The 60,558-nt window shown below is 27.5% G+C and overlaps 2 protein-coding genes across 2 annotated transcripts in view; one reads left to right on the plus strand and one right to left on the minus strand.

Moving 5' to 3' along the window:
- The window catches only part of LOC129975211 (serine palmitoyltransferase 2-like), a 17,995-nt gene extending 2,832 nt beyond the window's left edge, over positions 1 to 15,163 (plus strand). The window contains exons 4-11 of the mRNA XM_056088201.1: positions 1,812 to 1,960; positions 3,167 to 3,385; positions 5,514 to 5,619; positions 6,712 to 6,931; positions 7,947 to 8,073; positions 9,968 to 10,103; positions 11,241 to 11,370; positions 12,091 to 15,163. Coding sequence (XP_055944176.1) covers positions 1,812 to 1,960; positions 3,167 to 3,385; positions 5,514 to 5,619; positions 6,712 to 6,931; positions 7,947 to 8,073; positions 9,968 to 10,103; positions 11,241 to 11,370; positions 12,091 to 12,177 — 1,174 coding nt within the window. The 3' untranslated portion in view covers positions 12,178 to 15,163. The remainder of the gene's footprint in view (positions 1 to 1,811; positions 1,961 to 3,166; positions 3,386 to 5,513; positions 5,620 to 6,711; positions 6,932 to 7,946; positions 8,074 to 9,967; positions 10,104 to 11,240; positions 11,371 to 12,090) is intronic.
- A 9,875-nt stretch (positions 15,164 to 25,038) lies between these two features.
- On the minus strand, positions 25,039 to 45,988 carry LOC129975162 (serine palmitoyltransferase 2-like). The gene is made up of 11 exons (XM_056088125.1): positions 45,705 to 45,988; positions 41,331 to 41,501; positions 39,588 to 39,742; positions 39,082 to 39,227; positions 37,436 to 37,654; positions 35,937 to 36,042; positions 34,723 to 34,942; positions 32,999 to 33,125; positions 32,104 to 32,239; positions 30,041 to 30,170; positions 25,039 to 28,902 (listed from the first exon to the last, which is right to left on the minus strand). Exons 1-11 carry the CDS (start codon positions 45,843 to 45,845, stop codon positions 28,816 to 28,818), a joined length of 1,638 nt encoding a protein of 545 aa, XP_055944100.1. The 5' UTR covers positions 45,846 to 45,988; the 3' UTR covers positions 25,039 to 28,815.
- Positions 45,989 to 60,558: the final 14,570 nt, after the last annotated feature.

Consider the following 60,558-nt stretch of genomic DNA (forward strand, 5'->3'; position numbering starts at 1 on the left):
AGATATCTCAATGTATGAAACTGCTAATTCTTTTAACTGCTGTTACTTGGAAAGTCTTAAAACTAATATAAAATTTCCTTATTTTTATTATTCTCTATGAAAATGAAATAATAATTGGATCAAATTTTACTTTATATGCTAGATTGAGGCACCTTAAATTCTTTTCTTATCTTGCATATTGATATTGAATGTCATCATACATAATTGAAGATCAATTTCTACATCGGGGCAACTTCTTTTAATGGTGTATTTGTTTTTCTTTCTATATCACATTGTTAAGATTTCATTTATCTTAATATTTTCTATTTCCATTTTCAAATAAATCTATCATTTTAAGCATTCAATAATGATTAGCGTCCAAATTCTGAAGTCATTTCTGAAAAGATGCTATCTTTAATCTGTTAATTTCTACTAAAAGAAATTTTTGTTCTTCTCATTGCAAAGTTATTCATTAAAATTCTGTATGTAAAGTATTTTAATTCAGTGTAAATATAAGTACTCATTTGCTAGATACTGAGTTTAATTATATGAAAAAAAATTTTGATTTGGAGATCTTTAATGTCAATTTCATCCTAATATTTTAAACTTTTTTATTTTTAGATTAAAATTATTTCCCAAGATTTTTTAATATATTTTATAAAAGCAATAAAGTTGTATAAAATTTAGAACTGCATTAGCATTTGCAAATATTTAGTGAGGATATAATCTGTTAATTACAACTTTTGATTTCATTCTTGGAATAACTATTTTTGACTAATTATAACAAATTTGTTAACTGTTTTGAAAAACAAACGTGTGGAATTTCTTCTTTATAAACTTTCATAATGTTTCTTTTCAGACTTTCCTGAAATGATTATTATATATTTCAGAATTTAAGTCAAGCACATTTTTTTTTCCCTTCAGATGTTTAACATAAATTCTAAGCTGTGTATAAGTAAAAATAAAATTTAAAAAAAAAAAAACACTTTTGACGTTTCAATGTTACCATGGAAATGTTGCCAATGTTATTGGAAAATATCTTCCAATATGGTGCTCTAAAGTAAAATTCCAATAACGATAGTTTAACTCTCTCTGAAACTAGCCCCCTTCTCCCATTCATTTGCTATATTATATATAATCTATTCTAGCCTAATTTTTCGTATCATTTTGTTTTGTTTTTTTTTTGTTTGAAAAATGGGAAGAGAGAATATTTTAATACAGTAAATTTCAAGTTGAAGGTGATCGAGTGCAAGAAAAATTGAAACAGTATAGATACTTTGCATTACTTTTTAACTCAATGCAACAAACCAGCAATGATAAAGTTTTTAAAAAAATAAAGCAACTAAATTTCACAAAAAAAAATAACTTCTTTTATAAAAATTGAATTTTGTCATACTCTTAAGAATTATAAATTGTAGAAATAAAAAGTACTATGTTTAACAATATTTACTTATCTATTTTTTTTTTTTTTTTGTGTCCAGCTATTTCTTATCTATATGTTGTGTACTATAATTTTAAACTAACCTCCCATTACTCAGTAGTTTTGTTTTTAAAAAAATTCCAAAACTTCTTGGCTTATATTCAAGAAATATGATAGATACATTACGTTTTGCATGTGAATGAAAGATTTCATTCACATTAGTGTTTTGAAAGCTGAAAATAGTTTAATTGATTTAATGCCTAAAATGTATCTAAAATTTTTTATTATATGGCTTCATCTTTATATATATATATATAATCATACAAGAATATGAAAATCATATATCAATTGGATTGTTGAGACAGTCTCAATGTACAAGTGTCCAGAATTGATGATATTTTCTTTCTTTTAGATTTGGTACTGAAAAAAATATAGAAGCTATCAATTTAGGATCATATAATTATTTGGGGTTTGCAGAAACCTCTGGACAATGTACTGATGAAGTAGAAGAAGTTATTTTGAAGTATGGAACTGGTATCTGCAGTACTCGACATGAATTAGGTAACTTTTAATATATTTTTTAATTTTATGTACTTTATAATTTTGAACTTCTAAATTCTTGTTTTTAATTTAATTTGATGAATTCACTGAAGCTGCATTATTAATACTCTTGTGAAGAGATAAAAAAATCTTTTGACTGAAAACTTTTTCTTCTTAACCTTGAAAGAAATTAATAAACTTTCTCACCATTTTTGTGGAAACTTTTGTTCAAAAATTCATTTAAGTTTTTTTAAAACTTGTTTAAATTAATATTTTTGTAAAATAATTCAGCATGTAATAGATTCCAAGTATTATTGGATATCTTTTCAAATATCACAGGACTTGTTTAAAACTTTGATTATATTTACTCAGTGTGTGTTTTAAAGTATTAAGAACTGTCATTGCTTTTTTTAAATATTTCATTTATTTTTATCTTTTTAAGTTTTTATAGATAAAGATTGTTTATATTTCTGAAGAAATGTAAAAAAAATTGTTCTTTCCGAGTAACTGCTTAATTTGATACAAGTAAAGTGCTGAATGTTTTTTAAGATTAGTAGTTGGGGGGGGAGGGATCTTTGATAACGTTTTTTTGGTTAAGTTCTTATATTTTATTAGATTTTTTTGACTATGTTAAAATGGATGAAAATGAATTTATAGAATTATTTTCTACTTCATTCTTATGGAAGAATGGAAAGGAAAAAAAAAAAAAGGAAAGAATTTGATTTTAAATTTATTTATACAGTTACATATTCATGTAACACAATCATTGAAGCTCAATCATCTCCTAGAATATGGGTATTCTACATATCAAATTGTCTTTGTTTAATGTAGGTTTGAATCTAGATATATAGAATTTCGGGTCCAATTTATTTAATGTAGTGAACTACTTTAGAAGGAAACTGATACTTTGAATTCCGTGAATGTACAGTATATTTTTTACAAGTTTAAAATTTTAGCCAAATTTTATTTGTCTAGTTAAAAAAAATGTTCTTCTGTTTGTTTAATACATTACATCCTAAGAGTATTGAAATCCTGTAAAAACTCAGTCCAAATCCATTATTCAACTATAGAGGAATAGCATAATGTCTGGAGATTATCTTTAATACTAAAACATTTATTTTATCTAGAGTATTGAAAATTAATTCATTTATACTGCAATTATGCTTTTATTTATTAATTTTATGATGACAAATATTTATTTTAAGGCTTTTTTCTTTATATGTGCAGGTAGCTTAGATATTCATCGGAAACTTGAAAAGATGGTAGCTGATTTTCTGGGTGTAGAAGATAGCATAATAGTAGGAATGGGATTCGCGACCAATTCAACCAACATTCCAACATTTATGGGAAAAGGATGCCTCATCATGAGTGATGAACTCAACCACGCTTCATTAGTTCTAGGGTGTCGACTTTCGGGAGCAAAAGTCAAAGTTTATAAGCATAATGGTAAGATATTTTCCTGTTTGTTTGACTACTTATTAAACTGTAAATTTCAATATTTTATTTTGAGTTTTTTTTTTTTTTTTTTTTTTTCCCTCCTTCTCTTTAGTCACAATTTTCTCATTCTTATAAATGATAATCTTTATTGCATGTTACAATTGTTTAGTTTTTAATGCTAGTATTAAATCTGTTCTTTTGTCAGCATTTTGTATAAAGACTGCCTCATTACTTTGATGTATATTAAATGTAAAAAAGTATTAAATATTCAAGTATGAAATTAAAGATCAAAATGAATGATTGAAGTTTATTCATGGATAATTCTTATAACTCAGCGATTATTATCTGTATATTTAAAATAATTGGCAAAACCAAAGGCAGCTGACAGGTTGTTACAGTAGTGTTCTGCATCTTGTCTGTGCAAGCCTAATTCTTAAATATATTATCAGTTATTGTGGGCACTCTACAAACATCTATTTTTCTAGCTGTTTGCCAAAGGGAGTTAATCATTATTTTTAATGTATGTAAGGCTATCTTGAGTTTTGAAGCTAAAAATATACTGATAGACAGTTGCTAAGGATGGATGACTAAAACAATGATAGCAACCACAATGTGGAAATTATTATAAGTGTGGGATTCAGTAAGATATGTTGTACATATTCAAATTCTGTATTACCAAACTTTTTCGTCTTGTGATAGTATTAACAAGAGATATAAAGTAATTGACACCAATCAACTTCAAATGTGAAATTTAACAGGAAAGAATCAATTGCCGACTTTTCAATTCAACCAACATTACTTGGATGATTTTACACATGGTCATATTATATGAAGATAGGCAAAAACTACCAGATGCTGCCCTTGAATCCTCGTCATTCACAATATTGTTTCAAGGCTCTGGAACAAATGAAATGCATAGCAAACATCATCATCAAGTTTGCAGTATGACGCCTGCAGAATATAGGTATATAGTACTATCAATAAAAATGAACATGCACAGCACAGCTAGTGAGGTAGCAAATCAATTTCTACTGGCAAGCAGGTCTCGCAAAAAGACTATCGCCAGGTGTTTGCAACAAGGAGAGCCATCTGCTCGGCATCCTGTTGTGTGTATCCCACTGTCCAGATATTACTGTACCATCTGTTTACAATGGTATCATCAACATTATAATGTATGGGAAGAATACTGGATTTGCATACTCTTCACTGATGAAGGTAGGTCCATACTGTTGCCAATGACAACATATCTGGCATGATAATGGTACTGCACATAATTTGACCGTTGTGTAGAAGAAAAAAAAATACAGTTTGACTGATATGCATCCCACAGGTAGTGTTATGGTATGGGTTAGTATCAAGCTCAGTGGTCCTCTATGCACTTCCAACTGGGACTATGAGTGGCGAACAATACTTAATAATGTTCTGCTGCCTCATATTTGCATGTTCTGTGGTCCGTCTTTAATAAATTGGTTTGCACGGATGGCAACACATTGAACTCACTGTCCAGGAGTGTTTAGAGAGCTAGGCTACACATTTTCCAATCTGAATCTCTTGGGAAAATGTTTGGGAGGCTTTGGGCAGGCCTACAGTGTGCATATATGCTTTCTTGACTGAAGACTTTGGGGAGGGGGCAAGGCATATGTCCCTGATAGGTGGTTAGTCTAACGCAGAACCTCCAGTGTTTAGTTCCCAAGCATGCTTGGTCCTCAGTTTATCGACCCACTGAAGTAGCTGATTAGTAGCAAATTTGAATTATTTCAAATAATCATTGAATTTTCATTGCAAGAGTGTTGTAAGTTTGACAACTTGTTATTGCATTTATGTAGAAATATTTGAAATTGCATTTAGCAGAAAGAAATTGTTATTTTTTTCATAAGTATATGTTTTATCCTCTATTAAAACTATTTCTTGTGATGTTAGCTTCATAGATTTCTATCTGTGAACTCAAACTATATTAAATACTGTCAACTAATTGGATTAAAATAGAAATATTTTCAATTTGTTAATAAGAAAGGTTGCATTTAGCGCAGTAGATATTAATTTCTTCATGATCATTTTAGTTATTGTCAAGGGCTATAGTATGAACAGTAAATTTATGCTTTGTTATAAAATATTATATGATATGCATCCATTTTAGATGTGAAAGATTTAGAAGAGAAAGTGAGAGCAGCAATTATTGAAGGACAGCCAATCTCTCACAAGCCTTGGAGAAAAATTTTAATCATTGCTGAAGGAGTATATAGGTAAACTTGTCCTTAATTTTGTAAAAATGTTTTTGGATCTTTTACCGTAAGGGGACATTGGACTTTGTTTTTATCCATTTTTGCTTATTTCGTACGATTTTATTATCATTTCATTACCAAAATATGTTTATATTTAACTAAAATAACACTACTGTGTTATAAAATAATAATTGCTCAATAATTGTTGTTCAATAAAATAATATTTGAAGTATTAAAAGGAAAAAAAATGTGCATCTTAATGACATTTCCCAAAATGATATTGTAATTAGATTTAAATATCTTTGACTTCCTGGTTTCTTAATTTTTGAAGAAATTAAATGAAATTGATAATAAATATTTTGGTCAAACATTAAAAGAAAATGAGTTATACATATTATGTTTTGAGTTTTTTTAGCTCATTAAAAGTCAATTTTAGTTCAGAAATGCATAAAATCCCTATGAAAATTCAGTAAGTGTGCATAAAAATATTTCTAAAAAATTAGCATTTAATTGGAAATACAAAATTGTATGTTTTGTACCAAATAAATTTACATTGGGTAGTAAGAAAAAAAAATAATTTTTTAAAAATTAAATTGCATGGAATATTTTGGAATTTTTAAAAATTAAATTGCATGGAATATTTTGGAATTTTTAAAAATTATAACTTTTAAATTTTTTTTAAAGATTATATTTTATTAAAAAATTTTTTAAAGAAATTTGACATATTCATATTTACTAAATATGCATAAAAAATTTTATAATCCTGACTTAAAATTTCCCAAAAATATCTAATACAGTCCACTGTCCTTTTAAAATTGATTTGTAGTTTAAACTGTATCTGTCTTAAATCAAAGTGAAGTATTTGATTTCAGAAAACTGAACAACAGACATTTCTTAAGAAATAAATAGGTTCAATTTGATCCTTCAAACTGTCTTTTTATGATTTATTTTGTAAAATTGTTTTCATATCGCTTTTACCAAAAAGTTACTTTGGAACTTTTATCTATCAAAATTATAGTAATAAAAATCTGTTTTTTTTTAATTATTATTTATAACGTTTTTTTAAGTTTCTCCCTTTGTTTCTTTGACTCATTCATGAATTTTTACCTATAGTATGGAGGGCACGGTTGTTAATCTTCCTGGAATCATTGCCATTAAAAAGAAATACAAGTGCTACTTGTATATTGATGAAGCTCATAGTATTGGTGCCCTGGGATCTAGAGGAAAAGGTGTGACAGACTATTTTGGATGTAATCCTCGTGATGTTGATCTGCTTATGGGAACATTTACTAAAAGCTTTGGTGCATCAGGAGGTTACATTGCTGGGTCTAAGGTATGAATAGTTTTTCTATTTTGATTTATTATTTGTTTTATTTATAATAATTTACCATAATTAATGTATTCAAAGAAATTTTCTATCTAGAATGTATGTATGTATGTAAATAAAATTTTTGAGCAAATAACTAAAAAATAGTTGCACTAGTTTTTTAAATTTTATTCTTATGCTATTTTTATCTTTAAAAAGTTGAGATTAAAAACTGGTATTGGAAGCTTTTTTATATCAAAACCATTTGTTTGATATAAATTTGATAATTCAATTTGATAAAATACTCCAATTTTTTTTTATCAAAGACGTGTTCTAATGACTATCTTTTCTATTCTCTAAGTATTAAATTCCAGAATTACGAATTTTAATGAATATTGAATATATTTAAATTTCAAAACTTAGAGCAATTGTAAAAAAAATATTAAAAGTGGAGAGAAGCAGATAAAGATAAACATTTTGCTTTATAACTTGCAGTATACTCTTAATTGATATTTAATTAAAGATTAACCCTCTAGCTGCGTATACCACGATTTCCACTGGTTGGCAGTCAGTCCATTTTCTGTTGCATTCCACATATTTCTTAGTTTAGAGCATTTATTTTTATCATTACAGATTTTTATTGTATTTTATTATTATAGTGTAACATATATTATCAGTTCATTTTTCTTGAAAAATGTTTGAGCTTATTTGCAAACATTGCATCTAAACAGTGATTTTAAAGAATTATGCAGCCGGAGAGTTAAAAATAGCTTTGCTTGCATAGGACAGTTTTGTTAAAGATTTACCCTGTGACTAATAAGAGAATATTTTTTTCTTTTCTAGACAGAAAGTTAATTGCTTTGTTAACATTCATACATTTAAATGTGAGAACCTGTTAAACAATAATATTAAGTTACTTTTAATGATATAAAATACCATTTCACCATATCTTTGTGAAAAATCATCTTTTTTGTGAAGGAATTTTTTGGTAGTATATATTGTCTTCATTACTAAAAAAATCTTGAAATATCTTTCTTTTCAGAGCTTGATCAATCATCTTCGAACTCACTCATACAGCTTCAGCTATGCCACTAGTATGTCTGCACCTGTTGCACAACAAATAATTACGACCTTAAAAATTCTCATGGGAAAAGATGGCTCCACAGAAGGTGATTTATAGCCCTTTGTCTATTGTTCTTTTCTTAAATATCTCTCATTTATACAATTTCTATTTGTTCAACTTATTTGGGATTTGTTAATAAATGTCGCCATTTTGATAATATTATTCAATTACAATCGAATGTGTACTCGTTCATTCTTTACAGACTTTTTCAAAAAATTTATATTAATCTTTTAATTATTATTTATTAATTATTAATTTATTATTTAATTATTTTAATTATTATTAATCTTTTATATTATTTAAATTATTAATCTTTTATAATATAAAGATTCATGAGGTTATTTCATAATATTTCAATAAGATTTTATTTATTAAATTTACCTAATTGTTTACCTATTGAAGCAGTAAACAAAAGATTGATTGTTCCTTAAATTATTTAACCATTTGTTTTGAAAATAAGCATTGCAAATATCTTTAAGTTATTATTTACCATTAAATATTACCAGTCATTTGATTTTGTGAGCCTTATGAAACTAGCTTATTAGGTTTTTAGAGTATTTGACCTTTAATATAGAATACATTTCAAAAATTTCAGCTTATTTGATAACCCCCCCCCCCCCAAAAAAAAATGAATGTAATTGAATTAGTCTGTTTCGAATTGCTGTTCGCTCAGATTTAAAAGTGGAATATGAATTAATACTGCAAAATAAAAGCTTAAGTAAAATCCTACGTTGGAGTTAATGTCCAGAGAACATAATCTTTTATCTCAATATTGGTAAAAGCATGGAATTAAATATTTTGATGGGAAAATTATTAAAAATGCCAGGTGTATATTATTTTCCTCTTTTAAAGTATTACAAATAATAATAGATGACATTATGAAAAAAAATGGGGAAATAATTATTTTACCATCTATGTAATATATTGTTATACTGCTAAATATATCCAAGCCAGATGTAAAACGGATAAAGAGTTATTGTTTTCTTGAATTTAGAATGTCATCAGCATTATGTTACATATATTGATTTTTGTTTTTAATTCATATTTATGAATGCCAAATGCAGAATACAAAAAGTGCTCAATATATATTATATAAAGATTTTTTTTTTTTTTTTTTTTTTTTTTTTTTTTTTGAGATTTGGAGCAAAAAGGCTCTTTTGATTTCATCTCTTTTGGCAATATACTGATAATGCATAAATTCTGCTAAAAAATATCAATTGTATTTAAATACATAAACATAATAAGATTTAAAATGAATATAAAGGATATTCCATATAACTTTCCTGTGCTATTGGTTTAAATTGTTATTTATTAAAGAATGAAATCTTACTTTTGATTTTTCTATTGTCACATAATGTATATATTGCCATTTTATTCTCGTAGGTGTCTATGTGATATCATTGTCATTTAATAGATATCTTATGAATATCACACATGCTGTTTTTATTTCACCCAGATAAGAGATAAGACTTTCAAATTTGGTAGTATTTTTTAAGAGTGTATGCAACAGGTATGATTTTCAGGATTATGTGAATAATATTACAACTCTTAATTCTTAGGACCAAATAAATTTTTAATGCCAGGAATTTAAAAATATATAAATTGTAACTTATTCCAAGCCAGTTCATGGAATACAATACTATTGATAATATATCATTTGTATTTCTGATGAGGAAAACCATATAAATTGTGTTGATTTAAAGAACTGTTAAACAACAATTTGTAATGGTATTATGAATATAAATTGCTACTACATTAGATAAAATTATATCTTATACATAAATTTGCTAATTTATATAAAGAAGAAAACTTATTAAAACCCAGATTCAAAATGATTTTTTACATTCACAAGACAATAGCTATACTTGATATTTGCATTTTGTTTATTTTAAAAGTTTATTTTTTATTTTGGGATTTATTGTCTCATTCTATATTGGCAGGTATTCGCAGAGTAAGGCAGCTTGAAAGGAATACTCGTTACTTCCGTAGGAAATTGAAGCAAAAAGGTTTTATTATTTATGGTAATGAAGATTCTCCAGTAGTGCCTCTAATGCTCTACTTTCCATCTAAAGTAACGTAAGTATTTACAGAGTTATTCATTTTTGATTTATTCAGGTTTGTTTTCGGTTGTTAAGCATGTTTGAATGCTAAAATAATCATATTAATGGGTTATTGATGTTTTTTTAATTCTATTGAAAATTTACATATTAAGTTTTGAGAAGAAATGGCAAATCTATCATCTAATCTACTGAACGTGTTTAGAGATCAAACTAGTAAACCATATAGAAATAATATTTATTCTTTATTCTGTAATTTTATTCATTTCATAATATTTTTTAAGTTTAGAATAGTGCTTCATTAGCATTTTTCGTTTGTATATTGAGGCGCTCATTTATGATTGGCCTTCAACTTTGAGCAAAGTCATTTCCTGAGGGAAGTCGGTTTATGAAAAGAATAGTCATAAGGGAGAGATAAGGTTGTAATACATATTAATTTTACTGAACTTGATGCATTGTTTTACTACCTACTTCTGTGTTAAGCATTATTGGCAAATTCAATATTGTAAAAGTGAAGCATTCAGTGAGTAAAGAGTGAAAAACTGTAAAATTTGATTCAAGTTTGTCCCCTAAATGATCAAAATATATCAACTGATATTGTGCAATTCTTATGTAACACCTGCCAACTCAGAAATGGAATATTAATAAGATAAAAAAATAATTGAGAAAAATGGAATTAAGTGAAAAATATTTGACAAATTTTGATGTCTTTTTAAGGAAGATCATTTCTTTAACTGCTTGTTTTATAAAAGTTCTAGAATTTAGAAGAAATTTGAGTTTTTCTGTGCAGTCCATTGTTTAAGAAATCCTGTATTATTATATTACTGAGTTTTCAACTTTTTTTTCTACCAGCCAGTTTTCATGCTTACTTTTTGAATTTTCCCCTTTTAAATAACTAAATATAGTGATTTAGAACATAAGTAAAATGTTCCAATTTAAATTTAAATTTTATTCTTTGCTTAAGAAATCTTTTTTATTTGGAATAAATAATATTGTAAAGAAGGCAAAGGTCTAGTTCCAAGAATACTGATATTTCAAATTAGATTATTTTATTAAACAAAATGAATTTGATAATGGCTAACTAATGTATTTTCTTCTGCGCCTTGAGATATTGATACATTTTATTGTATTAAATCATAATGTATCTTTTTTTTAGTGAATTTATACAAGGTCTACTGATGCAAGGTATAGCTACAGTGGGTGTTTGTTATCCGGCCACCACAGTAGTGACTTCTCGGGCTCGTTTCTGTATTTCTGCTTCACACACTAAGGAAATGTTAGACAAAGTAAGTAATTGACAGAATTTTAATCTGGTCACTTTGAAATTTCCAAACACAGTCATATGGTTAAATAGATTGAAATCTTGTCATATATTTGTATTCACTGTTTAAATGCAACTAAAGCCCAATTTTATTCTTTGTACTCATTTATTCATTTGTGTCAATTGGCTTATCTTTATATATCTTCCCTTGCTTTATATGTCTTCCCTTGCTTTTAAAATGTGAAGCTTCAAGTTTTATTTTCTTTGTTGATAGTTTTAATTTACGTCCCATATAAACTTGTGCTATTGTTACAAATTGACAATACTTCATTCACTCTTTATATTATTAAAAATCTTAATAAAATGCTTCTTTTATATAGTATTTTTTATAATAAATTTAAGTTAAACGAAGTACTTATTCTATTTTATTTTATCTGAAGCTTTGAAATCTAGCTGAATTCTACATGTGATGCTAAAAATATATACAAGCTTGTGTTTTTAAACTATGCGCAGGGAATAATTCTAAAAAGAAATTGTAGGAAATACGTAATTTTTCAGCTATTTTTAAAGGACTTGCATGGATTTTAAAAAGTGAAGAAGCATGATTTAAAACAAAAATAGAGAAATTAACATAATCTGTTTTTAACTGCTTTTTATGAATTTATTTAAACACCTTTGAAGAGTTTACAAAAGTTTCTTAAATGTATTTTATTGTTTAATAACATGAATATTTTCCTTTATTTAGGCAATTTCAGTGATTGACTCTGTTGGGAAACGGATCATGGCAAATTATTCTAAAATTGAGCGATCTCAAACAGAAATAATTTACTAGTCATCTTGCAAATTTCTTTTCGACGAAGTGCCTTAGAGTTGTGAAATCCCATCCAGATTATGGATTTGCGATTCCCCTTTGAACACGAGCAGAACTTTTGCCAGTGGTTATGAACTGTGGGGTGGTGTCGGTGAAAGGCACTTTGAGCTATTTTGAAGAACAGTGATCAAATTAGTTTTTGCATTTTATACTATTTCTTACCGTGCAAACTATGCTCTAGAAAGAAGAAAAGAAATCCCTGGACTCCTAAAACCAGATTATCCAATGAAGTATGCCGAGGCTGCTAGAAAAGTTGTTTTATAATGGACTTCTCACTCTGAAGATCACTTTCTCATTTATTTATTGCTGCTGTGTACATGCATTTAGTAAATGGCTAGTCATTGTAAAGCCTGCTTCTAAACTTGAAGCATTCCGCCAAGCGATAACCTTGGCTTGAGAATCCAAGGCTGATTAGTATTTACATAGCTTTATGTCAGGCCTGCAGTTAAGCTGTTAAATTTAATTGTACACATCTCTCTCAACTTGCATTGAAATAAAGAATTTTACATCATTATATACATACAGTCAAATATGTCTATATATCGAACTTGAGATTTATTGAAATATAAATACATATTATATAGAAATTTTGATACTTAAAAATTTAAATATACAGAAATGCATATTGTAAATTTTTTCATTTTCTTATTAAAAATAATTATATGTACTTAATTTTTAGACTTAGAAAAGATTTTAAAGAATTAAATTATCGACTAAATTATGAATGTAAAATGTACAAATTTTTCAATGTTTCATATCATAATTATCAAAATTTTGTATTTTCCTGTTGCACCTTTGTTTACATCTCACTTTTTTGTGTCTTCTATTAGGCTGGCCTTTTTTTCACATTTAAATTCCTGCTTGGGAGCCATATTCATTACAGCAAATGTAAAGTTTAATTGAATAGGAGCTAAAAAATTTGGAACTCTTCAGCAAATGTTTGCTTTTTCATAAACTTGTTTCAAAAATTTCTATTTCAATAAGAATTATGAAACAATTTTTTTTATTATTTCTTTTAAAATAAATGGATGCTTTTTTTACTGCTATAACCATAGCCTTTTATGCATTTTTTTTTTTTTTTCAATATGCAGAAACAATAATTGTTTTTCATTTGTAAATCCAAGGCTTTTGTTATGAGTTCGATATATAGATATTTTTGATATATAGGGATTACGCTGTGTTTTTCAAGAATTGGCTTAATGATTTCCATTGCCTCGCTTGGAATTAGAATTTTACAGCAACGAGATTGTTCCGCAAAATGAAATTTTGTTTCTCGATGCAGCTGTATGGATCACAGAATTTCACTTGTTTAAATTTGACACTGTATGTTGAGATGTTAGGCTTCCATATTTTGTCTAGAATTTTTAAAAAGATTTTTATGTTTTTGTATTAAAATTAGTAAATGGTATTTTTGTCTACCTTTTAAAATGTGCATATTGAAAATATTTTTGAAATCTTAAAGCAGCTTATTTATATTTCTCAATCTTTAAAATTTTAATTGATATTGCAAATTATTATCAGAAAATCGAAAGAATATTGTGCCATTTTTTTGTTTTATTTATTGTTATTTGTTGATTTAAAAGTGACATTTCTAATTATTGTTATTGGGGTTTATTTAATTTAATAAAATACTGTTTAGGTTTTGTATATAAGTCAACATTGAATTCCTTTTATAATTTGCCAGTTGGCAAAGAATGTGTTTTTCTTTTTGTGTGAATGTTTTCATAATCAATGGATTTTTAATTTAAATACTTCCTAAGGCAACTAATCATGCTTATAATTTTCAGTTTATTTAATTTTAATAAAAATACTCGGCCCTTTTTTCATGATATGAATTAAATTTATTTGCTGTTTTTTATAATATATATTGCTGGTCTTCCTTTTTAATTAAAATTTTTTTCTAATTATCCTTGTTGTATTCTATTTGTAATGTGTGCTTCCAAAATTCAACATTTATATTCTGATTTGTTTGTACTATTTGTTGAAATTTAATGTTCTTTTCATCATTGAAAAATGAACTGTGTACTTTAGAATAATTTATTAACCAGGCTTCCATTTTTCTTGTAATTTTTTTTCCCCAGAAAGTTGTAAACTAACAATTATTACATCATATTTATAATTGTCACTTCTAAAACCATTTTCATTCTGGGTATTTGAGATGTTGCTGTAATGGCTTTTATGGTTTTTATTAGGAATGTAAATAATGATGTTTGTATGTATATTTCCTTGTTTCTTTTTAATCTTTTGCTACTATTAGCATCTTTAATCTTTATCATTCTAAAGTTTTAAGTTTTTTCAGACTAATCTATTAATGTTTCATTCTCTGTCAGATTTTTAAAAAGGTTGAAGACTTGCTTGTTGAATTTGCTGCTAATGAAATTCGCATTCAACTTTTACTGTATAATTATTCTTGGTTAATGCTATGCAAGTTGAATATCTATAAAATCTTGATATTTAGGCTCATTATTTTCAATATTCTCATTAATGTAATGATATAGCATAAATTTTAAGCCCAATTAGATATAGATGATTGTATGTACATAAAATAAAGCAGCATCTTTCAATCATCGTTTGAGTTTTACCATCTGTTATTTGCTTTTTGCTAATGAATTTAAATTTAATTTACCTATTGTAGGTCACATTTATTGTGATTCTACTTATTTTCTATGCTTTATTTTGCTTAATATTTCTCCCCCTGAACCTCCTCAGGATGACCTTTCATCAAATACTTGGCTTAAAATCTTCCCCTTAAATATGCAGCTTTTGCCATGGTCTTTTACCTGTATTTAAAAGCATGTACATAGTCATTTACCTGTAACAAGTGATGCTAACTTTTATAAAAAAAAAAATGCTGTACCAGTCCTTCAACGTCTGTATGCAATGTTGTACTGTTTTATCTTCAAAATAATGGTCAGTAATCAATGAATAAATTTTTTTACTCTCTCAAGTCGTAGCTTTCCTTTTTTTTTTTTTTTCCCCTGTTAAGCTAGGCATTCACGATCACTCCACACCAGCTTTTTTTCATCCCTTTAGTGATTGTGTTTCTATAATAGTACAACCCAAAACTGTCCCTACAATTCCCTTTATTGGAGTGCCCATTCCTGAAGCCGCGAGGAAAGTTCGTACAAAGTGTGTATCCAACTTTTATATCCACACCATACCACTTCTGGTCGGTTTTTCACTTTGACAGTTGGGCAATGCAAAAAAAAAACTTGCATTCACTTCATTACTGTAGTATAATTCGATCTTGAATATCTGACTTTGAAGTTTTGTTATTATTAATCGAATTTTAGCTACATTAGAGTGGTGAAAATATAGCACCCACAAATGTTCATTTGTTTGGTTGTAATAATAATAAATACAATCTGAGAATATTGAATTTTTTTAATCTCTTGAATTTCATTTTTGAAGGTATTTTTAATATTGGTGTAAAATTATTGCTGTTCTTGATTACACAATAATTTATTTGATAGTGAAGATTGTTGAATGGGTGAAATGATTTGAAGACATATGTTGTCTTTTATGTGGTTTATTGGTAACATCAACAACAAAAGGCACAGGATTACGCCATAGCGTAGTAGGCCAAGAGAACTACACTTAAAATTTCTCGGAAGAGAGCCGAGATCACACTCCCCTTAGTACATGAGTCAAGTTTGCTTCTGCTAGAAAAAAAAAAAAATACTAACATCAGCAGTGAGACTACGTGATATATACATGGTTGGCAGCTAGCTCCGCCCAGGAAGACCACGTGGTTAACCGAATTCTTAACATCCTGCCCAGTGGGGTTCGTCAAAATTCCCAAAAGTAAATAATTATACTTATATTTCATGAACTGTAAATTTAACTCCAAGTTACCTGGTAATTACTAAAAAAATATTAAATAACAATTAAATTCTAGAGTACATATGAAAAAGAACATACTGCAAAAGAAAATGATAAAATCATTCTGCAAAGAAAAAAAATATGAAAAAAATTTTTAAATAACAAATACACATTTCAAATAATAAAATATACGCATTAAACAATATTCAATAATGTTATTAGCAGTTATTCAAATATGTTATTATTGAATTAAGTGTATCATGCATATAATAAAATTATTATTACAGTTTTACTTCATAGTCCTGGATTTCTAAATTATTAACAATTGTACAGGACGTTTAATAGTTGATGACTGGTGAATATGTGGTCAAAGAACTCGATCAAATTGTGAAACAGATGGAGGCTCTTCAATTTTGGGAGATTCTTGAGAACATTGGAGTCAACTTTGACTATCTGGTTGTAAGATAGATTCAAAGTTATGAGCTCTCTCATTGCCATGCGGAAGAAATCAATTACGAATGTGCTTAATTTTCGATAATTGAAATGAAACTCCTTCAGTTGCTCATGCATCCAGTCCAAGGACTCTTGTTGCCTCTTCCAGCATCACAAAAAGAGTATATCCGCTCCGAAGATGGACTGTTCGTTACTTTGAAACCTACGGTTACAGTATTCTTGCAATTTATTTTCCAGTCTCACGCAAAAAAAGACGACACGGTAAAATCAATTTCCATTTCTTTGATTTTAGGTAGCGTTATCCAATCAGCAGACAAAACTTTCGGCGATTCTCCTGCAGAACCAAGCAAGTGAGCGTTCCAGAACGAATCATACAAATAAAAGCGGTCAATTTCCATGGACCTTAAAGGTTACAAAATAGAATTCAAGGTTTTCGTATCATCCAGCCGGTAGAAGTTTACAATGGTAATGATGTTTCTCCTATGAATGTGTATATTAGTAGAACTGAAAGGGTAGATTTCTTGAAGGGGATATTGATCCTTCCAATGTTGATATGGCGAAGAAAACCGTAAAAAGGATAAGGCGAAACACTAAAAGACCTGCAAAGATCCTTATCTTGCCTACTGCTGACGTCATATCGATTCCTATTAAATCCTTTTTCTAAAGCAATAAATTTTTTTCAGCAATGTCAAAATTATTATTTAACTTTTCCTTAATTTTATTTGTTCCCCATTGCAACGGTGTTTCATAGCGTCCGTTTTTTATTTTAGGTTCTTTCCCTAAATTACATAAATTATCCACGGATTTATTTTTCGAAGTCTCATCGAACAGGAAAGAATCTACCTCCCAGAAGCGTTTCACATCATTTTCCACTACACAACAAGTTACAGTAAACAGGGAAGAATGTTTTCTTTCTTGGAAGTCTGGCATTTGACCTATCAATGTGCCACCAAAAAGTGTCCGCTGCACGAATAAGTTTTTGTTTATTTTTCTTAGTTTTCCCCTTAGAATATTACCCAGGAAATCATCACCGAGCAAGATTTGAATAGGGTCGGAATTTTCGAGGGAGTCAGATAGCATGCAGGTGGCTGGAATTACTTTGTTTACAAGTTTGCGATCAACATTCGCATATATATCCGCACCAGTTATTTCGTCTGACGCCAAAGCCTCAATGTTTATGGATTAAAAAGGCGAAAATCTGCTCCTTATTTTCAGAAGTACAACTTCGAATATTTTCTCTATGGGACTTGCGTATAAGCTCCATATTTTTTTATGAAGGAGGAGGCACGATAATACCTTTATTGAGGAACATAAGAGAAAAATTCTAGGCTTCTATGCCTAATTATTTTTATTAAAACATTTAAGCATTTTATAATCTGTCCAGTTAATGGCACAGCAAAAGGGGCTATAAATAAAGGCCATATAGGCAAAACATTAGAGCAGCTGCCACTCTTTAAGGAAAAATTTGATTACGGGTCAATATATGTATATATAATGTGTGTCTGTGTGTGTATATATAATGATATTTTTAAAAAATATACTGATATTTTTAAATTTAAATCTAATTAATTCCCAAAGTTTTATCTTAATTCAGCCCATATTAGCTTCATTCTAAAATGTTCTCCTATTTCTTGATCCAATTCTATCTTATTTTTATTTAATTAATGCTACAGAAGCTCTGTAAAAATGCTTAAATCAGCGGTTCCCAAGCTCCGAGTGAAGGAATAAAAAATTGTCAATCTAAGTGAATTCTTTAAAAGATACCTAGATTTTCCTATTCTAAATCAATGCGTGTAAAGAAATACAGAAATACCTATCAAAATCTAGGTATCTAGATTTTGACTAGATACTAGATCATTGTACTTAAATTATGCCTCCCGGGATGAAATAAAAGCGAAGTGTCTTCTCTCTCTTTGGACACGAAACTGCTTTAATATATATATGATATTTTGAAATAATTGAATCCTAATTAATTTCCTAAATTTTTAATTCAGCCCATGTCAAAGTCATTCTAAAATATTCTCTTATTTCCAGATCCCATTCCACTTTTTCTATTTAATTAATTCAACTGAAGCTTTGTAAAAATAATTGCGTCAGCGGTTTCCACGTGCCGAGTGATGGGATAGAAAATCGCTGATGTAAACAGATTCTTCTAAAGGACCCCTCTGTTTCTCTTGTCAAGGTTGACACGTGTGAGAAGTAGTAGAGGGAAAGAAAAAAAAATTAATGTATTACGAGTGAAATATGTAATATGAGTAAAATATAACTGATTTGCTCTTAATATGATTAAATAAATCAGTGATTCAGGAACAAATTTTTATTGAGAAGGGGATGAGGTGGTTTAAATGGCAATATCCATTTAGTTCTCTTCGTTTTGTAGCTATAGTATTGTAATCGGACAGCCAGATAGACACATTTCCTCTGCCTTGATTTCTTCAAAATTTAATAGAAATCTGCGTATGAAGAGTAAATATCATTTACCAAATTTCATCTGTTTAGCTTTTGAATTACCATGTTCACAGACAGATAGACATAATTTCAAATATATGTTTTTCGGACTCATGGGGATCTGAAACGCGAAAATTCGTCACAATTTCGAGTTCAAATTTTTTGACGATTTATAATACATCCTCTTTGTTTACTTCGTATACGAGAAAGTATACTTTAATATGATAATCAATTTCATATCAAAATTAAGTATCCATTAATATTGCTGATTACTACTTTTCTAATTTGAATTAACTGAAACCGCATAATACTTAATAGGTTTTATTTTTACAATATTATTTAATTTAATTTCAAACTATTTTTTTCATTCACGCATACCTCTTCTAATATAATCCCAGTAAATAAAGCTTTATAAAAAAAAAAAATTACGCAACATGAAGTTATAGCATAAATATTTGTTAACGTTTGCACGGGAGAAATGGTATCGTTTATTGTCTCGTCAAACAATAGGTCATCAGCCCTTGGCATGTTTGCTTTGATTCATTAGGAGCACTGTCCTCTGATGACGGGGGAAATTTATTTACATTCTTTCTACACAGAATTCTTCGGCAAACACGAAATTTTGTGAATCATTACGAGAAACAAGTATGAGGCACCCCGCAATACTTTTGCGACACAGAAACAGTATTCGTGACGTTTTATGTTTGACAATATATAAATCAGTCATGTACTTGGACTTTTGTACATTGGCAAAGGATGTTAAACAAAATTTTATTTACACTGTGAACGTTAGAGCGACTTTCCTCTCAGCTTTTGCGTATATTTATTGGAATTTGGAGAGCTTTGCTACAGTAAAAAAAGTTTTGGGAACTCTTTCCATAGACAGAATGTATCCGAAATTAGACAGATTTATAATTTCAGTCATACAATCCTACAGCTACGGGATTAGTTATTACGGATATATAGTGAAAAACTACAAAAAATGCTTAAAAAATATTTTATCAAAATCTTCGCTTACAGCAATGCGGATAGTAAAAGTATTTTTAGCATCGTTAGGGGGGGGGGATACGTGTGTGCAGGGGGGGGGGGTCCTATACCAACATGAATACAAAAATTCTGGAATCATTCTTCATAATAAAAAAGAATATGGGATTTGATTATATTGAGGACTTAAAAAAAGCAAAAGAGATTGCTACTCAATGAAACAAAATTGTAAAGTTCTAACAAATCTTGTTAATTTGTTTAATCAAGAAAATCTTGTTTGATTTTTTTTTTAATATTTCATTTATATATTTAGTTAATAATAAATGTGTATTAAATAATTTTGGAACAATGTCTGAAAATATTTGTTTAAAAACTATTTCTTTATTATTATAACAAGTTGTTTAAAATTAAACTAAATATTTGTTTTAAAATTAATTAACGTTAAATTAATTAAAATTCTTTAGACATATCTGTTCTTCAATAATTTGTTGATACTGCGTTATATATAGATACTACGTTATATCGATAAAAAAAAATGGTACTGATGACTGGGTTATCAATATTGGAGGGTATTAGTTCAGTATCGAAACTATTTCTCAAATTTCATTCGTTTAGGTTTTTTCGTTATAATATTTACAATAACTAACAGATACAATAATTTTTTTAAACCAGTGTTTGGATTAGAGATATCTAAAACGCAAAGATTCATAAAAACTTTAAAATCAAATATTTTGACTATAATTTTTTTGTCTTTTTTTAAAACTTAATATATGAGAGTGTAAAATAAAAGAAAAAGAACATAGATGCCCTAGACGCCATTTACTCTTGTTAAACCAATGAAAATAACTGGGAGTAAATAAACATACTGTGCCCCTACTTGCTTGTCCTCATTATGCCCCTGATTCAATCGCGTCTCGTCCATTAAGACCCCTAGCAGCTCCTGAATTATTTTTTGAAAGTGGCATTTCCGTTATACCCCCTGCCCCCGATCGAGTTTTTTTACTTTATTATTCCAAGAATTTGATGCTTTGTGCTTGTTTTTTCATCCTGAAAATTCGATGATCAATAAAAATGAATACTTAAATATATAATTAATTTAATTTAATAAAAAATAAACGTGAAGGCGAAAACCGAATCAATAAGAGAGTAAAATACAGGTCCAGTGATTCGTCCTGTAGCGCTTGAAAGCTTATTAATTGATGGAAGACTAAACGCAACCTTTTTCTCCCTTTGGAGACCGCGGTGACAAAGGTCTCGTTTTCAGATCTGGAGGAATCCAGTTCTGAGTTCCGATTTCGCCAAAGAACTGCCGTGCAAACAAGTCTGGTGCAAATCCATCAGAGCCAAATGTCCTCCCACTGATGTGGTGCGGAAGTCGGGAGGGGCAGAGTACCAGCTCACATGACGTCCTCATCATCTGACCGCGTTCAAATTCATACGAGATCCGTCCGAAAATAATCCTAGTATTGCTTTAAAAAAAGGGACGTTAATAAAACTAAAATTTCTTCCTTTGGCTTGGAGCTTGCTACAGTCATAGCAAATTCTGTCCGGAGCATTGGTCATTTTTTAAATTCCGACACGAAGCTTGCCTTCGTTCTTTTGGACATCTTTCTTTCTGTCACTCCCATTGGAGGTTTTTAAATTTGGTTTCGATTCTTATTGTCTTAACAGAAAAACTTCCGTTTTATTTAATACTAGCCGCCTTTGGCGACCGGCCGGTTCGCCAATCTGAATGCCCGTTAAAATTTTAATAATTAAATATTTTATGTAATTCCTACTTTAATAGATTCTTCATCAAAATATTTTAAAACTTCAAATTTTGATAGTCATATAATTCACTCATAATATAAAAGTCTTCAGTCATAACGAAATATGTATCTTTCTAATTTTCTGTTAGCTCCCGTAGAATTTATGCTTTAAATTAAAGTGGAAATGATTAATCTGCAATTAATATAATAATATTATTTACTAAAACAAAGCATTTTTTTATAATATGATTACTGAAAACAGAGTCACTGAACATTTAAACCTTATGTGTATTAAAGAATATCTTTCTTAATTTATGTAAAATCTCAAGAATTTGTCAATAAAATTTCCTCAGATTCATCATGAGCAGATCGATTAATTAACAATGTTTAATTTTAAATGCACCAAACACTAAAAAAATTAACAGAATCGTTTGAAATAAACGGTCAAAAAATGTTAAGCCTAACCTCATTAGCGTACGAAAATACTGAAGCCTTACTCATTTGGCGGTGGGGAAATGAAGATTTTTTTGGCTGGAAAGTTAATTAATAACTAAAATTCTTATCAAAAATTCAAAAAATGGGACCCCAGGTGCACATTAACGACCTCCAAGGTATACATGTGCCAAATTTGATAGCTGTAGGTCAAACGGCCTGGCCTGTAGAGCGCCAACACACACACACACATTGAGCTTTATTATAAGAATAGATATAGATTAATTTTCGAAAAAAAAAATATTCAGATGGAATTTAAGAGGAACTAATAATAACTAATAATTACAAATAAAAAACGATGAATGGTGCAGATCATTTATCACCCACCTTATTTGAAAATCATTTTGGACAAGCAATATCGAGCTGAAAGGACGAAAATGAAGTTCATGTGGGAGGGGTATCCTTATTTTTTTTATTATTGATACGTATAATAATACTTATCATTTCAACATTCAAATAACTTTTTATTAACAAAACTACAAGAAATTTGTATTATATACTGATTATTTAATACGTTGGAAATGCAACAAAATTCATGCGTGAATTTGAAATAAAAATTCTATAACCACTTATGGATAAAGTAACTTAAAAAAAAAATGCAATTTCTTGATAAATATTTTTGAAGCGCTATTCATTTCTGAGCTGAGCAGCCGCTACTGTACTGACTGGGGCTACGAAAATTAGCTCAGACGCGGCTAAATTCCCGAGAAGAAATCTTTGCTTTTCATCTTCTGATATAACTTTTAGGCCTGCACTGTCAGCGAATTTTGGTCATTTCCAGAGCTATTCTATGTGCAGCTCTTTTTTTTTTTTGTTTCTCTTATTTGTAGATTCATTTGCTGTCCTTTTGGTATTATTTTTACTGATCATCGAGTTCAGTTTGGAAACGCGAAATAAAATTAAACATGAAAATATGAATTAAAAAAATTTTTTTTAAAGGGGTATCAAATGAATGAACCGCCACTGTTATTACTACAAAAGCATTTTGCTCTGTTTGAACAAACTTTTCTCCAAACATTACGAACATTTTGGTCACAAATATACTATTATAATGACAACAACAACAAAAAGCATGCATTAAGTCAAAAAATTTTGAGATTAAAAATAAAATAAAATTATAGAATTAGAATTGAAAATATTATTGCATATGCCATTGCCTATATTTCACATCGCCTTTTGTTGGCTTAAAGGAATTTCTAATGGAATGTGAAGATTTTTCTTTCATAGGCTTTGATTGCATTTATCAGTAGGAAATCGCAGTAACAGAAATTACTGTACAAGAATCCTACAATCCCACTTTAAAAAAAATTCTTCTGAAGAAATATTTTCTTGATTAGTCCTGAAATGTTCCATGTTTTTCCAAATAACTTTATTTGTATGAAAAAAAAAATCTTTTCAGTTATGCTTCAGCTTAAAACATTTACAGAATTCATCAGAACCAGAAAAGACAAGTTTTAAAAACATTTCAAAATTTGTAAGAATATTATTTTTGACTAAATTTTAATTGCAAATCAATTTTTAACAGTTTTTCATCTGGCATTTATTATTTTTTTAATGAAAAAAAAAACACTGCTAAATAATTTATGCAGAGAGCAAGGAGGGTTAAAGCACTATAAAGAAAATATATATACACACGAGTCACAAGAACACCATTATCATAATGGTAGATTTTTCTAAATGTTTGAGGAAAATTAATAATTATAAAATCACTTTTAATTAAAAATATAATAATTAATTAAAAAATTAAAACTTTTTTTAATTTTAAAATTATATGTGTGTCAATTAAGAGAGCTCATCCTTCGCAAGTGTGCTGCTGCACAAGCCCTGCTCACTTTATACTCTATATTGAGATTGGTGTGCATGCTAGCATAGTAATTCTGGGGTGAGGGAAAAAAAAAAAAAAAAAAACTACCACAGAACATAGTTAATTTGCTTAAATACTTTAGCTTAAATCAGCGATTCAAAATTTTTTGGATTCTCCTGCCTCTTTCTTTCTTTTTGATAAAGAAATTCAGTAATCAAGTGAAACTAACAAATAAAATTATGAAAAGAAAAAATGAATAAATAAGAGTTTCAATATACAAAAAGAGATTCCGTAAAACAAATTACTTACATTATTAATAAAGAGTCTGATGTGTGCAGTCTTTGAACAATTACCAAAAACAAAGGACAATTTTATCTAACAAAATCTTACATTTTTGAGTTGCCTGAAATACAATTTCAACTTATATTTCGGTTGATTTCAGTTACTCACCACATGATAATTAAATTTTATTTATGCTTTTTCAAAATTATCTTTCCTTCAATTATGAGTCATTCATTTCCCCACATTCTAGACTACATTACACTAAAAAATTTCACTAGTAACTTTTTTTAAAAATTTTTTGCTTTTTACATCTTTTTTAAAATGGTATATAATATTTTTCATTTGATGTCATAGGAAATCTTAAGCTTGGATTTCATAAGACTATGGAGTTACAAAAATATGTAATTAGTTTAAAAAAATGATTTAAGATACTCTCTTACTTATGGAAAAGCAATAGTTAACATTTTAGCTATTGTGAAACAGGATGATAAGTCAAAAATTATATCAACAGAATATAGAAGAAAAAATTATCGCTGTAAATTTAGATTGTTTAATTAATTGACAATACACCAATGATTGTATGAGCATATAACACTTTAGAAGTTAAATTGTTCAGTTAATATCATAAAAAACTATTACTGCAAAGTAAAGAATAAGTCAGTGTGGAATATTTTATGAAAATTAGAAAAATTTTAGGAATTGTAACTTTTTTTTAAAGATACCAAAATGATCATTAAACATAAACAATGCAAGATGATAATAAAAAAGAAAAAAAAGACATAAAAAAGATTGTTTTCAGTCTTTGATTACACTTTATTATCGATAAACAGCTCACACAAATCTCATAAGACTTATCACAATCTGATGAGACAAACAGTAAAAAAAAAATAGGCTTGTTCATGGAATGCAAAACCAGCTTAAAATCCAAACACACTCGGTATCTTTTCAATTCTAAATGATAAATATATTAGAAAATCTGAAGAAATTTCAACTCAATATTACAACAAGATGTTACAATTGCTGCTCCTATATATATATGTAATCTATGCATAACAGCAAAAAGTGGTTAAAAATATAAAACTGGTAAGTGTATGACAACGCCAGCGTGTACAATTAAAGCAATACCAAAACTGTACATAAAAATGCTTCAAAAAATACTGATATCATAAAAAGCTCAAACTCCATGAAAATAAACTTTCGTACAAGCATCTGTGCCTGACATGGCTGCAGAAAAACCAAATACAACAAATTCAAATAATCAGCACCTACAGGAACTTCTATACATGTATAATTGTTCTATAAACTAAAAAAATAAAAAAGCAAAACTAATAGAAATAATAGTGTAGTGATACATATTAATGTACATAATATTTACATAACATATATTAGTGACGAGTTTATCACTGATTCTTTTGATATTTAAGGCAACATGCTAAACAGAGATGTAACAGCATCACTTAAAGAAATGTGTGTACACCATCATACTTTGACAATATAATACTAAAAGATAAAACACGAGGAATCGAGTCATGTTCCAAAAACAAAGCATGTGTAAGAGAGAAATGTTTCACCTTGATTGTACAATCCATCTAATATTCAGTTAAAAATAGAATATTAATTTACTATATTTTTGAAATTTTGATATATTCTAAAACGTTTTTACTATTTTTTAAAATAATAGAAAAATTCAAATTAGTAATCTTGCTGGTGATAATTAACTTGATCATTTTAAAGAAACATAATTAAACATCTGGACAGGAAATTAAATTTTAATTATATTAATTTTAGAATTCAAAATGGGAGAAGATTATATTTCACCATATTACATATTAGTCAATCAATTTATTATCATTTCAATACAATTACATTAATTAAAAATGAACTAGTACTAATTAACTACTTAAGACTTGATTTCTTATTAATAAATACAAACAAGAGAATGATGTTCAGTAGTAAAATTCAACTATCTACTTAACAGTTATGAAAGGCTTTTGTCTAATCTAAATGCCAGTCACTTCAAATATTAAAATTTTGGATAAAGCTCATATATTTGAGAAATTTGTAGAATCTAAAAATTATGGACTAGATTTCCATTAGAAGATCTCTTCTGAAGTTCATAAATTAAAATGAATAAAATTTTAAACACAAAAAGAACTCACTAAAAGAATATTCAAAGCAAAAGCATTCTAAAGAAAATCGTATCTTCCACAACTACTTTGAAGAATCTATGCATATATATGGCAAATTACACTACAGAGAGACAGCACATTAGATGTAAATAAAATTATTTAATATAGAATATATACTATATTTATATATCTCAAATATATCTTAAATTAAATATATTTTATAATTTACATTTATAAGTTATACCTGACTCTTATTAACTAATCTTTGGGCAGTTCAATATTAAAATTATATTATTTGTACTAGAAAATGCAGTGTACTTTAATCTTAGTCAACTAACTACATGAAAATAAATGGAATAAATCACCAGCACAAATATTTCACAAAATTTTCAAATGTACATGAACCATACTTTGACTATTTTTTTGACAACTGATGACATTAAAAACGGTCACAATTCTAATTTAAACATTGATTGAAGAACTTTGATTAAAGTATATGAAAATTTTAATAAAAAATTAAAGTTTCGATATATATATATAAGAAATAGAAAAATAAAATTAAACATTTTTTTAAAAAATTAATCACAATTCCAAAAAAAAGAAATTATCCCTGAGAATAAAAATGAACACATCACAAAAGTACACAAAAATAATCAGGGCTTAAAATGAAAGAAAATCAATATCTCTTAAAAATACATCGTTTTTTTACACATATTAAATTGATTCTATATTTAAAGCCAGAATATATATAAATCAACAATACAGAAAAGCACTGCCAAAAATTTACAAATGGCTAGATATCAAGAACAGCTAGCTCACAAATTAATAAATGATGATATGGCTTGCTTATTTAACTTTCTTCAGTTAAAACTGGCAGATGAGGATAGACTTTCCTTTACAGAAAATATACTTTGTTTATGAAATGTATAAGTGGAATGTTTAGTATTTTCCAATATTAATTCAACAGACTTCATTTAGAATATATTATTAGACATTATTCCTTCAACAATATATCATTTCAATGCCAATAATGATTAATATAGAATCTTATATCATACAAGTATTAACAGATACTGACTTGCAAGGCATAGAGGAATAGATTTTGATTTTTGATAAAATATACTCGATTCTACTATTATCACTTTCAAAGGCATCTCCGTAATAAATATTGCTATACATTAAAACACGATATTAGTTCTTAAGTACATAACAAACACTCTTGATTCTTATAAGATTAAGAAGAGGTCCACACCGGGTAGAATAACAAGAAGACAATTATTTTCTACCAATTGTAAAATTATCGAAGGTAAAGAAGAAATGATTCATACACAGGTATACATATTTATAAAATGCAGTTATGATTACAAAGAGATATGAAAGCAAATTATTTATAATAGTGTGAAGTACTACTAATGATGCTTAGAAAAATGGAAGAAATCTTAATACAGATTACTTCATTATTATTTGAATAGTGCACTATAATCAGGGAAAATATTAAGAATCACACTAAAAGATTGATAAATGGAAGCAAAAATTTTCATTCAAAGTGCAACTGTTGAATTTAACCAACACAGTGCAATAAAATAGATCTCATACATGCAAAACAACAGCAATGATGCATGTTAACATCTTTCAACAGAAGATTGCGAATATCCTCACTGAAAAATTTGCTAAGATTTTACATATAGTATCTTTCATTATAACTGCCATGTTGAAACCTCTCACTGAAAATGAAAAGCTACATTCCAGATATTTTTACACATATGTGCGCAAAAAGCAATGATGGCATGATGCCAACATTTTTTAAAAATAAAATATAAGGGGAAGGGGGAAAATAAGCACGGAAGACAAATAATGTCTTGAACTTTGGATATAAGAGCCATTATTTTCACATTTATATATATGTATATATATATACTGAAATCAAAAACATAACAGCTTATTGAGCATACCAAAGCTGCAAGAAAATATCTTATAGCACCCAACAGATAGGAAAAACAAAAGAGTGAATAAGAACCATAACTGTTTCTATTCTCCCAGATTTTAGCTTTCCTTTTTTTAAGATATAATTTTTTCAATCCAAAAAATAAAAGATTTTACAGATAAAAATAAAACTACAGGTCACCATAGTAGTTTCCAATTGATCTGACTTGATTTAGAAATAAATGACCAAATTTTCATTCCATTACTGAGAGAAAAGAGTACTAGTCATGGTGTGACTTATGATAAATGTAAAGAATTCTGGAATGATGTGCATTTGTTCCAAAAGCTAAAAAATATAGCAAATTCTGTAAAAGGCAGTACTGAAAGGAATGTACTGAATTCACAGTTTTTTTTTATCTTCTTTACGCAAACAACACACATGGCTATATTTTTTGAGAGAACACTTGCGGCGCACGAAGGCACTTTTGTTAAATGACATTTTTTCCCCAACTGACTAGTAAATCACATTTTCCTGAGATCTTGGCTTACGAGAGTAATCCACCATGATCAGACGTCCTGCTGTCTCCACAACTGATAAAGCCTGGGGAAAGGGAGGAAAAACTTCAAAAAAACAAAATATTTACAATATTTTTTTAATTAAATTTTAATAATTTAACAAAGTAAATGCTTGAATATATATATATATATATATATACTAGTTAATGACAATGATCGTGAAATTTTTTTTAAAACTTGGCCGCTTAGAAGATTAAGACAAATCTTACTAATAATAAAAGTACTATTTCAGCTACTTAAAAATACATGAAAAATATGTCACCAAATATACAACTATTTAAATAAACATAATCAAAATTCAAATGATATAAATTTTAACAATAACATGGAAAACAATACAAAAATATAAAAGAGGAAAATACTCTAAGAATTCTCTGCATTGAAAGATACTGTTTGTTAATATCAAAGACTATAATTTTGGGACAATTTTACCCAGAATTGAGATAATAAGCAGTGAAGAAGATGAGTGAAATTCTGAAAATTTTCTTAGGGCTTGATTTTTGTCTCATTATGAGCATTTTCTTTCAGTCCCTCTTTTGAATCTCTTTACTTTAATTATAAATTTGTGCATTCTTATTCATATAGCTAATTCAATTACCCAAATTATCAATGGTTACAATGTCACCTAATTTTGCTGATAATTTAATATTTATTTAGCAGTTCTATAAACTTAACATTTTCTCCTCTGTCTATTTACATGAAATCAATGCTTCTTGGTATATGTGCAAGAATGTGGAGAGTTTTCTTATCTGAGAAAAAACAACTTAAAAAAAAAAAGAGAGAATGAAAACATTTTTGAAATTAGCTATAAAAATGTCTTAGTACAATTTTTAAAAATTCCTGCTTATTTTAGAAACTAAGCATATATGCTCAGAATGATTGCATTATTGTTGCTCGTAATTTCTTATGACCAAAGTTATCATTGCCCAGTACAAAAGACCAATTATGGAACGAGGAACTTAAAATAATTTGTTAAATTAGCCATATAAAAAACAACAATTTAAAAGCAGGTTCATTAAGAAATCTTCTTGTTTAATATAATGAAATGAAAGAAATAATGCAATGAGTTGAAATGCCATTCAACTTTAAAACAAAAAATTAAAATATATCATACTGTGATAAACAGAATATTATTATTTCCACTTTGACATATATTAACTCACTTCATCTAACATTTCCTTTGTGTGAGCTGCTGAAATGCAGAAGCGCGCTCTGGCCGTTGTAAGTGATGTTGCAGGAAACCCAACTCCAACAGTAGCTATTCCATGTTTTAGTAAGTGGCGAACAAATGCACTGCAGTAAAAAAAAATACTCATATTTATAAGTCTATGTCAATCAAACATACAAAATTTGTCAGGTATTCCCTTGAAATATGATATATAGCATGCAATAAATTCTTCTTGGGAAAATTAATTGATTATAATAAAGTGATTATTTATATTTTTTGAATGAAAAGAGATTTTCTTAATAAAGAATATAAAAAAAATTATACAAACCATTTTACATTTATTTACAAGCCAGTATACTAGAAAAGGCTGGAAATTAAAAATATATATATTCAAGTAAAAAATTATAACATTTTAAAGTTAATAAAACAGTTTCATGAAGAAGTGTATATTGAGCATACATCTCAGTACGCAGTTAAATCCTTCTCTTATATCTGAATCATCAAGTAAATACAGAAACACTGCTTTGGAATTAATATCCAAAGAAAGCAATATTTTTAACAGAACTCTAATAAGTAGCAAAACAACTGCGGGTGAAGGATTTGATGTAACAAAATCTGTCTGAACTGCAACATTACAGACTATTTTTACAAATTCTATTTAAAGCTAATAGTTAAAACTAAAGAAACATTGTGCAAATTTAATTGATATATTTAAAAGAACATTTTTTTTCCCTTAAGGATTTTTATTATATAAATTATTTCTCCTTAAGATGGTACAAAAATTACATCTACATGTTAATTATTTCAAAAACTATTCGGTTAAAAAAATGAAAATTCCTAAGCTTTTGTAATTTCATTAAGTATTTTAAGAATTAGTTTTGAAAGTTAAAAATAATAAATTTGACTAAGAAATGGACCTCAGAGTGGTTGTAGAAATTTCACCACCACTGTTCACCATTTAGGGAGATGTTTTGTTGCAGATTAAAAAAAAAAATTATAATATTTAAATATTTTTTTTAATGATCCTTTTGAAATCTATATTTTAAAAGAACATAAAAAAAGTGAATATGTTCATGCATAATCATTTTCTATAAATGGTAAAAATGGGAAGGAAACAAAGTGAAAAGATTTTTTTCTACCTATATTCAAAATTATAATTTCACTGTCAATTCCATAGATCAATCATGCAGTTTCGATTTTTACGAAACAACAATATTGCATCCTGTAATAAACTATATAATACATTTATTTATAGTAATTTCTTTGACTTAGCCAATCAATAATAATTATATGGTATTTTAAAGAAAAAAACTTGGAGAATATGTGCTTTCACATTTTAGTTTAGTTTAACTCCTTTTTAAAACATCAATTATGTTGCAAACATCCACATATTAATTTCTGAATAATTATTAACAAAAAAAAATTATAATTATAGAAATTTAATGAAATAAGATTTTTAATTGAATTATTTTCTAAATTTTAATTTTTAAATGCATAATTTTTTCAAAAATTATGGAATTTTGAAGCCAATTTTTTTTACAAATATTCTACCGGGCGAAAGCAAAATTTAATATAATTCATTGCTTAATTGATAACGTTATACTAAAAATATTAATAAAGTGTAATGTCATTAAGAACACAAAGGTATTCAGTATATCAAAACTCCAGCACTTAAGAAAGTAAAAGAAACACTTACTGAAAACTTCTAAAGCTGAAACAGTGTTGAATAAAAGTGTAAAAAAGTATATCAAATTTAGATTGAAACAGAAATAAATCCCCCCCCCTTTTTTAATAATTTCCTTAATATATTTTAAAACATCATAAAGGAATTGTTGTGATTTAATTATAAAATTTTAACAGAGCTCAATTATCATATATAATAATAATATTATTTTACAGATCAAAATTATAATAACTATGCACAGAATATTATACTGAAACAGTAAACTAAAAGTATTTGTGAATATACCAAAGATTCCGCAATAAGAGCAAATTTCTATACAAAGTAAATAAAATAAATGATTATTTCATAAGGTAAATTATACATTTGTAACTTACGCTATCTTAGATGGGAAGAAGAGCATCAAAGGCACAACAGGAGAATCTTCATTGCCGTAAATAATAAATCCTTTCTGTTTTAATTTCTGACGGAAGTAGTGTGTGTTTCGTTGTAATTGATTAATACGTTTCAAACCTGTAACAGATATAAGTTAACTGACATAAGCTACATGGAGTTTCCAAAAGTAGTTAACAAAAATAAACATATGTCTTCAGTAATTTTTAATTCAAATTTACTTTTCAATACTTCAAATTTAAAATAGCATTATCTAGTTATTTCAGAACATCACACATAACAAATCAGAAATATATATTAAATAAAACTAAAAAAGTAATTTAAAATTATATAAAAATAGCATAATATTAAAACCAAGTAAAGCTCAATCTAAATCTGAAAAATTCCATAAAAAATTCGAAAATTCCAAATAATATTTTCATTTTGTGTAATACAATTAATTGAATTATTATGCAAACACTTACAAAGATGGAAAGGATTAAATAATCATTGAAATATATACTGTATCAGAAAAAGATCAATCCACATTTTGAATATACATTAATATAGAGTATTGAGATCATTATAATGGACAACAGAAGCTTTGTCTTTTCTTTTTTCTGTCCAACTAAACAATAAAGATATTGCTTCCTCTTTCCTTTAATGCCTTTACTATTTTGAAATAAATGACGACATTTCAAAATAGATGAACTCAAATGATGGCCATTATTCTGCCAAAGTATATTTAAAATTCTAAGAAATAATTAATACTTCAGAAGTACTCTAAATATACACAAATCTGTTTAATAATTTTTTAATATTAAAATTTATGAAACTTAAAACAATATAAAAAATATTATTCACTGCTCTGTTATCTAATTTTGATTACAATTGTCTTACCCTCATTGGTTCCATCCTTTCCCATGACGATCTGCATAGATGTATATATTTGTTTGGCGACAACAGCAGACATACTAGTTGCATACATAAAATTGTAGCAGTAGACTCGAATATGATCAATGGTATTCTGTTATGTAAAAAGAAAAATTTCCGTAAATCTCACCATAAAGGCGCACAAGGTTAAAAAATTTTTTTAAAAATAGAAGCTCTATTTTTGCAAAACATGTGTGCAATGTAATAAGCAGCTAATAATTATAATATTTTAAAAGAAGTAGTTATTTCACATAATTCAAATATGAAGTGAAAAATCTGTGCACATTTCATTTAATACAAATAACAGAGAATAAACATTTAAAATCCTGTTATTGGAAAAATCTTTTATCTGTAAATAACTGTAGATATAGTGATCAGGATAATAAGCATAGTTTTTATTACTTACCAAAACATCTCATTATCAATAAAGTACCAACTTGAAGATGAAATGCTATTCTCAACAATTGTATAAATGAATTCTTACACAAAGTTTGTAAAAATTCTATAAAATAGACCACATTATTTTATGATTTATTACAAACAAACTGAAACATATTCATGACCAAGAATTGAGTTACCATCTAGTAAAAATCAAAAATAATTTAAGGTAAATTCAGTTAAAAATTAATATGCTATTGCCTAATAATAATTCAGCTTACTGATTAGATTTCTCACATGGCAGCATTTCATACATTTAATCTGTAAGCTGAGCGCTAATGTTAATTAGAATTATACAATTTTTCGGATTTCAAATCGTACCCAAACAACAAACATTTCAATAAGGTAATAGATAAGTAGAGATGGAAAACCTGCATTCTGCCAGGATGGGTGCATATTTATTGAAACTCACAAAAATTAACAAAGATGTGAATCTGTTTTATATTAATAATCGCAAAGCATTTGAAAGATTAAAACAGACAAGTATTTATTTGAATGGAAACAACATCTTTATTTGCAATAAAAGGCAGTCATTTTGATTTAATCGCTTTTTTTTTTTTTTTTTTTTTGCAAACAAATGCTTGGTAAGAAAAAGTAAGGTCATGAAGTTTGATTCTTGAGATATGGGAAAAATCTCAAGAATCTTTGACCAATCTCCTATGTCAGACTATAAAAAATGAACAACTCCTCTGCAGCTCAATTTCGAAGTTGTTTGAACAACCAGTGATGGCAAGTCTAGCAGTATCTGCAATTTGTACTATTGAATATTTCATCCTATTACAATTGAATTAATGAGTTATAAAAGCATACTCATCTCATGTTTGGTGGCATTACTGTTAATTAAATTTCTTTATTTCAAGAAGCAGGCATCATTACTTATGCCTTCTATTATAAGTGAAGTAGCACATATGGGGCAACATTATTCATCATCTGAAGAACTTCAAATACAATAGGAGAAATTACTATAAGCTAATTACAACTTACAAAACTCAGAAAGGCAATTTAAAAAAAAAAAAAAACTTTTATTAACTTCATTATCAGCTTTAATCTGTTCTTTAATTTACTATACAATTTAGCAAAAACATTTTAAACTCTAAATTGTATATTTTTTAACACTAAGTAAAAAGTAAAAAATAATCAATATCAATTTACAGCATAAGAAAAATTCATTTATTTTAAGTTTATTTGATATTGCAATAAATTAAAAATATTAGGCTCCCATTTTTTATTATTAAAAAATATATTGTGCTTACCCGTGATCCAGCTATATAGCCTCCAGCTGCTCCAAAACTTTTAGAAAAGGTACCCATGAGGATATCTACATCGTTAGGATCACATCCAAAATAGTCGACTACACCTCGTCCACGAGGTCCAATGGCACCAATGCTGTGAGCTTCATCCACATATAAATAACATTTGTATTTTTTCTTCAAATCAATAAGGGCTGGCAAATTAACAATTGTCCCTTCCATACTATAAAAAAAGAAACATTATAAATTGAGAAATTTTTATTAATTATCTTGATCAATTTTCCTTATAAAAAATTCACTTTTTTCCTGAATACATTTTAAAACATGTTACAATAAAAAAGTTGAAAATACCATAATATTTTTTTCTTAAAACACTTTTTTATTTTTGCAAAATAATGAATAAGCTATTTCTTTATATAAATGCATAGCTTTAGAATGTGCATGCTTATTTTCAGTAAATATAAAAATATTTCAATTTTTATGATATCATTGATTTATTTATAAAATTTATATTTATTTCAGATAGTATTCTAATAACAATATCTTAATTCCAGTAAATTATGCATGCAAGCTTTTGGACAAAGGAAAATAAAATTACAACAGTAAAGAGAAAAGTTATATATCCTTTCTGAGATTAGAGTTAAATTCTATGCATGATTTTTTAAATAAATATCTGTAAAAGATATATAAACTATTTTTAAAAAAATTAATAATATTATTTTATAAAAGTAATAATACAGATTTAATCTAAATTCAAGGTAAAATAATATTAAAATAATACGCAGAATGATATAAAATAATTTTCCAGAACGGCATTAAAAAAACCCACTCTTGGTCAATAAAGTATTTATTCAACTAAAAAAATAATAATAATAATTTAAAAATGGAAATTTTCTTTTTGATATATTAGTACACATTCAAAAGAAATTGGATGTAAAGGGAGAATGTTAACAAATCTTAATTCTCACTATGAAAACCAAACAATGAAAATAATAATATATCAAAGTGTAATGGAACTTTTAATAAAATGGCATTTTTGATAAGCAGATTTGTAGATAAAAAGATTCCTTGGTTCAATTACACAAAAGAAATTTATATATTTCATCTGAACTTTAAGACATAAAATTCATTAAGCAAATCTTGCAACTCATATTAGCACTGAAAGAAAAGTTTCTTCTTATTAGTTTTTAAATAAAGTACAATCTTAGTTCTCTTACCTATAGATCCCTTCCACAATAATTATTATTTTCTTCCATGGTCTGTGAGAACGTGGCTGTCCTTCAATAATAGCTGACTGGATTTGTTTCTCTAAATCTTTCATATCTATATACACACATATATATATATATAATAAGTAAAATTGCTTTGAAATGAAAAAACTAACTTTGTAAAAGAAAAATCAGAAATATGTATAGTAAAGTCCTAAAACACAAAAATATGATGTATGGACTGCAATTTTCTTCAATCAACTATCATATGAAGATTAAGTGACTGAACAAGAGTATAGAGAGAAAATAGAAACAAATTATTACAATGATTAAAGAAGTTACGACTTTCAATTATAAATCCATATTTAATTTTTATTTTTTAAAAAAACTTTTCCTATGCCTTTTTTAAAACTAAGGCATATTTTCTTCCCTCTTATTTTCTTTAAAGGTGGAATTTAATAAATGTGTTGCAAGACAAGAGATGAAAATAAGGAATTTTTTATTTATTTATAAAAAAGAAATAAAGCAAAGTAAATTTGCTATGATATATAATATATATGTCTAGCAATGCTATGCTGAGAGGGAGACATAAGCAGTATGATCAAAAAATCATTTTCTTAATTATCCAATTACATATATTTGTAAAAATAAATTCTTTGTACACAAAATTAGATAATATTACTTTTATCAAATAAAATTGATCTGATAACCATATCTTATTAGATTCGTTAACTTATTAAAATACATATAAAACTCAACATATTCTTCAATAATACAAAAACATATTCACAAATTTAAAAAAAATTAACCTAAAATATATCATTAACATATTACAGATGTGCCTAAATGGAAATTAGATAATCTTTTTTTAAAAAAAAAAGGACCTCATAATGCACACTGCCTAGGATTGCTCAGTACCTAAATCAACCACTGCAAATACCTAATAACACTCACTCATAACTAATTAGAGATAATTAGTATATGAAAAAAACAGTAAAATTTTAAAATTAAATTATGTATTCTTTAAAAAATTACGTTCTATAATAAAACAAAAGACGATACTTGGAATTGAAATATTTATTTATGCTGAAGCATAAAGTATGATAATTACATAGCAAAAGCTTTTTTAAAAAAAGAAAGAGAAACTTAGAGTACATAAGATAAAATTACTAAGGATAAGACAAAAACCTCAGATTTTTTTTGAGCTTTTAAAGCATTTGTAATAATGGAAACTGTACACATCTATAACAAAGGATTATTCTTTTATAGCTTTACCACTCTGTTTATATATATATATATATATATATATATATATATATATCTTTGTTAGCAATAAATTATAACACAATTTTCTGAAATCTCAAATTTCATACTTATTTTTAAGCGATAACGGAGACAAAATTGTATGTCAAGATTTATTTTCTTGCGACTTAAAATGAAGCAATATTCATAATAACAAATTTATGTCATTAAGGAATAAACAAACATATTAAAACAGTAAATCTTACTGTTATGTTTAAAAACTCTAATCTTGGCCCCAGAAAGACGACATCCCAAGACTAAAGAGGCATGATTTAGCTCGTCACTAAAAATCAAACACCCTTTAGAAACAAGAGATGGAATAGTGGTGGAATTGGTTGCAAAGCCCATTCCAATTATAATGCTGTCTTCTACACCAAGGAACTCAGCCACTTGCTTCTCTAAGTCAACATGGATATCTAAAGTACCTAAAATTGGTTAACGTTATTAGAAGATTCAAAAAATAATTTACAAGAGTATTCTTACTTCATATTCTAGATGCAAATAAAATAACATGGGATGTAAATTCCATGAAAATTTTTATCCACACTATTTTAAATATTTTAATTAAAACTCCATTAATGAACATATTACATGAAAATGAAATTGCATATTCTGAAACATACCACAATTTTTTATAGTTAAATATACAGGAATGAGTACAACAATAAGCAATAATACTAAAAAAATAATGAAACTTTTAAGTTTTATTAATTTAAATACACAAAAAATGAGTAAGTAATAATTTTAATACTTATAAAATAATGTTTGCATTATTTTTTTAGATTTATAATACTGAAATAATCTAAAATGTGATCTGATTTACAATAGTGCTTTCTTTACAGGCCAAGAAATTTGATTTAAGATAGATTGATAAAAAAATTATATTAACATTAAAAGGTTCATCTTTATACTAAAAACCATGATACTTAGCTAGATATGTAACTAATACAAAGTTAAAAAAAAAAAAGTTCATAAACAATAGTACAGACTAAATATTTAATTTCGATTACTTATCTAACCTAATAATGAAGATGAATGTGTGTGTATTGGCACTGTACAAGCCGGACTGTTTGATCTACAATTACCAAATTTAGTATATGTATACTTTGGAGAGTAAAATTGTGTACCTCAGAGCAATTTTTTGAAATTTTAATTAATTAAAGTAAGCTGAATTTTGCTATTTTTTAATAATAACTTCCCAAAATATTACTGCACAAAGATGAATTTTACACTGTTTTAAAATACAAAAAAAAAAACTGTATTTTTATTGATTCCAATTTAATAATCATGGTTAATTTTTTACTAAATTTTGGAAAATTTTAACAAATTATATATATATACATATATATGTGTGTGTGTGTTCTAACAATAGTTGTGGCTCTAAAATTCGAGTTGCTTTTATTGTTTCATCAAATGTTTATTAATATGATTCTTTCCCATTGTTGAAAACTAGGAAAGAAGAATTATTATGTTTAATTATTGTTCAGTTTATAAGAAAAATATTAAAAAGTGAAGTTATAATATGGTGGAATTCAGAAGACAAATGAACAGGATATTTACATTTTTAATTGCCCTATGATATTATAGAACTGTTTCCAATAAAATGGTTGATGTACACAATAAACAGAATTACAGTAATACAGCTTTAAAGTCAGATAATTTTGTGGAATCATACACAAGATTTTTCATCTAAATTATTTATCTGAAAACAAATATAATCAATATTCCTGGCGAACCAGCCAATCTCTATAATGACTAGTATTTCATAAAGCAATGAAATAAAATTAGCTAAAATAAAATACTTATTGCAATGAAGATTTTTTAAAAAAAATTAATTAAAAAGCAAACCTACCAAGTTCAAGTCTTGTACTGCATGTTGCAGACCCATACTTGTACAAAGTTTCCTTAACACTTTCGAGACATTTCCCTTCGTTTTCAGCAAAGCCAAGGTAATTGTAGGAACCCATGTTGATTACATCAAAAGACTTATCTGTAAGTCTATATAAATAAAAATAATATCAAAAAATTACTTTAATAATGTTTTAAATTAACTATCATAATTGCACAATCAGTTATTTATGTAATATATATATATATCAACTTTAAAAATACAATTATATGTATTGATTCATTTTTTAAAATACAAAATAACTGGAAAAACTTGACACCTTTTTAATTTTACATACAGATGTCTTGATCGACATATATAGTTTTATTAATAAAATAGTTTCTAATTATGATAAATATTTTTTTTTAATATTCTAAACAGTTTAATAAAAGTATTTAAAACCAAAAAAAAAAAAAAAAAACACAAACATTTATAATTTAACATTCTAATATTTTCAAAATGCCACTTACTTAAAACTAATATTGTAATCATTCGTAATTCTTTCTCTCATTTTCATCAAGGCACCGGGAACACCACAAATAGGCATATTCAAACAATCACGGATACGGATGTAAACATTTCGAGTGTAAAAGCTTTCGAAACTATGGTATAATGGAACATAGCCCTAAAATATAAATCTTTTATCATAAAATTTTCAGTGATACCACATATTTTTTATCTATTCACATTCAAGAAAGTATTTTAAAAACTAATATAAATTGCAACTACTCCTGAATATATTATCAGAATAAACCTAAAAGTAATCAAATCAATGAAAAACGAAAAGTGAGTTATTTTTTCTGGTTACTTCAAAATACCATCCCAGCTGTAAAAAACATGATATGAACATTACAGAAAATCAATGTTTTTTCCACTTTCAACAATTAAAGAAAATACAGTGATTAAATATTTAATGAATTAATGAAAACAGTTTGAATTTGTTGCAAAAAGTAAAAATATTTGTGAAAATTATGCAAAAAATTATTTTTTAAAATTGTGAATTTTTTTTAATTGCACAGCAACTATTTTGATACTCTTACGAAAATAATAATTAAAAAAAAATTATTTTAATAAGAGTATCAAAATCATTTTTGTAAAGTGATACTTTTAGAAGATATTTCTGAAAAAATGCTAAAGTCTCATTTAATTTTAAATTATTAAAATTTCCAAAAACTATTTTTGCTATATTTGAAGCTCTAGGTCAAAAACTCAGGCCTATGCTGTGCCACCATACACTGACAGTACAAAATATATGTTGCACCTATAGTTCATTGCATTTTTTTTTTTCTTTTATAAAGCTGATATTTTAAAATAATAAATTAACGTATTTTTCCTTTGATTTGATAATTATATACTACTGATATAGAAGTTAATAATAACACTTAAAACTACACAAATAAAGAGATGACTAGAAGACATAGACAAGAAAAATGTTTTTCCAAATTGCTGATACAAAGTTGAAACATAATGATATACTAAACTATTTTGAAACAGCTGGAAAATTTAAGGGATTTTTGTAATCTTTTATCATTCAGATGCAAAATGTTTTATGTCACTGATATGGTAATTATGCTCCCTGAACATGAAACAACACAATTTTTTCATAATATCCTATTTAAATAGATTTTTCATCATACAGTCATGGCTTAGTCGAATGAACATATTTTTGTTAAATTCATTTTTGAAATAATGAATCAAAATTTAGATTTATATTATATATATACATATGGAAGTTAACAGGACAATGTTTAGCAATAGAGTACATATTTAATATATGATTTTAATAAGTAGTGGGAACCTTCATAATTTTAATAAAAATATATTGCCTAGTAATATATTCTCTATGTTTCAAAAATGCATGAAAATCTTAATGATGTAACAAACATTAATTAAAAAGAAAAACTTCAAAGCACTAGAGAAAATTCAAAATAAGCTATAACAATAAGCAAAGAATAGCATATTACAAATTTTCCTTAAACATAAAAAAAAAATAATAACACAACTTAATTTTTTCCCATCAAGATATAAATATAACAGTACAGTAAATAACATGGATGCAATTATTAATTCATATAACAGAAAATTATACTGATAAATGCAAATTTTTCTATAATAATGCAATGACTGTTAATAAAATTCTTATAAATATACATATTTTAATAAATCAATTAGCCTTAAAAAATTAACAAAATATGTAATTAGTAAATACTCACTTCTCTATTTAATTCTTTAGCCATGAAGTTCTTTTCCAAGCCAGACTTACGCATAAAATCCCTCAAGTAACCAAAAACCATAAGAACTGCATAGCATAAATAAATAGTTAAAACGATTAAATAGGGAGTTTCTTCAAATTCCTCTTTTAGCTCTTTTGGAGGCGTTTGTACCTAATAAAAGAATTATAACATCAAACAGGCATAAAATAATGCTTAACATGTCTCTTAATCTAAATCAAATACTAATATAAAAATTTTTTAACATGCATCTCATGGAAATCAAAAATATCCTGAATAAAAATGTAATAAATAAATTTATTAAGATTTAACATTAAATTCTTTAAATACTCAACTCAAAAATATAATTCTTTAAATATTCAACATTAAATTAAAAGATGATATGAAACATAGATTAAACTTTAGTTAATTGTAAATGGGTTTTTCAAAGTATATTCTCCATTATATTTCTACTTGGGGAAACTCCTGGCACTGATGAGCTTGCTATACTCATCAACTGATAACTTTTTCAATTGGAACAAGTTAATCCTAATGAAGAATTTCAAAGTGAACTTTAGCTAATAAATAACTAAAGTTATTTACTCGCAGTATTATTTAATTCTTTTAAAAGAAAACTTCAAATAGCAAATGCAAATAAATTTACATTTTCTATAAAAGATTAGTATTCTTTTAATAGAAAATTAACATACCAATAAATTAGTCATTGTTAAACAATCATAAAACTGTTACACTGTTTAAGCAATTTTTTATTATAAAATTATTACATTGTTTATATCCACACTCTTTTAAAGAATATTTCTGGAATACTTTACGAGTCAAATCAAAATAAAAACAAAACAAAAATAATTGAATGCAACCTCTTTTCAATCAACTAATAACTTTATTTACAGGTTTTAGAAGCCATTTTAACATCAAAGTAGTATAATGAGAAATACGGAAGTAAGAATAGCAATAATGTAGCTCTTCGTTTTAATTAAAAGAATCAATGAAAAACAAACAAGTATCTTTATCCATGCTGAGATAATAAAATTTTATGACAGAGAAATTATCTAAGAGTAGAACAATGATTTGTACAAAGCATCTTATCTTTTTAAGAGCATATATACTTGGAAACCATTGATGAGATTTGAGATCTACCATAAATAAAATGAATGCATGGAGGAAAAAATATTCTGAATGAAAACTTCAAAAACCTAAAATATAATTTAGTTCATTCTCACCTTCCATTTATTTGATTTTGTTTTCATTTCATAATTCTCACGGTAATTAATTATTTTATATTCCTAACAAATTGGAAAAGTTTTTGAACTTTAATTTGAATTAATTTTAATGTTTTTTAAACTAATTTTAAAATTAACTTATAATAAAGACAAATTCAATAACATTCAAATGAATATTTCAAGATTAAAAAAGTTTATGTTATTAAAATTAATAAACAAATTTGGCAACTAAGGAAAACAGAGAGCCATAATCTTATAAAACATATCTTCTTAAATTCCCGGTTATAATTGCATTTATTTGAGGGCATATAGTTAGATTTTGAACTTTATACAGACTTTTAAGTATGATACTTAGTGTTTTTATAAAAAATTTTATTATTAAGTTTATGTTGAGAAATTTTTTTAATTAAAATTTGTCTCATTTACTTAAAATAATACATAATATTAAATTTATTTTCATTTTATCAATTAAAAAAATTAATTTCATATTTTTTTAAAATGTAAAAAACATACAAGTCTTATTTGAAAAAAATCTCCTTATTTATTTTATAGTTCTAAAGAGAGGGAGGAAAGAGGGGATTTTAAGAAGCCAAATAATAAAAAAATTCTAATAGGGACTTTTTAATAATGAATAACTAAAACAAAAAAATATATAAAGTCAAATATCTAGATTCATGTTCAATTAAGTTTTGAAGTCTGGATGGTAAAAATTAACAATACTTCTATACTCTTTTCCACAGCAAACCATTTGATTTATAATAGGAAAATATTCTAGTGAGTCTTACTCATCAACAGTCAAAATTAATTTTAGATGATTTCAACTGAAGTATCTGCATTTTAATTCAAAAGAATAAATCATACAAAATAATAAATATTGTATATATGGGCAGAAATGTGGTTAATCAATTTACTTTTAGAAAGGGAAAAAAAAAAAGATATAGAAAGGGTAAAAAAAATATTAAATGTCATATTTAAAAAACCCAATATCAGAAATTTTAAAAAGAGGAATTCTTTAGCTGTTAAGAGGTTAGATTAAAGTTATCAACTCTAATTTATGAGTCATTAGTAGAAAATTCACAAAATAAAGTTCTCAATAATGTAGGAGATAAAGCATTCACTTTTCAAATGATAACAAAAATTTAAAAAAAAAAAAATACTTTTCTTAGAAGAAGAATTGAGAAATGGATATAAAAAGGTCTAAAACTACAGCAGAAAACCTTCTAATAAATGAAGTATTTTTTTTTTACAACTGGTTGAACAAATTTTAAACCAGTAGCTTAAATACAAAATAGCAGCTGCGTCTATTTGCAATGGATAATTTTAAATAGTATTTCATTAACCAATTTCTATAATAAGTTCTACATTGGAAATGTTCAGATACATAATAAAAATGTAGTATATTTTGTGATTTTGAGCATTAGAAGCATATAATAAGAAAGAAAGAAAAAAAAAAGTTATATCACACACATTAAATTAAGATCTGAAATATGCTTATACATTTTTTAAAAAATAAAGTCAAGATTAATTAAGTTTATTTGACTCAATTTTAAATAACCTAATTAACTTTCTTTAAGTGTTTCAAAAATGCAGAAATCATTCATTATTTAAGATTTTAAGCATAGGCAGAATGCATATTTTTGAAAAAATCAAATACTTATAGTTTAAAAATTATTTCTGAAACAATATTTTAAAAATTCATACAAAATTAACCATGCTTATTTAGAAAATTAATAATTAAAAGAATTTTAGTTACAAAATTTAATTAAAGAAAAAAATAAAGCTTATAGATTAAAAACCCATGAATTAATTAAATATAATACTGATCTAATTTCTAAAATGGAAAATTCAGTATAATTAACTCTGAACATTAAAATTAAATTTGTTTTCTTTTTATATTTTATGTATCTAAATTATATAAAAAAATGACTTTATGTTCGCATTTTTTAAATGACAGATATTAAATCATAATTGATAATATATAAAATAAAAGTACTTTTATATACATTAATAAACATATTACTTAATAATTTCTATGAATTTAAAGTATTTAATTTATCAAACATTTGTTCAATTAAGACCAAAATTATGCAATTTGAAAAAGAAAAATGTAACTCTTTAAAATAAATTTACATTGTGCTTAATGCAACTAATATAATTTTTATTTATTTTACAACTTCATTAAATATAATTTATACAGAAGTTATAAAGATAGAATGTTTTGAGATCAACTAAACCATCCTAATTTTGTATAATATATACTTAAATGTAACTCATCCTTAAAAAATGTTTTATAATATTAAATTTTAGAAACTTATTAACATAGCATGAAGCAAAGCTTATTAAGTTATATAATAAATAAATATCAGTTTACTTAGTTATAAGTTGCATCTTGTTTAACTCTATAAAACTTACCACAGACAATACCTAATAATTCATCAAAAAAAAAAAAAAAAAAAACTGAAGATAATCAAATGAATGCATACGTTTGATGATATAATAAAAGTTAAAAGCTTACTATCGTACAAATTTATATGACACAAGATTTTTTTTTTTTTTTCTTTTTTTACTTTTTCATCTTCTTGTATACGAAAGAATTTTTTACTCCGATTATTAAAATTCCCTTATAACTTTCGCAGATGCGCAGAAATATTGTTAAAAGAGCTTTTTTTTTATTTAATTTTATTTTATAATTAATCATGTAGCTTAAAAAACTATTGACTAACAATTTTTATAGCCAAAAAATAAAAATTATTTCGCGAAATTATCTGAAATTTTTTTTAACCGGCTAATTTCTATCGTCTGTCAGAAGTTTTGATTTTAAGTACATCAGAGTATGCAGCATTCCCAAAGTAATACAAATCTAACATAGAATTTCAAAAAGGCTTACAAATTATGATTAATAAAAATATAAATAATTTTCTTTAAAAGTTTCTTTTATGCTGCGATGAGAGTGATCTCTTAAAAATTAAGATGCATTTGATACATCAACAAACTTTACATAAGATTAAGCAGTACAAGCAGATCCGTAAAGAACATTTTTCTCCAAGCATGTTGACAAATAAGATATAAAGAAAATTTACGGGTGTCAGTGCCCTTAAAAAAATTGATCATTATTTGCGAGTACACATACACCTACCTGAGCGTAAGTCGGAATGCTCCCGTTTTTCACCGGATGAGAAAAACCATTTTTATGTGATTTTTCTTTAGTTGATGGGATGAAATCATAATGAGAGTAACCGTTAGTTGAAGAATCGGGTTTGTCGGATGATATTAACATAATTTAAAGTTCAAGAAAACGTAGACACAACACAAAACTCAGGACAAACAAAACAATCACACGACCAGATACCACGCCTGCTGTGGCGGAAAAGGAATAACAATTCACTTGCTTCACTTCATAGAAACGTTCTGCGTGCGCTTACGCCTAATATTTGTCACAGATTACGCGCGTATCTGCAAATATGGGCGTATCAAATCACGTGACTAAATGTCGGCGCATAAAATAAAAATTGCGATCTTTCTCATTCGTTCCCAAGGAAGTCAGACAAGAGAAGTTCTGAGTCGTTTTTCAACAACCTGGCTGAGTGGAATTGTAAAATTGAGACGATATTTCGAGACGGCTTACACAGCGAAAAGCAATAACAACGTATTAAAAAAGATTAAAATAAAAGTGATGATGGAGTAGAAGCTGTTAAGTGCCTTTAAATTTCAATATGAAACACTGATGTCGGTATTTTTTTTTATGACTCACAGTTTTTAAAGTATTCTGATTTGTTTGTTTAGAACTTATCTATTTCTGTATTCAGAAAGCTGTCATAGCAAAAGATTTCGAAAACACCTTATATAATTCGGTATGAATGAACTTTCTGAATACATATTTATGATTATTTTATTAGAACCGGAAGGAAGTTAATCGTGCCATTAACCGTCCACTAGAGAAGGCTAGTACTTCTAATCGTGGCGCCAATTAGTAGTTTCTTTGATTTAGATTGAAATGCTTCTATTAAGCTAACTTTTATTTTATAGAATTTTATTCATTTTCATTTTAAACTTTTTCAAAGGAATGGAACCAAACAAACCCAGGCAATATTATACATCTGCATAATTTTTTTATGAAATTTTTACAACGCAATAAATAAAATTTATACGAAAAAATCAAAATCAAAATACTTCAAATTTGGAAAAAATAATAATAATAATAATGATTCACATAATTTCTTGTCCTGTAATTATCTAATTTAGTAGTTCTGAAAGATATTTTGGATATAAATGAGGTTATGAAATATTTTTTATAATCGAAAAAAAGTATCGAACTTTTAAAATATTCAGTTTCTCACTAACTGATTAAAGGCAACTAATTAACATATTCACCATAAAAATAAATATAATTAAATGGAACTATGGAAAAGGATTTTCTTTCTCGTATATATATATATATATATATATATATAACTAATGATATGTATATATAGCAAACAATATGGCTAACTTCATATTTAATTTCTTAGTATAATAAACAGAATGGAGTATGCATTTTGAAACATTTCCCTGTAAGCGACTGTGATTAAAATTTTATATAATCTACATTTTTCGTATTCACACACCAAATTTCATTTATATAGCTTTTTATTGTTTTGAATAATTGTATGAACATTTACATGGACCGAAAACTAAATAGACACTTTACATTTGGGAGCATTCAAATCAAAATTAAACACAGAACTTTTTTTTTTTTTTTTGAAAAATCATACACTACTTTTTTCTATCTAGTACGTATTTTTGAATTATTATATTCATCTCATACAAATAGACAAACCATCAGAAAATATGTGCATTGAGAAATTTTATTCAAAAATGAATGCAGAACTGTAATTTTGATGATAAAACCATACGCCAGATTTCATCCATCTAGTTTTCCGCATTTCTGATTTATCGTATTTCACATGTATACGTGAGAACAAACGACAGACTTCCCTTTGACGGATTTCATTCAAAATTTGATACATGTCAACAATTATAACATATAGTGTAACATATATTTAAGTCACATACCAAATTTCATATGTTTATCTTGCCGATTGTAAGTTAAGTATGTCGAAATATAGATATTATTCAAAAAAAAAAAAAAAAAAAGATCATGCCTTTTTTTGGGGTGGGGTGAGGGTTCTATTTTTCGAAATTAGGAAAGTCTCTGAATGTGGAAATACATCTATATCTATGAATCTGGCTTTACTTTCGTGTTTTATGCTTGTAAGAACGAGCAGTACGGTATTAAGTGGTTACATTTCTCATGTGATTCAGAATAATTTGACTTCAATCATACTATAACAAATATATTTCCAGAAATGTGCCTTAGAAACATAAATTTTTCATATTCCCTTAAACTAAACGATTATTTAGTTTTAAGAGTTTTAAGACAGTTTCCTACATATAAAAATACGGTGCGAAATGAGAATTTAAGGCATTAAAAATAGAACAAATTATTATGTGACGCTTTGTCTGCAGAGGAAATCTTTAATTGGAAGCAGAAAATCTCTTGAATAGGGGATTTTATTGGTGTTGTATATTTCAAAAATGCTGATTTATGTGAGAAAAAGATATAAACAGACATGAATTTCTGATTTTGGTTTGAATGGAATTATAATAGAGTAGTGAGAATCATCATAAAATAATTTAAATCGAACTAAACATATCGAAGTTTAGAATTTATCAGTACAGAGTTACTGTCGAAAATTGTGACTAACGCGTTTTCGTATCGAATAGCAATTTTTTTTTTTTTTTTATCAGTTGAAAATCCACTATGAGCAAACGATAATGAAATCAAATATAATATTTTATTGAAATCGCCATACTAAAAAATGTTTTATTTGGAATAAAATTATATTTATAAATCGAAGTTTTCTAGTAGAGTTATATATTATAACAAATTTTATGTTTAATTTTGTATTAGAGAGAATAGAAGAGAATCAAGTTTGCATTTTATTCAAGTTTGTTACTTCCTGATGTAAAAATTTCTCCATGACTTACCAAGTTCAAAATATAATAGAATATAATTTCTTTATTTTGGGCCAGCCAACAACCATTTTGAAGAAGTTTTCTGCTTTGATTAAGAGTTTTTTTTTTTTTTTTTTTTGCCTAAAGAATGAATTAAGAATATTTTATTAAATATATTTAATAGGAATCAGCAATTGTATAAATATGTAAATGTTATTATTCTTCAAGTGAATTTATTGACTTAAATAACATAAAAAAATAAAAAAAATTATTATTTTCATTATTTAGAGCATTTTTACTTTCTCGTATACAAGGTATAGAAAAAGTATAGCAATCGTCTAATTATTCGAACTCGAGATTTTGATGAATCTGCACGTATTAGACCTTCTTGAGTTCGAAAAACCCAATTTTGAAAAATACGCGTCTGTCCTGTGTTGTGACAAACATAATTCAAAAACGCTTTGATCTAGACAGATGAAATTTGGTATACGGTCGTTACACCAAATTTGTATACTTCTATCAGATTTCACTCAAAATTTGATAGAAACCTGTAAACCTTGATTTTTGATTCGGCTATTCGAATATAAGTTATCACGATAACTAACTACAAAAGGAAGACAGCTAGATAGGTAAAATTCGGTATATAGATTTAACATCTATATTGTAGATGCCTGTCAGATTTTGAGCCAAACTCATTCATAAGGTAATTATTGGTCTGTACTTTCAGAAACAGGTAACGCTATAATTCAAAAATTCAATGAATCAAGTATATCGCATTTGGTAGGGGATTTTGTGACTACAAATGCAGTCTTGTGACACATCTTTGTTTCAATCGGTTGATACAAACCTGTCTAAAACACAAATTCGATTTTCGGATACTATTAATGCATGCCAGGGATTAGTCACCAAATAATTCACCAAGGATGACACTATAGATTAAAAATGATAAATTCACGCCGGAAGCTAATATTTCGTAATTATTGTACGTCAGTGCTATGTAAGGCGTTCGCTGAAATGACAAGTTTATTAGACAATATGCGAGAAAGTTTTTGGGAGACCATTCCTGTTGTTACAAACGAAAGTATATGAAATTTAATGAATACATTAATTAATTAATGCATTTTTGCAACTGAACAGTTAAAGTTTTAGAAATAAGCTATCGGGCCATAATTGGATTGACAATCTACAATTTTAATCATAAGACTAAAAATAGAAATAAAAGACTTAGATTCTAGACATCTAAAAAAGTAAGAATTTAATTTATTTTGTTTTTCCGCATTTACTTTTTCACATTTATTTATACTGAAATACAAACTTTCCTTTCGATGAGTTTAGTCTATTGCTAGATATAAATATAAAATTCTTGCAATAAAATCACATGCCAAATTTTATCATTCTTTTTTTTTTTTTTTTTTTTTTCGTTTTCGATTTTAATTATCGCAATTGCGTACACATGAGCAAATAGAACCTCAGACAGTCGACGATTATTGGATTTCAACTAAAATTTAATAGGGTTTTACAGTTCTTATATCGTGAAGCATATCAAATTTCATTTGATTAGCTAGTTACTTTTTTACTTTTTCGTATAAGAAGTATAAAGAAAATTTGATAATCGTAAAAAACTTCAGAATCGAAATTTGAACATTTCTCTATGTTTCAGATTTATCTGAATTCGGAAAATACATTTTTTAGAATGATATCTGTCTGTCGGTGAACAAGGCAACCCGAAAGCGTTTTGAACTAAACAGATGAAATTTGGAATACGGGCGTAACAGCAAATTTGGAGATTTCTATCAAATTCTGAATAAAATCCATTCGGAGAAAGCCTATTGTTCAAGTTGTTCTAATACAAGTGATCTCGATCATTACAAAACATAAAAAGCTAGATAAATGAAATTTGTTGCACAGGTTTAGAATTTAAATTGTAGATTCTTATTAAATTTTGAACCACGCCTATCAATGGGTTGACCATTTTGTACTTTCTCATGTTTGTAAATGTATTAACTCGTAAACGCAATAACTCAAATAAATAAAATTCGGAATATTATTTTATTTATTATTACTATATTTTTGTCTCAAATTTCGATTCAATCGGCGAAAAAAAAAGGGTATCCAAAATACATATTTTCTCGATAGATTGAATAAAAATGCTGGATTAACACCACAGATGTATATTTCGTAGTTATTGTTCCTCAATGCCATGCAAGGCAATTGCGATCTGATCCAATGTCCACAATTTTATGATAGTGGAAGAAGATAAGACCTTTATTTGAGGGTATGCGAGAAAGTTTCGGGGAGACAACTTCCGCAACAAAAAAAATAAAATTATCATATTGAAAAAAAAATAGTGCTTTTGGACTTAAAAGAAGTATGAAGTATAGTTTTCACTCCGGAGATGTATCATAAATTTTTTTAATAACAAAATAAAAAATGAAAATATAGCTCTAAAATTTTAAAGACACATTTAGGAAGATAAATTTATCATACGAGCCCATAAAAATTTCTTCTGATTTTTTTTTAAAATTATTTTTTAGATTCCGTGTCGCTTTAAATAAGAAATTCCAAGAATGTCTGTCTTTAACCTTAGTTGAAAATGAAGGATCGGTTAATTATCTACAAAATTTGTAATATTAAACGATGCAATGATCGCACAGCGAACATTTTTATGTGTATTTGAATACGTTGGTTAAGAACCACAGGATTTTAATAATATAAAGTGAATGATAGCGTTACCCATGATGATATTAAGAAGCCTGGTTTGATGTTACTGTCGACCAGGCAAGATAAGCCACAACAACAAGATATTGTTACGAATCTGTAATGCTGCTTGCCAGCATAGTTGGTTCCATCATCAGAAAGACTGTTTTACAGTCATCGGTATTTGACGGAGTCCGGGTGTCGCGTCGGAGGACCCAGAGCTTGGCGACGAATTTGGCGACTTTGGCACCAAAATAGATTATACACGAAACATCGAGAATTTTTCCGATCCGTCCATTGGGAACCGAGATACGCCTCGAAAGTTCCTGATTGGTTGAGAGGCTTCTAGCCCCGCCTCCTGAGACCTATAAAAGGAGGCAGCCTGCAGCTGCCGAGTAGGAGTAGTCGGAATCGACGGTGAACGAGTCTTCCAGAGATTAGCAGAACAGCGACGGAGTCAAGCTAGTGCTGAACTAAGCTATGCGCTACTGTCTGCAGTAGAGTCTTGTTGTATGCTGCTGTGTGCACGTCTCGCTGCCGAAGATAATTGTCTTCTCTGTGCTGTATATAGTTGTCGTCTTTGTGCTGTCCTGTGTGTCTTCGTGTAAATAAACGTCATTGTTTTATTTTCTACTGCTGCCTGCTGATTGAGCGTTCTCCACACCATATAACTTCCACTATCCAAACGAACCCGGAAATTTCGTGACAATATTAAGAATTGTAATAATAAAAAGGAATGTGTGTATGCATGTTGTCGCTTTACAGAGCAAATTATTGACATTAGAATTACAGAATTTGGCAAAAACATTTTTTAATGCTTGGGAATATGTACTTCTGAACAAATATTTAGAATTTCCTTTAATTAAACATAAAGCGAAATTTTTTACGTTATCCACGATAACTTCGCTTAATAATATTGGCACAGTAAGTATTATTATATCATCTTAAAATTTAAAACAATTGTCTCTTTCATAATACCAATTTAGTTACTGTGCATTTTTTTTGTGTAATTTTTGCAAACATATTTCATAGTTGCACTGAAATTTATCCCGTTTCAATTGTTGCATAAAATATTTTATCGCGTGATGTTTTCCTTTTGTTAAAAACAAAGGAAGAAAGGTTCTGTTTATTATCTCCACATATCTTTATCTATCTTTATCTTAACTAATAATAAAGATGAATATTTATATGTCTGTGCTGGTGATTTCCAGGTCATATCGCTTGATTTATAGCGACCAAAGTTGGCACATAGATACTTTGACAAGTAAAATTATACATTTTGGTGCGATTTTTTTAAAATTTTAATTAATTAAAAATTAAGGCTCAATTTTAATAATCTTTTGTGATAACTGTCAAAAATATTATTCTCTAATTTTTTTTTTACATCTTAAAATTTAAAAAACAAACAAACAATGATACCAATTTTTTTGGTCCGTATATTTTTTTACAATTTTTAATAACTAGTTTTAAAATATTTTAAATGTATTTTGCAACCATATATTTCACATTTGAAGTGAAACGTTGTTACTGATATTTCATCCTGACCTTTTTTCCCATTGTTGGTGACTAAGGTATAAAGATTCGTCTTATCTTTACTTGTTGAGTAAATTTCACTATCAGACAAAATAAAATTTTTGAAATTTTGCTGTATTTAGAATTGAGGTGTAACTTCAAAAATAAGAGGTGAAAACTTATTAAATTCATCCATTTTTTAAACACGGCTTCCCTCTCCTGAGATATAATTTGATATATAAATATATAGATAGAAATTATAGAAATGTAAAACATATTGAACAAAATGGTGTGAGGCTTCAAAAATAGAATGAATTATATGTCTATCAAAATTTGAAGTTTAAAAACATTTTTCTTAAGATCAAATATTTTATGAAAGATATTTTATTGAAATCTTTAGCACCCATTAATGCCGGAAAATTCCTGGTCGCCTAAGGGGGTTAGTGATAAAAAAGAAAGTAAAGTTACATTACCATGAATTTTTCAAGATAGATGAAGCAGTCAATTACTTTTTAAATAAGACTATAATATGGTACTTGACTTCACTGGAATGATTCTTGTATATAAGGAATCAAACAATGTAAGGCTATCAAAACAGCAAGGCATCATTGTCTTACACAATTTGATGGGCAATCAATTGAAATTAAAAAATAGAGGATTCAATTGAAATTAACACAACTAAAATTCTGGCGAAAGAACTGGGCTCCAAAGAAGGCTATTTCTTAATAAAAGTGTGAAAAGATTTTGGGAAAAGAGGGTGTTCTATAGCAAATAATTTATCGGTGCAGAATTTAGTTTTAAACGTCATTAAACGATATTCCGTGTAATGAAATTTTATATTCAAAATAAATTCATTTAATTTTATTGAGATCTTTCTACAATTGTAAAACACATATCAAATTACATATATTTATTTGTAAAACACACACACAAAAAAATTAAATCCTTTATTAGAAATCAATGGCCTAATTAGTTTAGTTGTATTAACATCCCGTTGTAAAGCAACACTAGGGCTATTTTGGGACGGACCTCGTCATTTTGAACCGCGGTCAGATGATGAAGACGACACCTGAGCTGGCACCCCCCTCTCCACGCCACACCACACCAGCAGGAGGACGTTTGGTAGATGGATTTAACATGCAACAGACCCCCTTACACGACGGTTCTTCGGTAGAATCGGGTCTCGAACCTGAAACCCTACGGCTCACAAGCCGGGACCTTACCACCAGGCCACCGCGGCCCTCATGGCCTAATTGGGATATAGCAGGCAGATCACGTGTCCAAGGCAGGGCGCAATTGCTTTGGTGAGCAAAATTAAGGAATCAATTCGTTATATTTAAAAGAAAATTAAGTTTTGAATAAGCTATATTTTTAAAAGTTAACACGGTTTCGTTAAAATGAGTGGAAAATAAAAGCTTTCATAGGGATACGCTTCCCTATTTAGAAATAAGAGAAACTTATGGTTATAAGCTTGTGGCTTAGAGCTTATGGTCATATAATAAAGAGAATAAATGGTAACAAAACTCATATTAGATAATTTGCAGGGGGGGGGGGTGCATGTAAAACAAGAAGTAGATATTTTAAATCTTTTAGATTTATCTGAAAAGGAATAGCTTTGCTTTTTCGATTTTCACGAAGGCAACCAACACTCGACGTCAGCATGACTAATAATTGTATAAATTTCAAAATCTTTCAATAAGGGTATCATATGTGTTTCAGGAAAGATTAATTTTTCAAATCTCGGGGCTGCAAAAAAAAGGTGATCGGTAACTACGTGCCTGAAAGTCGAATCAAGAATATGTGGCACATTGACATGAGCTAGGATAGAACCTGGCACCTTGTGGTTCGTAGCCCAGTAACATGACCACAATACAAAAGCAATTGCTCGTGTAGCGTAGCAGTTAACTGGCTTATAAGCTTTTCACCACAGTACTCTCCCTCCAGTGAATCGGAGGTGAGACGAACGATATGGCTGTTGAGTGGTGATGTATTATTTATTAGCTGTTGAGTCTAATGAGCCTGTACCCATTTGAGCAGCGCCAAGCGTTATGGCGAGCGTGTGTGGTTGCTGTTGCGCCAAGTGAATCTCACGGTTTTGTGTTGCTGCGGCCTTTTTTTAATGTTGCCGCGTCAAGTGAGTCTGACGACTTTGGTTCTGCTGTGGGTAGATAGCGCCACAACAGCTGTGCGAATGTTCAAGGTTTACATCCGAGGTCACCTAATTAGTATGAGCGAAGATAGAACCTGGCATCTTGTGGTTCGCAGCCCAGTAACATGACCACAATAGAAAAGCAATTGCTCGTGTAGCGTAGCTGTTAACTGGCTTATAAGCTTTTCACCACAAATACTAGAAAATACATTTATGATTAATATAACCGAGACATATAACTCAAGATAAAATAATTTTGAAAAGTATTCATAATCAAGCTAAAGTTCCTAACTTTTCTGTCAATAGAAGATGAGCAAAAAAACTCCCTGCCAGATTGAATGTAAATAAGCTCATAAGATAGCCTTTATTTTTATTCATTGAAATCTCTATTAATTAGAAAAGAATGATTAATATTTTGGAATTTGGACTAATGCTTTTGAATGCGAAAAACTGACAATGATTTTCATTAAAAATAAAAGAACCTATCGTGGAGATTATAAACAACAAAAAAATCTGTTCTATGATTTAAGACGGTATAGATTTAATAGATAATTATTAATCGAATGTTTTTACCATATACACGCATTCTTACATTTATCTCTTTTTTGAATTATGTGAGGCAGTTCTGCTGATACATTTCACTATAGCCACCTCAAGTGCAAGTTGCAAAAGATCTTTTAGGTAACCAAAGCTTATATTTTTATCCCAGATCTCCAGTGAGACGAAGATTCAGTTCTTTTGAATACGAACTGACATCAACGAAATCATACACTTTTGCATTCATAAGAGCGAGGAAGGTGAATTTATCACACTATCGCTTAAAGCCTTCAACTTTTTTCGGAAGTAATGTATACCTTTTTATACGAATATAAATTATTTTTACAAAAGTTATAAGAAAGCGCAGTTTTACATGTCATAAACAAATTAATAATTTGTTAATTTAAATTCACTTTTAAATCAGAACTTTGAGTTTTTTTTTTTTTTGTGTAATTGCATATGCTTTTTTATTTCATGCAAGGCGTTTTAACTTTGTCACAGAGTGCTAGATATATTATTAAACGTAATTAATTTTAAATTTTGATGGACAAATTTTACGATGAGCGTGAAATAATTTTGCATGCTGTTATAGATAATTAATTTCCAAGACTTTCGAATGATTATATATCATTAACAAAGGATTTATCTCAATATCCAGAGTTTCCATATAGTGCCAAAGTTCAAATAAATAATATATATACAGTGGCTCAAAAAATTGAGAGTACACCTTACGTTTACTTGATAAATGCGACTTTCAATTTAAATAACACATTAACGGGAAGTGAAAACTTGTTTGTATTTTCACACATAACAAATGGTTTCATTTAGAGTAAAAATAAAGAAAAATCAACGAAAAATTTCTAAATTGAAAATTTTCAGAAGCATTTTAAATAAACATACGCAGAATTTTGCCTCAAAAAATTGAGAATACACCAATGAAATTTCTGTAATATCACGCATAGAAACAAAGTGTCACTATTAAATTGCATGTCTTTTGGCTCTTATAATGGTCTCTAAACGTCATGGTACCGATTCGACCCATTTTTGGTGGTATCTGAAGATATTTTATCCCATTCTTCTTGCACCACTTGTTTTAAATGGGTTTTGTTTCTAATTTTGTATTTTTGAACCCCTTTTTCGGGTATTCCCCACGAATATTCAATGGATTGATGTCAGGGTACTGTGATGGTGTGTGTAACTGTTGTTTACAATGAAAAAGGCATCATAATTTGACGTTACGTGCATTTTGTTTGGGGTCGTTGTCCTGCTGGAAAATTGAATTTCCATCTAAACTCAAATTTTTAACATTTTCCTTTAGATTGCTGCTACCATATGGTTCATCCAACTTGTTGCAGAAACTTTTCAAATCATAGGCAGAAGTGTAGGTGCTGAAACTGCGCGAAATGCCATTAGACAAGCTGGATATAAAAGTAGCATTGTTAGCGAGAAACCGTTCACCAGCTTGCAAATTCAGAGAAAGCATTTGAAGTTTGCAAAAACTCATCAATTGAAGACCAATAACCTTTGGAAGAAATCTATATTTAGTAATGAAAGAAACCTCAACATTTTTGGCAGTGACAGCCATCATACTGTATGGAGAAAGCCTAATACTGCTTTGTATCCAAAAAATTTACGTCCTACAGTTAAACATGATGGTGACTCCGTGATGATTTGAGGTTACATGGCTTCATCCGGGGTACTAAATTTAATTTTTATAGATGGAATTATAAATGATACGGTTTACTTGGATATACTTCGCAGCAATCTAAAGGAAAGTGCTAAAAATTTGGGTTTAGATGGAAATTTCATTTTCCAGTAAGACAACGACCCCAAACAGAATACACGTAACTTCAAAATATGGTGTCTTTTTCTTTGTAAATAGCAGTTACACACACCACCACAGTACCCCGACATCAATGCCATTGAATATTCGTGGGCCATACCCGAAAAAGGGGTTCAAAAACACAAAATTAGAAACAAAACCCATTTTAAACAAGTAGTGTAAGAAGAATGGAGTAAAATATCTTCAAATACCTCCGAAAATTGGTCAAATCGGTACCATGACGTTTAGAGGCCATTATAAGAGCTAAAAGACATGCAATTTAATAGTGACACTTTATTTCTATGCGTAATATTGCAAAAATTTCATTGGTGTATTCTTAATTTTTTGAGGCAAAATTCTGCGTATGTTTATTTAAAATGCTTCTGAAAATTTTCAATTTGGAAATTTTTCTTTGATTTTTCTTTATTTTTACTCTAAATTAAACCATTTGTTATGTGTAAAAATAAAATCATGTTTGCACTTCCCAGTAATGTATTATTTATATTGAAAGTCGGATTTATGAAATAAAAGTAAGGTGTACTCTCAATTTTTTGAGCCACTGTATATATCTTTTTCATTATTATTCATATATATTTCTTTCTATGGATTAAAAAAATTATACAAGTTTTTTTATAAAATATAATATAAATAGAAATAATTTTTGATTTGTAATTCATTAATGTAGTAAAACTTTCATACTAGCAACGATTTGATTTCGGTCTTATTTAAATTATTAAAATTAAAATGGAAAAAAATTCTCTGAGTAACTTTAGCATAAAACTTCTGAACTGATTTTTAAAAATTTGTTATCCAAACATTTTTTTGAAATATTCTTATGATACATTTTATATTCAAGTAATGCTTAAATCATATCACTTCAAAAATATTTTATATACTATTGTTTAGGTTGAATTGCACTATCAATCTTTGCCCTCCTCAGTATAAAAAATAAAAAAAAGAGTTGCGTTTAAATAAAAAAAAAAAAAAAAAAAACGTAATCTTGGTATTTGTCCAGGACATCCTTTTAAATAGGTACACCACTGCTAGAAATGGAACAGAACAGCTTATAATTTTCTATTTACAATCAAGTTGAATTGATAGTGAACTGTAGTTAATTTAATCTGAAATTTGCACTTATCAAAAAGAAGATAAACTATTATCAAGTAGAAGTTCGATTGAGTTTTCCAGAAAAAAAATAGATCCCATACGCGTGACGTAGTAGTCACGTGACAACCGTAACTTTCATGGCATCATACAATACGTCATTTTAAGATGTGCCTATGCTATAATTTTTTATGCGATGAGCTATAGAATGCATGAAGTGGGAAAAAGATTTTTCTCTTTAAAATATGAGAATGAATAGATGCCATTAAAGAATTCCAAGAATTCAATTATTTCAGTTGCATGTTAGCATCAAAATGGAAGTTGCATTTTATCATCAAAATTGAAGTCGATTAAATTATTAAAACTTATCTGATGCTGAAAAAAATTAAATATTAGCATAATACGAATTTAAATATTAATTAGATATTTATTAATAAGAGTTCGCCGAAAACGTGCAATTACATATTGCAAACGATAGTTGAAAAATGTCTTACGACTTTTTAAAAGCACATTGTTTATTTCGAAGTTCGTGAGCATCCATTGAGAATGCTAGATATTGCACTCGCTTTTTGATCAGTGCAAGAGATAAGATCAATCCATACGATGATTAATCCATTGATGTAGAACTACAGTTCAAGAAAAAATATTTTATTATCAACACGTGGGTTTTCTATTTAAAATGCAGCTGATAAATTTTATCATTTGCTCTCACCAGATAGTTCAAAGTATTGCAATGAAAACATTATTTAGTTTTTAGCAACATACTTATGACTTAACTTGTTATATCGCTTGAGGTCTTAATTGAAGTTTCACCAGCAGCATTAAGGCAGAGAAAAATCCAGGACATCTTTCACCTATTGGTCCTGACTCCAAATTAATCTTAGTAATTAGAATTCCGTAACTTTAAATAATCTAATCCACATTTTACTTCAAAATCATTTTGTTTACAGCTCTTAATACGCAATTGTATTTTTTCGAACAACAGAATGGAATATCTTTCCGTTGCCATTTCAAAAAACAACAAAACAATAAATTAATAAATAAAACGATCTTAATTGTTATTTTAAAGTTCTGTAAAAGCTCAAGCCATAACAAGCCCAAGACAAAATTGTTTACCAAAACATACTTACATGCTCTCATGTATAGTTAAGCATAACATTGTCAAATACAAACAATTTTGGCATAAAAAATTATCAAAAAGAGAAAATAAATTGAAAAATATTCATTAATTTGCATTTAAAACATCAAAAATTCATTAAAATATTATAATAAATTTACAGTTTTGATTAAACACATATTGAACATCAATCTTTATTATGAAGCTGAAATTCAATAAACACATTTTCATTTGATGTACTAATACCAATTGCCTTAATTGATTGCTTAATCACATAAGGATAAAACCTAATTTAGACAATTATATTCACTGGAACCTGTGACATTACTAATGGATTTTTAAAATCAATCAGGAGATTGGAATGTGTAATATTTTCGATTATTTTATAAATTTTGTCATATATCTTTATAAATAAAATGGAAACGAATATATAGTTAGTACATTAAAGAAATCCAAACTACAAAACAGATTTTTTTTCCAAATTTGTCCACACATACAATGAAACATAAGAAGGGTTTTAGAAATGATTTCGAGACAGATAATTAAAAAATTTAATTTTATTAACTGAAAACTGTAATGAATAAAATTATCAATCTTGCCACCACGTGGAGTTGTCTTGTCTCTCTTAGACTTCGCTGAAGCAGGAAATATCAGACGATAAAATGATTTTTTTACTATAATAATTTATATAAAGTAATTTTTAAAATAAAAACATTATTATTCTTTTTTTAAAAAAATGCATTAATTTAACACACTTTGGCATTCCGTCGAAAGATAATAACTTTTACTTTATCTCATACGATATTTTTAAACACGCAATTGTCAACAAAATATTTTTCTAGAATAGCTGTAGACTTGCCTACATTTTATATGCTTCGAATTTTATTTACGAATATTGAACGTTGAAGGAACGTTTTGGTAAAAGTTGCGTGACAATTAATTAAATAGTTAGACATGATCTATTTTCATCTCCAGCAATGACATACTATCATTTATTATTATAATAAAAATTTAAAATATGTAATTTTTTTAACATTGATCATTTACAGTATTTCTTC

Source organism: Argiope bruennichi, chromosome 7, assembly GCF_947563725.1.
Source record: "Argiope bruennichi chromosome 7, qqArgBrue1.1, whole genome shotgun sequence".
Taxonomy (NCBI): domain Eukaryota; kingdom Metazoa; phylum Arthropoda; class Arachnida; order Araneae; family Araneidae; genus Argiope; species Argiope bruennichi.

Coding starts and splice junctions, on each gene's coding strand:
- LOC129975162 (XM_056088125.1), bottom strand. CDS start 45,845: ATGTTAATATCATCCGACAAACCCGATTCTTCAACTAACGGTTACTCT. Junction 37,655..39,081: donor CAGTACAAGACTTGAACTTG/GTAGGTTTGCTT, acceptor AACCAATTTTAG/GTACTTTAGATATCCATGTT. Junction 36,043..37,435: donor TAGAGTTTTTAAACATAACA/GTAAGATTTACT, acceptor GTGTGTATATAG/ATATGAAAGATTTAGAGAAA.